At 39.7% G+C, this 56,026-nt stretch overlaps 1 protein-coding gene across 1 annotated transcript; it reads right to left on the bottom strand.

Moving 5' to 3' along the window:
- Positions 1-1,395: 1,395 nt before the first annotated feature.
- LOC124174642 (extracellular serine/threonine protein CG31145) lies at positions 1,396-49,291 on the bottom strand. Its single transcript, XM_046553938.1, has 7 exons — positions 46,659-49,291; positions 18,507-18,631; positions 16,533-16,611; positions 9,771-9,863; positions 9,221-9,525; positions 8,217-8,490; positions 1,396-3,075 (listed from the first exon to the last, which is right to left on the bottom strand). The coding sequence occupies exons 1-7, from the start codon at positions 47,159-47,161 to the stop codon at positions 2,883-2,885; spliced, it is 1,572 nt and encodes a 523-aa protein (XP_046409894.1). The 5' UTR covers positions 47,162-49,291; the 3' UTR covers positions 1,396-2,882.
- Between the last annotated feature and the right edge of the window lie 6,735 nt (positions 49,292-56,026).

Here is a 56,026-nt window from a genome sequence, read left to right as displayed (position 1 = left end):
CAACTTGGATTACAGTTGGGAACTTGGAGGCGCTCCTTGGCCACCTTGGAAACCCATCTCGGTACCGAATATCAATGATCAATTACCATTCGCACCCCACATCTGCGTATATATAGGTCTAAACCCTGACTGGTCAGGCATCATAGTGCTACGTCACCCCATTCATTCGTTTTATATCCCTATAACATAGCGCGCGTTCCCCTAACGCGCTTTTTCACGCGCAACACGTGGCCTCGTGCGTTACGAGTTTAACCAATTCTTCGTCCGCGTTCTTTCGTTTGTCGTTGACGGAGGAAAATAAGGATATCGAGACATTTCACGTGCACGTAATTCGAGCTACCATGTGTACTCAATAATGATTTTCAATATAAACGGGAACACAGTTACGGGTGGATTTCCGAAGCCAAATTCGTAGTGTTTAGAATTATCTGAGAGGTGAAAAGCCAAGCAAGATATTCTTGCCGTTCTCTTATTCAGCGTGAAACAGCACTCGATAACTGACGAATCTCTTGCGCGATCATGTCACGGAAATAAAAACGCAAGCGAATCAATGGCGGCCATATTGGTTTCACAGTAACATTTACTTACTCACTTATAGAACGTTAGAAACGTTTAATTTGTGACTCGAGTAAGGTTTGAGAACTGATTGAGCTGTGCCGTGTGAAGGGAAAAATTTCAATACAAGGAATTTTTCTGTGGTACAATTCTGACGGATACCTTTTCAGCAAGATCGATTTAATTTTTAGCGTAATCTGAAGTGCAATTACGTCAAGGAAGCACTTTTTAGAGTCTGCACGGCAGCCCCAATGAAGTACGACCAGCTGTAATACGAATAGTAAAAATCGCAACGCGGGACAATCGGTTAGTAAGCAGACAAAAATCCGGTCAGAACCAGACGCGTAAGAGTTCTGCCGAGATTTTTACTGCTATTACAATGGTCGATTGTAAGTGGTTCGAATTTTGAGGTCAAAAAACACTCGAAGATTATCCAACTGGTCGTCAACCCGTTATAATTATTATGCTTTGGAGTTTAATAAAGCAACAGCCGCCAGAGAATCCACGGCATGAGGGTTGTAAGGGTCACAAATGCGGTTCTATCTTGGGTTGCGTAAATTTTCTGCTTATCGGAGGAACCAAGGAATTGTGGGTAACCCTCCGTGAACTTCGAAGTTGCGACTTAATTCTGGAGACCCTTCTCTCTAACCTTTACTTCCTCCCTCCCTCTGTCACAGCAGTTTCCCCTTTATCCGTACCAGTGAACCGTGAGGCAAACTTGTTGGTCTTCGAAACAAATTTTTACCTTTATTGCCACCTCGAAAATTCGAAAACCAAGCCTTGCCAATGCAATTCCAATTTTCTTAATGGAAAGAGGATAAATACATGTGAAGGAGGAAATGATATTTTCTATACTTTTATTTGCGTAAGAATATTATTATGATTATGTACAGCCTTACATGCACAGTCCAAAAATAACAACATATATTTTTTTTACACTTGCAGTTATTACCATTAGTTTTCTCCTTTGGGAATTCATTTATCGAGACGAAGACGTTGGAAGAAAAGTACCGAACAGACCTATTTGTTGAGAAATTTAATTATGTACCAGATCCTTATGTTCACTATACATATGTATATAGGATGATAGTATCGTCTTCTTTTTTTTTCAAACGAACATACGACAAGGTATATTACACGTATAAATACGACCAACATTATTCCATACATCTAATTTTGTCGAATGTTCGCTGACAAAATGAAAATTTTTGGTTTCTCAAGCCAGGATAATTTATTTACAAATTTCGAGATAGGTATATAATGCGTATAAATATAATAACTTACAAGTATATAATAGGTTGTATATTCATAATAGTAGCTATGGTAAAAATGATCCGGGTAGTGTACTTTAAAAAACTGCCCTCATATTTGCAATACGATGATATTCGGGTACATTACCCCTAAGACATTCTATTTTATTATACAACAAAATTTTCGGCGCCAAATATACATATCTATTATTATTATACGTTCAGTGCCGCATTATAACAGCTGGTTTAATCCCTAAGCTGGAACAATGATACTCGAAATATCTACTGTACGTTGCGTTTATTATATGTTGTACAACTTGAGGCTTAAAAATTTTAACTGTATACTACAACTTTGTATATAGCCCGCATTTTATACATATTTACAGAGATTTTCTGACTTACATTGCACATTACCCCTTGCGATATTCGATTTGCGATAAACTGTCAACTGTTAATGACTTGATTTTTATTTCCCCGTTTGAACTATTTAAAACTATAATCTGAAAATTCAGCGTATCTTCGATACGTTGAAATAACTGTTGAACAACATATTTAATAACTATTTCTGCACCATATCGCTATTCCACGATATTCAATCACTAGTTATCATTTATAAAACAAATCGTGCATCATCCGATGTGCGTTACTTATTGTAAGTTTAAAATAAATTTGTCGGTGGTTCAATCGCCTCGACAGATATTATCACGATTGTTAGGTATACATATTTACATAGCGACGCAGAATATTGAATTTACACAATTATTTGATTGAAAAAATGAATATTAAAAACAACTAAAACCTCTTCTATAATAATATTATATATACATCGCAGTGAAACGATTATTACCAAATTTAACAATTACGGTATCGTGTATCTTTTTCGTCATTATAAAACATAACTAATACGTTATATCATACAAAAGTCATCTTTGGAAAATATTGATATATTGATAAGATATCCTAATTATTCGTTCGCTGATGCTCTCGCACTCGATCGATCGATCCGATTATATCAACGGCGTAAGCAGGATATCGTCGATATTAATATTGTTTAAAAATGGTAATATCCGGAGTCCTTCAGTGTCTGTCCCGTCGCACAACCTGCTCGGACATCGCACTTTTGTCAACGCAGTCTCTGACACCCTGGAGAATAATGCCGACGCGTCTGTCCAACGCTGCAAAATGAGGCTCCCACAAAATCGGAGCGACAGGATCGACTGACATGCTCTTGCGCATGGCTGTGCTCAAACGAATCGGCCCATTGTGGTACCTGAAAGTAGAGAGATGCGGTAAATGAAAAATCAAACCGCCTTAAACATCGCCAGCCTTCGATAATAATCCATGATCTAAAATCCAGCGCAATTTTTTAACCCGCACTGTGAATTATTCAGCAACGGCTAAGAGAATAATACATAAAATCTCTCCAGGATATTTGCCCTCGGTATTCGGAATTAAATGCGTTAAAAGCCATTTGTCACGGCATGCTGACAAACGTTTGACTCTTTTTATTCACGCGGATCGTTAGCCGTGAAACAAAGTGAAAAATGAATCGCTCAAGAAGTTTCCTCGTTCAACAACATCGTTATAATTTAGAATTATTATTCTTTCTTTATAGAGGATTTAATCAGCGGCGAAATCTGATGAATTCAGTATCAATATAATTGTAGAGTAGAGTTAAAAATTAGGCTCCAAGTACCTGGAAGCAAAAATATTCAAAAAACGGCTTAAGGCTGTTTTTTCTTCACTGCATAGTTATTCATCGCTTAAATTCGACTGTAAGATGAATTTTTTTTTTTTTTTTAATTTTTAATTTCTGTCGTTCAATCATCTTATTTCTCCGGCTGGCGGATATGCAGTTTGCGCTTGGAGGAGCGTCTGGTTGGAGGTTGATCTACGTTCGATACGTTGAAACTTGGTACATATTTGGCATGACAGCGAAGGTAGACTCGGAGAGAGTAATAACGGCGGAAACTCGAGTAGTAGAAACGTTTGTTAGCAGAAACCGACGCTAAGACAGAAGAAACTTGGCCGCCTCGGAAATGTTTAAGCGGTGAAAACTTTGTTTAAACAATTTGGCAATTAGCCTGGGCAAATACCCGCCGTTTCTCCCTTTCGCTCTCTGCGTCTTGATGCTGGAATGAAAGCCGCATGTAGGTACATCTATGCTGAGCACACATTTCCCATCGATCCCAAGTTCGCTCTCTTATATGACATATATGTATATGATTATACATATACGTACTGAACAATAGAGATTAGAACACATCGCATTGAATTTTTAATCCAATTTTTCAGGTGATGAATATACTCAGACTTGATTTTTAGTAATCATTTCCTCGACGCAACAAAGACGAAAAAGAATCGCTGATTGTGAGAATGGGGGTAAAAAAAGCTGAATAAATTATCCTCCGGACATGCGATCTGAATATCATATTGAAAACCGCCTCGTACATGAAATCTTTCACTTCTACAAGATCCTCCACTTTTCTTCGCGGAATATTAACATCCGTATTTAGTATCTGAAGACACGAAAATTCTGCAATCGAACTTTTTTAAATGTACAGTGAGTGAAAAGACGGTAAAAAAAAACTCGTGTCAAATTTTAGTTGTAATTTTGTTTTCCTCTGTTACGAGGAAGTGAAATTACAATAAACAAGTTCAATCATAAACTGCAGACTTTATAGAAAGCCACAAGCAGAATTCAGTGGCAAAAATATCAAATTCAACATTTTGTTATTACTTTATAATACCGAATAAACTTTGCAATATTGAGCACGATCTGGAATTCACCGTAACAAACCGTCATACCATGCAAAAACTAAGAAACGTGCGTTCTGCAGACTGTGAATAAGCGATGAACACTGATGTTGAAGAACTGGAACGTACAAGGTTTTCGACAAGAAGTCAATCTGCCGTGGTAAATTACCGCGCGAGTTGTATTTCCGGACGGATGATTCACAAAATTGGTCTATCTACGTTTTTATTTTCATTTTATTTCAATCTATTCCATTCATTTTTAAATCCAAAATAATTGGCATATCGTATTGTGATATTTCCTCGTCTTTGCTTTCTATCCAAAAATAATACCCTGAAAATATGGTTGGTTAAAATTACTAATAAACTCTAATAAAACGTGTTATAATAACGGTTTGATTGGTTGGTATCAAATATTAGTGCGATTAAAGCTGTACAATACTTATACATTTTCTGATTACGCTTAGTTGAGCTCATTTTTTATTTAAATAACACCTCAACATCAATTTATTGCTACACGAATATCAAATTATCGCGATATCGATAAGGAAATACATATACGATTATTGACAGTGATCAAAAAGTATACCGAGAAAGGTAAAAGATTTTTTACCCAGAACAATGTTTCTTGTGTAACAAAAGAAAAACAGTTATAAAATGTATAATAACCGGAATTAGAAATTTCTTCCTATGGGAGAAGCTGGCCAACGGGATTCCTCGCAAAGAGAGGATCGGAATTTGTTTGGCCCTTGGCCCTTCAGCTGGGGCGATTAGAAAATAGAGAGAGTTTTGCCGTCGCGGGTTGCAGGAGTTAAGAGAGGGGAAAGAGAATTTAAATCGCCCTCAACCCCTGTAACAGTGAATTCCGTCCACCGTGCATTATTCATTCGGATTCGAAACCCTTTCGAAAACCCATTCCCGCGGAGTTTGAGATAAAATAAATTTAAGTGGGTAGATGGCTTTGCTGGACGGTTTTCTTCTCACCTATTGGGACCCGTAAGTGTAATTTTTGCTTTTCTCATCCTCGAGTAAACCGATCTAAACCTGCGTCGAGCTTCGCTGAACGTCCGCCAACGTTGAAAATAACAAATTCAGACATTTAACTTTGCTTCTGATTACATTTTTACAAAAAAATTAATAAATCATAACAATTTCTGTGAATGTTTTACTTTCCAAGATCGGAACTCGAATGGGTCTTTAATTGTAGAATTTCAGACAGGATTTGAATCAATTTTTTCACACATTATTCACTGATTAAATAGAGAATTATTATAAATGCATTTAAAATTTCGCTGAGAATTTTGAATTGAAAATTTTGTAAAATCGTTCCAAATTCGATGGTCATAATTAGCGATTATGCGCAAAAGAAGTTCCTCTGCTTTAGGATAACGATAACTGTTACTTTTTGAAGAGAATCCTTTAATTTTAGTAAAATAAAAAGGCGTCTAGACGTGATTGAACCCTGTTCTCGGTTCAATCTCTGCGCGTTATCCATTCGTCTGATTAATTTCCGCGGGAATCTGGGGGTGAACTGGAATGACTTTAGGCTAGCTGAAAACATCGCGCGAGGCCTCGAATAATAAGAATTATTATCCGTTACCCCACGTCACGTCGGGTTTAACGTTTAAGCGCCTGGTCCCATAGGTTGGCATTATAGGCACAGGTTAATTTCAACGACGCAAAAATCTATTTCACTGAATTTCAAAATTTATCTGAAGTCGAGATAAAGAAAGGTCAAAATGTAGAAAGGTCAAATTATGGAAAGCCGATGTGTAACATCGTCCGAATGACCAAAAATATAATAGTCCAATAAAATAAAATCACCACAACTCTGACCATTTTATATTTTGATTTTCTGTACTTTGCGTAAAATTTTCACGTTTTGACAATTCAATATTAAAATCCTTTTATTTTCTAATCTTTCTGTCCCCACTCAAAAATTGAGAGTATAAGATATTGCAGGGAGGAATTATCGACTAACCGACCAAACAAAATGCCCAAATATCTCGTTTATTATGCCGCAAATATAAACGCCGCTAATTTCTGACCAAGTTTCAGCGATCTTGAGACGCGATGCCAATATGGCGTAGATCGACGCTCTCAAGGAACGATAATCGGCCTCCTCTGCCCTCTATATATGTATATTTCCTTCGACGGTACAATATGCGCCGCGTTATTACACCGGCGGAGATGCGGAAAGCTGGACGAGAACTCGTAGCGTCGCTCAAACTAAACTGGAAATTCCGTGGATATGTGCGATATAGGAGAAAGCTCAGAAATTATTAGGTACGTACGTCGACGTTATTATCGGAAGATGCTAGATGATTGCCGTGACCTTTCTGTCCTGCAAATCATATAATTATCCCGTCGCATCGTATGGCAGTCGATAATAAAGATTAAATTTTATTATTTTTTTCACGGAAGAGATTATTTCTCATCGAACTTGTGCAATCTAGTTTTCCTTTGCGACAGCTGGGTGATGACATATTTTCTCAAGCATGGAATGTTCGACGTTATTCGAGCTGCTCATTTCTCGATTCGTCAATCATTCCTGGCCAAATGAGTGACAGTGAATAACTGATTCACGATTCTTTGTCACTTGGAAAATTCGCTTATATAATTTTATACAACGTGAGCGTGTTTTACGCGTTTTTCCGTGCATATTTTCCGTACAAAAAATATCCGTTTCTTCGACGGTCGAATAAGTCTGCGAATGCGCGTGCGCGGAATACTTAATAGCGGTCATTTCTGTACCGCGCGCATGCGCTGTCGCGAACAGATCTGATATTACGCAGCCCTAACCTCAATTTCAAACTTACACTCGTCCCAAAGAGACCGAGTTTGCCTCCTTGTTACACAATACATTATTTTCAAACAGGATTATACTCCTACTTGTCTTGGCTGAAAAAATTCTGACCATAAGACGTGATAAAATCGTCTCGCATTAAGCTTTTAAAATTCTCTTATAAGAATTTTAATCCACAGTGATCTCCGATAAGCAAAGTCAGAGTTTCGGGTGATCGAAACAGTCGGTAATCCGTTCAGGTCTAAAAGTGAGGATCAGCTGGCTCTCAGAGCCAGAAACCAGACACGTTATAGGCAGAGATTCACGCTGGGTTCAATTTCGGTCGTATGAAAACCGCAGCCAGCATCCGCCTATCCACCTGCCTGCCTGTCTCGCTACTTCCACAGGCAAAGCAATCTGCCCGGTTATTCCGTATAATAAGCTACTCTCCCTGCGCCGAGACTGTCGCGATATGATATACACAGGACTATGCGGCTATGCAATGGTTTAGACACGTGAACACAGTGTCAAAACACTACGTCACACCATGGAAAATTTTTCTCAGATTTCACGAGGACGACCAGTTACGCCGTGCAGACTAATAGCACTTATATAGCTTATCTACTCCGAAACAATCAGAGCTTGTCACCGAATTCCGTACTGATTTACTAAGAATAAAAGTTATAAGATAAAAAAAACCACTGTGTAAATCAAACCAGTTCGAAATGTTGAGGAGTCTAAAATTGTACTAATGTTTATAATTTCGCATAGCTTTCGCAGTTATAATTGAGTGACGAATAGAAGAAAAAAAAAAAACACAATAATGGGCGGCATTGTTTTACACCGACTATTACGTAGTATAAGCGACTTACTGAAGCAGGGTTGAAAGGGTGCTCTGTCTTATAACGCAGCATTGCAAAAGCGGGGCGAGAATGGAAGTCTCGTCGTGATATGGCCGGCCAAAACCCCGTCCATGGTCGAGGTGAAGAGTGAAGGTGTTGTTGCCGAATATCTTGAAGGTCTCGTAGTGATGCCGGTCCATGTTTCCGGTGAGGAAATCAAAGACGCACATGTCGACCAAGTCGAGGAGTCGACGGCCCTCGTCGTATGGCGGAATCTCACGAACCAAGGAGCAGTAATCGGAATCTAAAGTAATTGGAAACACTTGAAATCACGTGATTAAAATAACGTTGAAGATTCCGAGCAGCGAGCGTCGGAAATCACGGAAATCGTTGTAAGTCTTACGGTAAATAACTAGATGATTTCAATTCATTATCATTCCTTATATTGATTTCCTATATCTTATCATGTACATTCGTTGATTTCCAGTTCACGCGGTGATTCCCATTAGTTTCCAATGATTTTCCAGGGTTATGGGTGATTTCCTGCGATTCAATCCAATCCAGAAACCACTGATTTCCAGTTCACGCAGTGATTCCCATTAGTTACCAACGATTTCTTATCGCTCTGAGTGACTACTGCTTCACTGATTTCCAGTTCACCAAGTGATTCTCATTCATTTCCAATGATTTCCCACTGTTCTGGGTGATTGCCTGTGATTCCATGCTATCCAGAAATCACTGATTTCCAGTTTACACAGTGATTTCTATTAACTTTCAATGATTTCCCAGGATTCTGGCTGATTTCCTGTGATTCTATCCAACCCGGAAATCACCGAAGAACGTCCAAAACGGTCGGAAATCAGAGCAAACGTTGCAAATGAATGAAAATGAACAAAAATCACATGAAAATTGCAACGATTAGTTTTATTTTCAAGATAATATCCCCAGCGGTGAACTCGCCGTAACTTTCCGCCCCCGGGGCTCTCCGGGAACTAAGCGGGCAGGAAGTTACACAGAACAGATGAAAATCACACCTTGTTCCCACTGCGCCTTCCTTCGCTTGTGGTAACTCCGCCGCCAAGGGTGCCTCCAAACTTTTCTAGCGCCGATGGCGTTGGCCGGTAAAAAACCGGCGAAGCTCCCCTCGAGTGTGTCGGGATTTCCGCAAACCGCGTGAGCGGTGTCGCAGTAATAGCTGCACCTTCCATGAAAACAGAGATTCCCAACCGGGCTGACGAAAAATGTTTTCAAAAGGTCCCCGTCTGCCACTTCGTAGATCTCAGTCGTTACGTTCAGCATCCTGCCGATCACGGGCATTGCTCGCCGGAAATTAAGAAGCCTGTGTAAACGTCGGATAAATTTTTTTTTTTTTTAAATCAAGAGTAATATTATACGGGGATATTATTTTTGCTTTTTCTACATCACCGCGATTACGGCGGATGATTTATTTGAACTAATGGGAAAAATTTATGAGACTAACGAAACCGGGATTCAACATTTTTATCGGTAATAAATCATCGCCACGTCATTTGTTACAGTACAATGATTCGCCGAGTTCTGTTTTATTTTTATTGTCATATTTACCTGTCCAAATGGAAGGCGGCGATTTCCGCATTGTGTCGTTCGAAGTCGGTGAAGTAAAAATGATTCGGTAGCGTTTGCTGCTCTCTTGGAAACCTGCGAACAGATAATTATGACCGTCAGTATCTAGATTACGCAGAGAGAAATTTATTTCTTTCATACTCGCGGTGCAGAGATGAGACTGAAAATTATACAAATTTGTACGTATAAAGTCTAGTTATTGCGCCTAATTTAATAGCTGACACAGAATTTAATTAAATAATTTCTCATTGCGATTCTGCGCTCCAAGGATTTACGATTCAAATTTTTTTCTTCACTGTTTTCTTTCAAGTTAGAAAACAGAAGGATATTATGAAATCGGGGAAAACATTTCCGACGATGGATTAGCGAGAACAAAAAAAAAAAAAAATACTCCAGACGCGTTAATTAAATCAGAGAACTTGAGCTAATTAATTACTCAACTCGTTAATCACGATCATATAATTGCAATCCGAACCAGCGAAGAGCGGTGTTATCTGTACATTTTGTATAAAAAAAAAGTGTATTACAAAAAAAAAAAATTGCCAACTAAATAAAAAATAATTCAAATATCAACGATGTTTACGAGTATAACTGAGAGATGATTCACAACTATTCATAAGTGAGGAAGAAACCGTTCTTCGGCAGAACCGACCCACAAAAAGAGGGTGAAATGATAGGGTGAAAAAGTACGAAGCTTTGGAAAAATATTGAAAGTCATTCAAGCACAGGCGTCTCATACCGGTAACCCTATTCATACGAGCAGAAAGCGGATTTCCCTATAGAATCTGGTCGGAAAAATCCTGGGTTACATGTGTCGCGTTACATTATTATTTTTATTCGTTCATTCGTTTTTTTTTTTTTTTTTTTTTTTATGGCAATTCCTACAACACCGACGCTGTAGGTAATCGATTCGCGGAAGATTCTGTAATCAAGAAAATTTAGGTGGTGCAGGGTATGGATTTAAGTAAGCAGAATACGAGAAAAGCCGAAACCGTGAAATATAAGGAGAGAGGAGAAGAAAACTTTCAATTTTATCCATTTCGTTAACTCCAATCAATGGGATTCGGTCCGCTTGGACAAGTTAAATATTTCATCGGCATCGACGAGACGCGGAGGAACCCATCCGTATGTATACATGATTTATTGCCAATTAATAATCACCGTCTACCTGTACCAGCAGTAATTACATTGACGGAGTGAGGGGGTGGAAATATAAAAGGAACACCGTATGCACTTCTTTGTCAAAGGAAATCTCCTAGCTGTACCCGACCACCTTCCGATATGTCCCTGAAGTATAGAATCTCCAACCTTTTATCGTCGCCGCTATGTCGAGCAAAATTTCCTTTGCTGTATTATACTTGCTAGAAAATTCTGGTAAATAGGTAATAAAAAAAAAAAAAAGATAACTTACACTGAGAAAGATTCTTTGGCTTGAATTTATTTGATTCAAAGCAATGCCATATTTTTATAAGAATAACTCTAATTGTACTACAATATCTGGTCGTACTAGAATAAAAGATATCCCGTTTCAATTTCGGCACTAGTGCGGTAATGTAATATTTTTCTTACTCATTTCACGTGTGAAAAATCGAATTTTGCGCACTTGGTTAGGAAAAATACTATGCACAACGCGTTTGCACAGGTATCACCCGCACCGGTTGCGCAGTCTACTATTTTCCCAGTATAATACCAGAGAATACATAGAAATTTCTCTGAAAGCATCGTGACAAGAGTTGTAACAAGACTTTTCTTTTTTCTCGTTAAAACGACGACCTTTCGCCCCGTCATCCGTCGACGAATCGGAACAACTTCCACTCGTTCCTGTAGTCGAGGGATGGTTATAACAACGCAATTCATCTTTTTACTACCGCCATACGTGACGGGGTCGTACCTGGGCCCCCGTCCCTGGAATAAGGGGGTGGAGGGCATCCCGTGGCATCGGAGAATGATGAATGCGACATCACGTTGGACAGTTATTGTGTAGCCGCAAGCTGTGTAAGGCCGTGAGGATACGTACGTATAAGCGAAGAAGGGGGTCCTGCTTGGAAGGACGTCGCGACGCTCGCCTCGTCAGGTAATAGACCTTATTACATAAATATTTCACAGTTACAGTATACAAGGTGAGCTGGCACCGGCTTACGGACGCTTCCGTCCCCCGGGTTGGATAAAAAGGGGAAATAGAAGCATCAGTTTTCCGGGCAAAGCTTTCTTTCGTCGCAATCTGCTGTGGGGGGGAAAAAAAAACGGAAATAGTAACCGAAAATCGAATTCCGCGGATAGAACTTGAAACCCTTCGAGGATAATTTGAAAAATTTCATTTCTTACATGGTTAAATTACAAGAAAAACATGCGCTACAAGTACAATTATTTAGTGTCTATTATAATCGTCAATACTGTTATTTTCCCATTACTGCAACATGAAATCTGCAGTTTCTTCAGTTTACGACAGTTTTATTAATTTAAAACATCCTAGCATCGATTTGTCGTTGCACCAGGATTGTATAGAATTATACGATTTTCACCGAAGCTCGTCTCTGGTAAATTATCATTCGACTCAACGGCAATATTTTTCGCAGCTAATAAAGCCATCTAATAATTTTCTGCGTGTTATTCGTCGTAAATTTTACAGAGCCCTTCTTGATATGTTGTAAGTCGCCGGATCATTTATTCGTGATACTTGAATTTGAATCTTGTTATTCCATCGTCGAAGGCTACAAACCACATTCATCGTACTCGTAGTATCGAGTTTCTTCAGATTTCTTGTGTTATTCGCACGTTTAATATTTATATCAACTTCACCTGTTCAATTTTATTTCTTACACTGTCCGTGACTCCCTCCGAATTAGGATCGTTATTTCATGTTTGCGCTGTTCAATAAATCCGATATCAGTATATGGTTTATTCTTAACAACTCTCTATCCCGAGAAAAAATCCACACAAGTTATAATTAAATTACAGTAGGAGTGACTGTAAACAAAAAAAATTACCCAACATACATTCTGACAAATAGCCCAAATAGTGAAAAAGAGTTAGTAGCCACAGTTAGAAATTCTTCTCCGTATATCGTGAAATAAGGCAACAAGTTTGAAAATCTTAATATGTTTACAATACTTGAAATAAACAATTTAAAATTTTCCAAATCTTCTAACATGCTTTACATGTCACGTATGGTGAAGAAATTTTGATCAAAAAGTTCGAACAGCAAATTAGGACGTAAAATTTGTTATGTTTTGGTTCGCAATTCGATGATTTGGAACTCCTACGATGAAAAACGGGATGGGGAAATTTGTGAAGACCGCGCAATCAAGGCATTATAATAATTCATTATCCTGGTCACTGCGCCCTGAGATCGCGAAGGACTCTCAAAGTTTTAGTATATATATATATAAAATCTGCAATTCTGCCCCTCCTCGGCTAAGAAAAGTATAAATCCGATTTTCGGATAATCCCTGAACGAAAAACACAGTTCGTCTTAACTCGTTGGAGAGAAAGAAGAAGTAAAAAGAAAAGGTGGAAAAAACTTTTCCCACAGTTCTCTGACTGACCGAACCTCTATTCTTTTAATAAATTACTCGACCTCTCGCCTTTCTTTCTCTCTCACTCTCTGTCTTTATCGCGTCCCCTTTCCCTTGACATAATTTAGGTATCGAAGTTCCCCCCCACCTTCCATCAACCAACTGTTCATGTCACGCTTACAAATAATTTATCTTTCTTGATTTCGAACTCTGCAGTTCCCTGAGTCGGTTCGAAAGAATAAGCAATGACAAGAACAACGAGAAAAGAAATAAAAAAAGACGTGAATCAGTGAGATGAATACACGAGAAAAATGCATGGCCTGAAAAATATCTACAATTAAAATACATTGTATATGCGTGTCTAATTTAATCTATTGTTGATCTATGAATTATACCGTAGGTATAGGCTGTACATACATATTTTGCAACTTCGATTCAATGGTAATTCTTCATATAAATTGTAAATTTTGAAAACTGCGATTGCAAAAATTTTAAAAGTCGCATTATACATACGCGACGATTAATTTTTGCAACGAGAATACGCGTCAAGATTTATTGATTAAAGTTGACGCTTCGATTGTTTTTTTGACTTTTTTTCTTCAAACGCGGTAAAGAAAACAAGATAAAAGAATGATGCAGCATTGATGAAAGACAGAGGGATGGATAAAATGATATATTTACGAACTGGCGATCCGAAAGTAGCCAGTCAAAGTTGAACGATCCGCGTTTTATGCCGTATTGTAATGGTTATAAACTGAACATCGAATGGAAGTTACTTTTATAGCTATGCACTATAATGACAATGGAATTGAATGAACTTGTGTGCTAAAAATCGAAACGACACGAAACGCGTCAAAACAGAACGATAAATCGAGGAAAATATCCGAGGTGTAAGAAAAAGTTTTGCTTGCAAACAAGCGATAATTTAGCCAAGGCGGGTAAACACCGAGTTTGGATATCCCGACAGGAGGAGAAAAAGAGAGACGGGGATGGAATCGTCGAAGCAAGAATCACGCAAGAAGTAGCAAGATCTCCAAGAAAAATCAAACTTTGGTTTAGGTATGTATGTCGATATTGTACTTTTGCCAAAGTTGGTCAACCTGCACACTCCGCGTCCGAGAAATCGGAGACGAAAAGTTCTGCCGGTTAGTTGATTAATTTCCCGGTCGTTGTTTCAAGCTCGACGTTAAAGTCGAACTGAAAACAGAGAACGAACGAAAGAAGAAGAAGAAGAAGAAGAAGAAGAAAAAAAAACCTCAGGGTAGAGGAAAAGGAACAGAAGGGAAACGAATCGCGGATATAAATAGAGGGTAATTGATTTATGGGACATTTCACGCCGTTTCGATTCTCAACTCAACCCCCTTGCAATACCGATTTGGAAATTTACGTTATTCGCGATACCTCGAAAGTCCAAGGAAATAGAAACTCTTTTCCTTCTATACCGCTTGACCAAAAAATATAAACAAAATTATGCTATTCCAAATTTGTTACTACGCTAAAAACTCTTGTTTATACCATCTTTGAATATCGTTCTGCTAAATAATCAAATAAAGATATCATCGGCTGAATTTCAGAGAAAAATCAACGGCATGTTTTGTTATCTATTTTTGTACCGTCGTCTAGGAGGCGGGTGGAATTCGCCCTTAAAATTCTCCCCCTACTAATTGTAAGTTGTTGAGCGTGGGCGCATAGAATAAGGTACGTAATAATAATTTACTTCGAGTAACATGTTGCGGTAATGTATGTAGCAATATAATAATCGAGAAAAGGCAAGAAAGGAAAGCGTAAAATAAAATTAAAATCTGAAAAGAAATCTTCTCAAACTTCCTAGGCAAGTGCAGCAATTTCAGTCGAACTATAAACGATATATGTATGTATATACCTTACATACACACACACACACACACACACACACACACACACACACACACACACACACACACATATATATACTTATAGCAAACGCCAGAGTATAGAGAAAACTTTTGCGCCGAGTAGAAGTATAAGCGTAGAGAAAGAAGAAGTTATTGCCGAAACTTATTACAAGTTTAAATTCTGTCGCTTTTCCACTACTTAACGAATATAATGTTGAAAAAAAAAAAATTTTTTTTTACCCGTGTTACTTATACCTATATACATGTATATATATATATATATATATATATATATATATATATATATATATATATATTATACCTATATGGTAAAAGCGCTTATAATACCAAAGTTTAAAAAGATACAATATCCTCGTTTTGTACGATAGTTTCGCTAAGCCGTAACAATGAATGGTTCGCCTACTATTCGAAAGTACAGGAATGAGGAAAAGAACAAAAAGAAAATTGAAAAGAAGAAAATTGAAAAAGACGATTCTCTCCCATTTTCCTTCAGCCTTTTATGCAGCATAATATTGCTTGGATCCGATTATACTCATTACTGCAAACCACCGCAGTTAGTTCCGATATCAACGATCAAACGATTTTTCTACTTCTTCTTTTACGTGACGAAGAAAGAGAAAAGAGAAAAAGAAGAAGAAACTCGTTTCAGACTGTTCTCCGTTTTTTACCCCGCGTATATTGCCGCAACAACGTACTGTTCAAATTTCTTCCTATAATTCTTTATAACGGTTGAAGAATTAGAGTCGAATTGCAACCCATGGAAAAAAAGATAATCTTTTAAGATCAAACCGTATAAAAATGTGAAAAGAATTTTCGAGTCACTTCGTGATTGTGGACAGATGTTTTCTGCTGCGGAGTGAGGAGAAAATAGAATTAAAAAAAAAAAAAAAAAATTAACAAGTGTATTAAAAAATGCAATCCGCGAATGTAGAATGTAACTGTAGAGATGCGGCAAATAATGAAAAGATGATAGAAACGAGAAGACTTTGAATGGCGGTAAGTCGTCTGCTAGGGGTGAGAATTCCAAGGAGAGGCACTTTGGAATTGATCTCGCAGACGTGCCGCTAGCCACGCCTGGTACATACTCAATTATAACAGGACGATGCATCAAGTAGATGATACGTCACATCCTCCATTGTCTGAATTATAAGTAGGCATGGTTGGTTATAACGCGAAGTCGAGGTGCCGCCATTATCACCTTAGCCCCAAAGTGCTCCGTGCAACTTGTTACAACAATAAAGTCTCTCCTTTTCTCTCTCTCTCTCTTTCTCTCCGAATGGTTGCAGAGCGGACAATCAGCAATATGCGGACAGACTAGCATGGAGACTGCTTACCTCATGGGTTTGAAGAGCGCTTGCGTATCGTCCGGATACTCGATCACCAGTTTCAGCTGCGTTCCACCCTCCTTTTGAACTGTAACGAGAGGAAAAAAACGGAAGTGCGCGAATGTCAGTTCGAGCTTTTGTTACTTCCTCGATTTTCATATTGATATTCGGACGAGGAGGAGAGGATCGAGGATGGAAATGGACGATGAGCTTGACCGCGAGGAAAAACGGACGGTGTTACCATAGAAATGATTCGATCCTTCTACCCCTCCTGGCCGATATTCTGCCATACCGTAACGGATATATTTCTACCTTTACCGCCAGCATCGCCTAGCTTCCTTTTCGACCAATGAAAGGAATTCGTTTCGTCCCTATCGTCTGAATCAAAAGTTGGCAGATGAGAACGGAACGTTTGAAACGTCTTCAGCAATGTTATTAATGACAATGACGGTGATATTGAATAAAAATTGCATCGTCCTTACTACGTACAAGTGGAAATGGATTGAAGCAAATTGAAACAACATTGTAGAATAATCGTATCTAAAGAATGGAAGTTTGATCATTTCGAACGTTCCTTTTCTCAAACGTTTCTTCCTCTTTATCAAACTTTTTATTACGACATTGAACTTTTCAACATATTTCTTTGCGGTTTTTTGGTATATCTGACAGTATGCTGATAGGTTTTCAATACTTAATTATTATCGTTAGAAACAAATTGATTGAAAAAAATTCAAGACGGCGAATCCAATACGGTGTACGAAATTTTTTAAATCGATCAAATCCGGAGAAAAAACTCTGCCCAGAAGTTGTTTGGGGTCGTTGATTACGTATATGAAATAAGATTTTGATAATTCGATACGGCGAATCCAATCAGCGACCCCAAAAACCCTTTCATAGACTTTTTTGACAGTTCTCAATCAAGGTTGAAATTTTCGTCGACAAGGTTGGATCCACCGTCTTAAATTTTCAAAATCTGATATCAGGTTCGTGATCAGCGATCCCAAAAAACATAGAATATTACTTTGTCATAAAAGTTGACTTATGTCCGACTCGAAGGGTTAACCAAAATGTGTTTACCTTGTACGATACATATATAGGTACACAGGTAACGTGCAGTGAGGGGTTGTGTGTTGGAAATATTACCCTGAAAAGGCGGCCCAGAGGCTTGACGAAAAGGCTGTCCAATATGGATCAGCACGGCGGGTATGAATTTTATTCATCCGGCTGAGAGACATTATGCCACCAACACCATTGCGAACGACCGAGCGAGCAAGCAAGCAATAAGGGTGTATACATATTGCAGAGTTCTAGCCGTGTATCAGCGCGCCATAGAAACAGGAGGGAAAAGTCTATTTACCGTGCTTGGACAATATTGACAACATTAGCTTGCCACCGTGGGTAATACAAAGATAAACAAAAAAAAAATAAAAATATAGTTAAATAAAAAAAAATAAAAAATACCAGTGCCGGTAGCTGACGTGTTTATATCGATTTAATATTAAACCGCGATTGATTGCACCGTCCCCCTTACGGCTCCGTTCTACTCGATCCGAGGGAATTAATTTGGTCAACGACTCGCTCCCACACCGTTATCGTAATCAATTTTTCTCCTTAGCGTCGATTCATTTTTCGCAATTTTATTTTTGTTTTTTTTTTTTTTCTTTCTCTCCTTATTTTTTACTCGTTCGACGATAAATCCTGAGTCAACTCCCGATCTATAAACACTGCAGACTTTGCACAACGTGTAGAAATAATTACAACACCTCCCACCAATTATCGAGCTTTCGCTGCAGTGTCAACAAAGTTCAGAACGCTTTGAATAAACATTCGAACGAATCACTAGCTCGTGAATTTTCAAGGTGGATGGATGAATTTTTTGTTTCATTTCGGGGAGTAGGAGTAAGAAGGGGGAGTGAGAGTTAAAATTCTAGAACATAAATGACTTTCGCATTAACGTTAGAAAAAAAAAAGTCATTCGCTCACCGACATGGCGAATCGGCATTGTCGCCATGTGATCGAGAAGCTGGTCAATCAGGATCGAATTCTTTGGGTACAACTCTAGCCTCGAAATCTCGAGCTGAAATCTCTCGAGAATGGTGCCGTTTTTCCTGAAACAAAAATATGATCGACCGGTTAGAGAATTTTCAGAGAAAATTATCATAGGAATGGTATTAGCGAAAAGAATGTATTATAGTATATATATATATATGTCTAAGATTTTTGAGAATATGATGCGACCCTCGTCTTGTGAGCGAAATTTATCAAATATCGAAAATATTCGAACCTAATACAATCTCAAATGTTATCCAACCTTTGATTTTTTATTAGACTCCTATTATAATCATGGTAATGGGTGAAAACAGTTTATTTTCCAAATTCAGGACATGACAACCGCAAACATGCGGAAACGTTGAAAAATTGCCAATATAAGAAGTAAATTAATTAAATATTGAAAATCAAAGTTGAGAGAAATTTATTACCGTTTCTCCAAAATGTGGATTTAATTCTTTCACTGAAGAAATTACACTACACAGCATCATGATTCTCAATCTTAAATAACAACTTTCTGACCATCAAAAGTAGTGGAAAAAATTCCCTGCCTTTCCTCACCTAATTACGATTTTTCCCTGACCATGAAATTCGTACTCTAATCGTACCAAATCGAATATCCGACAAATGAAGCTCCAAATCATTCGGTACCATTAAAAAACCCGTTTACGATCCATTCAACAGAATTTAAGGTGCAGTGAGAGAAGAGAAAAATGATTCATAATATAACTTCGCTTCTTCTTCACGGGGAGGAAAGTTTCATTCTTTCTCGTTCTTTAGGAGAAAAAGAAAAGAAAGAAAAAAAAAACTTGTAACTTTTCCCCGAGTCCTCCAACTTCTTTTCACATATTCCCTGGAAATCAATGACCCGTAACGCGTCATCAAACCAAAGGTAAAGATTCTGACGATCAGCCGACGCATCGTGCAAATTTAGGACTGATCACTGCAGTTTCGTAAGGCCCAAAACGAGCCTCAATGACCTTCGTATATAGGGACCGAATGCCGGTACAAGTAGCGCCGCTAGTGGCTAAATTTGTCCCTATCTACGAGACTCGCACTCACGTCGATGAGTCGTCTGGCGATTATTTGTCATCATTTTTCGTCAAAAACAAATATTTATACAAAAAAAAATCCCCCCACCCGGTGAAAGAAAAGTGAAGGTTAATTGATGCGCTATCAGTTGTTACAATAGTTTCAGAAATACCGAGTAAACAGTTATTTACTGTACCACGCTAGTGGAGTATCTTTGGCACGCAGCCTTTCCGCCATCTTGTGTTATTTTTTTTAAGTTCCGTACAAACAAAACTCGTAAACGTGTGAGATAAACGTGTAAAAAGCTGACTTTATTTTCAATTATAAGTAAATACTTACACGCAATGTCAGTGAAAAAATTAACGAGCGGTTTTCAGAAAGTGCAATTACGTATTTTTAGAAGAAAAAGTATTTCTAAAAGTACAAAATTATGCACAAGTTTTCCTGTCTTGAATATACATGTATGAAAAGATTGAGGTTATAATAATTCTCAGCGTATTTTTCGTATGGAATTAAATGAGAAAAACACTGGTCCAAAATAGCTCAAGAAAAAAAAAAAAAAAGTATCCGTCGGTACGTGCAAATAAAATCGATTTTTCGGTGTCGTCGATATCAGCCCGAGGTCCTCTATAATTCCAACGTCAGGAAAGGAAGTGCTTCTCAAGATGCATGCGGCACGCGGGGTGTCGAAACGAGGCTAAAATGGAAGAGGGAAGAAAAAAAAAGAAAAATAGAAAAAAAAAACTGAAAAAAAGTAAGAAATAAAGGGGAAGGGACGGAGGAAGGGAAGAGGATGAAAGGGCCTTCCTTCCCCGTCGCGACACTCTACTATTCCCCGAGTTTCGGTTCCCAGGTGGGTGTCCCGCGGGTATCTACGTCATCTCCGGACGTCCTTATAGTCGCGGAGGGGGTGGAGGTAGGGCGGGTGTGTTACCTCGCCCCGATAGCGCCGGATGATACGACGGAGATGGCATATGGGCCTGCATACTAACCACAGCGGCACGACGCGACGGTAAATCTTAGCGAATTATCCGATCTCGGATGAGGGGGAGGCAAAGCGGCAAGGGATGGAGGGACGGAGGGATGGAGGGATGAAGGGGCGGAGGAGAGAAGTTGGAGGGCTTTCTTCTCCGGAGCTGGAAACCTCGCCGTACTAGCCAGAGCTCTGTTGGGCCCTAATGAAATCATACCTACAAGGGCCGGGGGACGAAGGTCGCACCCTTCTGGATACTAAATCCTATCTATCCCGGTCGACTTGGGAACGGGGAAGAGCCGTGATTCGCCCTGTGCGTAGGCATGCATATACGCTCCGTGATCGCAGATCATCGCCTTTGCCGCGAAAGGGTTTTCGAGTTTCCTTTTTTCAGAACGATATGTCTCTTGCGGTTAAATCGTTGGGGCTTGAAAATTTCACCTTATCTTCCGCGTGTTGCGTCTATATTATATACATATATGTATGTACACTTGGGGATTACATTCGCATAGTCGTTGAAATTTGCATTATTTTTGTTGTTGTTCTTCTTGTTGTTATACAGGTGTACTGTAAGAAATTGCACGGAATCTACGAAACCTTCGTAATAAATTCGCAGAATTATTCATTTCTGAGTCAAGTGAAAATGTATTTGAGTGTTTTTGTTCAGAATTCGCGGGCTGTTAAGCTATTTTTTTGTGTTTGAGATACGTGGACTTCGATATTTGGAGATATATATATATATCAACATCGAAATCGACCAGGGCATCTCCTTAAGACTAAATACTGAAACTTACGAAATTCTGGTTTCACACGCACCGTATCAAAAACAAAACAAAACATTCGAAATAATCGATCGATCGATTAATTTTTACCAATTTAATGGAGTCGTGTTCGATTATTTTATTTTTTTTCTGTACTCGATCAATCGATGCATCGATTATTTTTATTTTTACTTAATAGGCATAGTTAGAATCTGTTAAATTGTTATCGTACTAACGTATCGAGTCGTACGAAAAAAAAGTTTTAACCGTGTCACTGCGGCAGTCATTAAATTAATTATCATATTTTCCGACATAGGTATATTAATGTAAAATGTAAATCGTAATTCGACAATGAGATATTATTGTACATTGTATAGAAAGAGACAGGCCGTGCGATCGTCTAACAGTCGAGAGAAAATCGGCTTACCGCGACGAATACAGGCGTGTGTGCATGTGTGTATTATATATACATACATAAAGCGAGACTCAAGGTACATATACATATAAAACGATTTAGCTGCCGACTAAAGTGAATTTCCACGTTATACGTAGCCGGTGTAATACATACATTGCTCCAGGATCCTCCTGAATCCTCGTTTGAATGACGAAATCTTAAGCTCCGACAGACACAACGTATACTATCCGTATGTGCAGACACAACGATATCGGCTTACGTTGTCATTTTCAATGCGTTTCTCTACACTTGCAATTGACGATTAAAAAGTTTCAACAATTAACCGTCCGCCTCGTCTTGTTCGTGAGAATTTTCCATCTAGTCGAGTGCCGGCCGAATCAGACGCGGATCAACTAATCCGTCGGTGAGAGCGTCTAAGTGATCTCAAAGATAATTGGAAACCGTTGTATACGTACAATGTACACAGTATAAACATATGTATACATGTATATACAGGGAGTAAGGTGGTGTAAGTAAATCTTCAAATTTATGTGTACGTTACGTATATATATATATGGGGAATTCCATGCGAACCCAACCGGCGTCTGATTCTCGCAATTTCTGATTTTGTTTAAAAATTTTTAGCAATTATCCCAACTCTGAAACGGTAACCTAAAATTTAACAGATTTTTTTATTCAACTGGTTCAATTATTTACAAATATTGACAGTGATTTCGAAAAGGACATTTTTTCAAATTCTCCAATAACTGTACTTTCCGTTCCAAAAGTTTGAAGATTTTTTTCCATTTTTTTTTTTGGTCAGTTTCAACTGCGAAAATTCCCGAAAAATTCTCAAAACTTTTATTTTTCACTCGGAACATTTTCACATCGGTTTCATCACGCGACAATTTTTCTTCATTTTCTTGGCACATTCAACCTTTCTTACAAACTTCATAATGCGACCGGTCTGGAAATATCCCATGTGAGAAATCAAAGTTTTGAAAATTTTTAAAAAGTTTCTTTTCAAAATCAACTCTCAATATTTATAAATAATTAACCAATCGAATAAAAAATCTGAAAGAAAAAAAAATTCAGGGTACTGTTTCAGTGTTGGAAAAGTTGCGAAACCAATTTTCAAAAATGATCAAGTTCGGACGTCGGTTCGGGTTCCCATGGAATTCCCCGTATGCACAAATATATATATAGCCTATAGACGTGGCACGGAAGGCAAAACGTGATAGAGACGCGTAGAAGCTGTGCTCTTATACGATGTGTGTCTTACACACACACACACACACATATATATATATATACACACAACCATACAAGACCTGCAGGCGCTAATAATTCGCACGACTGTTTAGCAAATGCAAGCGGACCCCGAGTCACGTCGTGCACATCTGCACCATCCTCTGCATAATTTTGGGATTAGAATCGGGCTTATGAATTTAATTCCCAGCTGAGTTTACGGCATGCAGTAGGATGCAAAGGGGGGGGGGGGGGGGGGGAGTCTTCCTTCCCCCGTAATCTGCAGTAGCTGGTACTCCACCCCCGAAATCTTGATATTACACTTTGCGCGGCTTTCGTGAGTTCGCGAGGCACGAAAATCGCGAATTACAACGTACAGCGGTTGCGTTTCTAATGCGGCACTAACGCGTTTTAAATTGTATTCCGAATTGACGTTTAATAGGGTACTTTTTTTTTTTTTTTTTTTTTTTTTTTACGTTGGAATAAATACGTGTAGCTAATCGTTGTAGTAAAGGTATTAAAAATTGAACATTCTTCAAAGTTTGTATTTGTGGTTTTTAATTTATTTCTTTTGTTTCACATGGATCGATGAAAGATTTTTGCGAGTAAAAATTACTCCGGTTTGAATTTTCAATATACTTGTTGCCTATCAAACTTTGGTTTTGACGAATTTTATTCTTATTAATTTTGACACGTTCTTAATATGAGGTTCGTTGGCCGAAAATCTTTAATTTTTGTTTACCTTATGTTTCGAGTTTTAATCGTATGTTGGGTATTTATTAAAATGTTATATTCGTAAGCTACGAAGATCTCTCTTTAAAAATACAAAAATAAGGAATGTTGAAACGATGAAGAAGAAACTTGGGATGCTTTCTTTCAATTCGTTTAAAATTGATTAAAAATCTAGTAAATTCGTTCGATTTAACTCTACGATCATCGCGTTTTTTTTTTTTTATTCCATATGTTGGCATCGTTAAATGTTGTTTTACAACATTTTTGTCGGTATTGATTACGATAAATGGCAGTGTCGAAATAATACCTACAAAAAATAAAATGTATATGTTGCAGTGAATTTGTAGAAAATATAGTCTTCCGAATACAACGAATCAGCGATTTTTAACAATTTTGAAACAATTTGAAACGAAAATCTATTTTTGTGTTTTAGAAGGTTTCTTCGATCAAGCTTAAAAATATAATAATTTTACAAGTATTCAGATAACGTGCGACGTCCTTGTAATAAAATTGATAGACTATTGATTTCCGGCGACAAACTTTCTCAATTGTATTTCGAAAAAAATCGTTGAAATTTTTTCACTCTTCAAAAAATTCTGAATTATTTAGTGGCGTAACTTGAAGCAAGGAAATCAAACTTTGACGGAACTTCAAGTTACGATAGAGCAAAGTTACGAAAAGTAAAGTTCCGAAACATCAAGTTTCGACGGAGTAAACTTCCGAAGATTAAAATACACACACACAGCGTAGATTAATCAGCGAGTGGGTGTAAAAGACGAAAAAAACCAAAAATCAGAATGACAAGTGAACGTAAAAATATCGAAAATCCAAAACAAAGAAAGATCAAATTTGTGAAATTTTACTTTCAGATTACTTCAAGTTTCGCATGGAAAGAAATTTGAAACTTGGCGCTTTCGAAACTCTTTGAATTGAGAATTTCAACCCCTCCCCTCATCATCCCCTTTCCTTCGCCGGAAATTCTCTCGGAGCTGCGTTCCATCATCCTTCCTTCTCTCCCGGACCCTCAATCCCACCGACTCTGTAAGGGTCAACGTTGAATGTGTTATACGCATAGCCAAGCATAAAATTGAAGTGAAAAGTAGAAAGGCGGAAGTTGGTGAAACACAAGCGGATACGTCGCTGACGTGAAAGATCACCAAGAGCCTAGACGCGTCTGTTCCACCTTGGAGGAGAGAGAGAGAGAGAGAGGGAGCAGGTGGGCAAATGAAGTTAGTCTGATTAGGGAATTGTCTGATTAGCCTAGCGACCCCCGTCTTCGTCGCATCTGGAGATCCGCCCCCCTTTTCTACCCTCACCCGCCGCAAGTTGCGGATTGACTTCACAAGCTCAGCGAGCAAATCTGATCCTCTCCACTCTCCTACGAAAGCCGGATTGAGTTCTCGAACATACATATACCTGCCTCGTATGTACGTTGAGCTAAAATTAGTTTCACGTCAGTCTATCTGCCCGGCCGTAATATACCTGTAACGTCACGTATGAGAAGTCAGGCAAGAAGATCATGCGACCGAACATACGTGGCACACCCGGATCATCAGTCTTGAAGGATCCCTGACTGCACCGAGAGAAATTTTTAGTTCCGGTTACCGCTCGGTCCTTGACTATTTTCATCTTTTACCACGATCGAAAAATATAGTTGTCGGTAGAAAATGAAAATTAGTTTTCTACCTGTTACCGGAATGTTTATAATATACGTAAACTAGAGCGGTCCTTAAAAAGGTCGTTTTTTAACTTCGACCGTCTCGCCCCCCAAATCACCTCCAAATGATTCGTAAAATAATTCCCTAATTTTTCAAATTTTTACTTAAACTCCATCCCGTGCCATCAAAGGGTTGATTTCTCCACTTCCACGTATTTCGATGAAATTTGATACAGGCAAGTTTCTTAGGTCGCTAATTACGAATCTGAACTCGAAATTTCAATATTCAAAATGGTGGATTTAATACGGCAATATCAAGTGACTTTTGCGATGTTAGTCCACCACGTTGGATCCTCCGTTTAGAATTTCGAAATTTCGAGCTCAGATTCGCAATCAGGGACCCAAAAAACCTGTTTGTATCAAACCCCGTCGTATTTCATTAAATGAGGAAATCAACCCTTTGTCGAGACGGGTAAAAGTTGGGATAAAGATCTGAAAAAATTATGGAACTATTTTTGAATAATTCGGAACCGTTTTGTTGAGCAAGACAGTCGAAATTCAAAAACGATCTTTTCAGGTATAATCCTAACATATATTTTTACCTTGAAGATACGAATATCCTGAAGGTGGTAAAATCATCTGCGGTATAAATCGTGTACCGTAACTTTATTTACAGTGTTAAGATAAAAGCTGAGCGAGACGAGAAAGAAAGAGAGAGAGAGAGAGAGGGAGTGAGAGAAAGAGAAAGAGGCGCAACTTTGGGAATAGGTTGAAAAGTTCGACGAGGCAGGTATACGGGAATATGATCCGCCTATGAATAACAAATGAGAAGAAACGCGATGAAGCTGCCGCCGCTTCTGCCGCTCGAGTATTTTCGCAAGTTCCATTTTTGGACAGCTTTTACTATAGGTATACACTATTGCGCAGGTATGTATACGTAGGTATACACGCGTAACCTGGAGGTTACTACTCGTGTAGGCAGCGGACGAGATGAGAACGGTTAAAAATTTAGGCAAAGAGGCGGCGGAGGCAGCCGGCTAGTTTATACGGAAGTTTACACGGCGGCCCGATTTCACATCCTAACCAGCTCCTCTTCTCACCCCCCTGAAGAACAACCCTTATAACCGCACGAATATGGAATTTCAAATTTCTACATTGTCCGAAGGTTTGTTTCGGCAGGAGGGATAAAAACGCCTCGGAATCTTCGTGCGTCGATTTTTATTTTTTACGCGAGTTTAATCGTTTATTGTGATTAGAGTTGATCAACGAATGTGATATCATACTTGGAGCCAATTTTTTAGGAGAGATTTAAAATGCATGAAAATAGACGAGATCGAGAACAAGTTAATGATTTTCGGATTGGATGTAAAATCGTAGGAAATCACAATCATGTTTTAACGCACAAATTACCGAGAACGCGTTAATTCGTCGGAAATCACTCGGGGAAGTAGAAATCAACGAAAGCGCATGCCAAGTTAAAATTGAGTAGAATATTAACGAATTCAAACAATTTGAGACTTGAAACGATTTCGGCGATTTTCACCACTTCTCGAACGATTACTTCAGATGTTCGTGATTGCAATTGCAAATGATTCTTAATAATTTCGGTAATCCCGATTGATTCGACGTTGTTTCAACGAGCATTTGAGTTACTCAACGTTTCATTCGTTTACAATTCGACTTCGTGCGAACTGCCAAATTCACGACTGTAAATTCTTTATTAGATAATGAATTCCTCGAGTAAACGGACCGTCGAAAGAATTTCCTCTCAAGTTCGCATATTTTTTGGTATCTATACATTATGTGGCAACTCGTAGACGTGCAAAACAACGCGATACAAGCCTTAACGTAGAAGCAGAGATAACGAGAATGAAAACGGCAACAGTTCTCATTGCGCGAAACGTTTTGAATCTTATCTACGCGTCCATTGTTTGTCGGTTGAGGAGGCACAACGCTTCTTCTCGCCTGCACCGCCCACACAACTCAACTCCCTGCTGCAGCTTATAAATGTGTAAGAAACGACAGAGAGAAACTTGACCGAAAACTTGGAGAAAACGCCCTCGGATCACAGCTCGAGATAAAACAGCTTGCGTAATTTCAACGGTGTATGTTACATTACATACTTACGTCTGCATACGTATACACTGGGAAAAATGTCATTTGCTACGGTAACTAGAAAAATTGAGTAAAACAGGTATCGTTAAAAAAAAACTGTTTCAATATTGTTGGAATTACGAAAAACAAGGTATGCGTAACCATTTTGCGCTATCGTCGATCCTTTTTTTGTTGTTGCAACGCTGAAACAGTTTCTGAGGTTTGCTCTACTTTTTTAGTTAAACAAGGCTTTGACGTCAATTTATTCCTGCACGAGCATTAAATTTTCGCAACAGTTGCAAGAAAATATAGCAACAGTGATCGTAATGAGAAAGAATAGTAACGGATACTAGACTTTCCGGTAACAGCTGGAAAATTAATTTTCATTTTGTACCTGGAACTATATTTTTCGATTGTGGTAAAAAATAAAAATAATTAAGGACTGAACGATAACCGGAAGTAAAAATTTCTCTCAGTTTATATATATATACATAAGGCGTGTAACTCAAGCGTGTAATTAGACCCTCCGGCGTAAACGCGAAATGCTTCCTCTTTGCATATCAGCATAATATTATCGTTCTTGTAAGTGTCAGCCAAAATTATCTCGAAATTTTCCCCTTCGAAAAATTAAACTATTCATTTTTATTTGTTTTCATTTTTTTTTTTTTTAATCTCCACTTTTTCTTCTTAATATCGCATCGTTTTACCCCATTCGAGCGATAACGATACGTTGACGAATGTTCTAAAAATTTTTTTCCTAAAACACTCGACGATATCGAATTTTATTTAAAGAATGTCCTCCACCACCAACACTTCGTTCAGAGACTTGCTTGATCGTCAGTTTCATGAAATACGATCGATAAAATTTCGCTCCGATTATTCGGGGCAATTTACCGGATCGATGGATCGACGAATCCGGGTGAAAGCTCGCGGTAAAGAAACATTCCTGAACACTGGTTTAAAAAAAAAACTCTGTTTAAACACATCGTTGAAACATACAACCTTTCTCCGTGGTTAAAAATCGCCAAGCAATTTTCTCTCTGTATTGCAGTACGTGCGGTTACAGGGAAACACGCATACGGATATTAAATTATAGAGGCCGGATAGATTCAAAGGATGGTTTTTATTCGCGAGGCGAAAGATCGAATCTTAAGCAATCCCTTGGATTGGGGTTGGATTGGGTTTCCGAGTAAACGTGAGTAAACCTTAAATACCTAAAAAGCGATTCTCAATGTTTTTGGAAACTCGCGCAAGGATTGGGTAAACATTTGCAACTCACTTCAGGAATTAGAGTTGGAGCGTCTTTCGTAACCGCGTTTATATACATATATAGTCGTGCCTGTATGTGCGTATATATGTATACATATACATACATCAACGTATCCGGCATGAGCAAACACACCGGAATTATATTTGTTCGTACGAAAGTGAATTTACTTACAGGTATGTGATATTTATGAAAAAGCTTTTTCACCCCGGCCCTAGAATTTTAATCATCCAAAAATTCATCCCCCGTGATTTGTTGTCGCTCGGTTTTTAACTTTTCTCTTGGCTCATATTCGATATCGATAGACGTTGACGCGAAAGCTGAAAGTTTCATCAATAATTCTTAATGCGACATTTTTTTTACGGTTACGTTTAAATTTAATGAGTTTTCAATGACGCGATCAAGAATTTCGGTACGATATTTCCTCACGAAATTCACGTCTGCGTCTCGTATACTGTATGCGATAGTAATGTATGAACTGCTGCAATTCTTTGCGAGATAAAAACACCAGCTGTGTAAACCGCTTCACCGTTACAAATAATGTAAATTTCACTTCGAAGAACAATATTCGTAAAACGCAAAAATAGCCTTTGCTTTTCTTCTTGGCATAACTCGAAATACGTTTGACGAGCGAGACGACAATTCGTGTCAGGAAAAAAAATATCTCGGCATTACACAGCGTAGAACAACAACAAAAACGACGACGATAATAATCATAATAATTACGACAGGATGAAAAATTTTTAGATACAAAAAAATTTCAGGAACAACCAAAAAAATTTATATTTATGGTCACTGAAGAATTAAACTGTCTTTACTAGGGTGGATTTTTTTTTTTTTTTTTTACTTTTGTTTTTTCTTACGCAACCTTCGAAAAAGTTAGTTTTCAGCCTAAAACGAAGCCTTGTGAAACTGGAACTCGGTACGAAAATTGTAAAATGTGTCTCATCCGGTTTGTATTTTTCAAACACTCTAACCAAAATATCTCGCAAGGTCATACAATTTGGAAAAATGTTTTTCGTTTCATTTTGTAGATAATCCAATTTTCTATAAAAAATTTTAAAAACGTCAAGGCTACTATAGGCCTATATGTTCATCTTGTATTAGAAACGAACGTTTAAAGTTGAGTGCACTGAATAAATGCATGAAGATGCTTGTTGCCTTGTAAATTTTTTTTTCTCAGTAGTGTTCCAAGCTGATACAAGTAATGTCACGTATTAGTCTGAATGTTTTTTAAACAACATTTCATTATCTAGAAAATTTAACCAAGAACAGCTTCCTGACTTGTATGGCTTTCGAGATATTTCGGTTAGAGTGTTTGAAAAATTCAAACCGGATGCGGCACCTTTTAGAATTTTGCTACCGAGTTCCGGTTTCACGAGGCTTCGTTTTAGGCTGAAAAATAACTTTTCCAAAGGCACGCAAGTCGGAAAAACAAAATTTAAAACAAAGAACCACCCCAGTCTTTACTTTGCAACTTAAAAAATGTTAATCAGTTTTGTAACTGAAACATATTCTCCGGTGTGTATTAGAATAATTAAAAACATCGATGCCACAATAAATTGATATTGAGGCCTTGTTTAGCTGATTAAAAAAGAGAAGAAAAATTTACCAAACCAAGGTGACAGATTTAACGTTTTAGCAAAAACGAGCAACCGTAGTGCCGAAAATTATAATCACACTAAATAGTTATTCGTGGAATATTTAAACCTATGCATTCATCTTGTAAAAAACTTTCCGGTGACTATAAAAAAAATTAAAAATTTTTCCAAAGTGTAACGACGCGTGTCACAACACCGATGAAACACCGTGCTTCTATAATTAATGAATGACAAATTCAAGGATCCGTGGTACTCGATTATGCCTATAATATGACACGAGTGGTTGGCTCCGAAATTATGTGTATAAAAGGTTTAACGGATCCTTTGTCGCAGGTTTGAAAGGGTCGGATGTAAAATCTAATTAAGAAAAGCTCAGTTTGTGTATATACGTTCACGATATTGTCGGTTGATCGTGTCTATTGTCGGAACGGAGCGAGAGACGACAGTCCTGATTAACTTTAACAAAATAACAATCGAGTCCTTCGCCCTCCAGGTTTCGGTGTGTGAAATTTGCAGCTCGGCCCAATTGTACCTACACAAGGCGGTTTTCCAGTCAACGCGGATCCGTTGTAATTTTCTCGACAAAAGATTTACCGATTCCCCGTCGCGCTTTTGTGTCTTTTATAAATTCATATTATTTATGAAAAATGCAACCGGCTCTCGACGAGATCGAAGTTCACTGAATTCTATTCTGGAAGGTGAGTCGGGGGCGGGGTTGAAGTTCCGAATTCGAAGAGTTCGATACTTGAAGCAAAGAAATCAGAATTTTACGAAACAACGAAGTTTCGAATGGTCGGAATCTCGGAAAATTCAAGTTACGATAGAGCAAAGTTTCGATGAAGCAAAGTACCAAAAATTAAAAGATCATTCGTCAAAGTTTCATTCATTCAAGTTTCGCCACCGAAAAATTCGGAATTTGCTACATTCGGAGATTTTTAAATTCCGAATTTCGAACCCACTCCATAAATTGAAATTGTTGTAAATTTGAATAATACGGCACATATTGTGTCACTTTATTCTTCCAACTTATTTATAGAGTCGTCAGTATCGATGAAATCCTGCAGCATTTTCAAGCCTTGCAGATAAAAACATTTATTTGCATTTCAAATATTTATTTCATTTCATACGTCGCTTCCTCCATTCTGAGATCGTAACTTGTCAGTTTCGACGTTTATAATATCGGGCAAAACAATTTCTTCCGTCTATCTGCAAACGTATCCACGTATAAAATGTCAATCGATGTCGGTCACATGTAATATGAAGACCAGACATTGGCTCGCCACACCTGTCACATCGACTCTCAATCTAGTAACAATAAAATTGTTTTCAACAAAACCGTTACGAAACCGACGAAAAAAACAACACAGCGAAACCGATGACGGACGGTGAAACAGAAATATCGCTACGTTTTTCCCCAACGAGTTCGAGCTGATTGACTGTTCGTGATTATTCGTTCCCTGAATTTGTTTGTTTCTTTTTTTTTCCCCCCTTTTAAACATTTCTCTGCTCAGTTTAAATCGTCAAATATGTCGGTAAAAAAAAAAAAAAAAAAAAAAAAAAAAAAAAAAAAAAAAAAAAAAAAAAAAACAACAAACAAACAAACAAACAAAATTCAAACAACTTTTCGCAATCCCTCGACACGTTTTACCGTGGGTATGTATGTACATTGCGAATGGTTGACAAAGATTGCCGGAAAGTTAAGAAATTCCTGCTCAGGGACTTAACGGAGTAAATTATACCTAATGGGACGTAATTGAATTAATTGCCAGTAGAGGTGGTACACACACTCGCATCCGAATACACATATATATATATGTGTGTGTGTGTGTGTGTGTGTTTATGTATAGAGACGGGGGATTTGTACACGCGTTGCCACCCCAGTACTCACCTAAATCTTCGCAGAAGCCTCCTCTGCACTCGCAGTTTTCACCAAAGTTTAACAAGTTTCTAAGATAAGGTGCTTAGTTCGTCTCGCAAAATTGGAGAAAATACAAATTTCCTCCTTGTATACATTATATACATACCTATGTATACGTGAAGTGTACACGCATAAATTTAATATTATATATAATTACGTTTAACACGGTGCATCAATTATTTATTTATTTATTTTGCGAGAAAGAGAGAGAGAGAGAGAGAGGGGGGGGAAGACACAAATTGTTTTAATTGCACTGAGAAAAATTTCATTTGTTACAGTAACTAGAAAAATTCAATAAAACAGGTATCGTTAAAAAAACTGTTTCAATATTGTTGGAATTACGAGAAACGAGGCACGCGTAACCATTTTGCGCTATTGTCGATCCTTTTTTGGCAATTGCAACGCAAAATCAGTTTATGAGGTTTACTCTACGTTTTTAGTTAAAGAAGGCTTCAACGTCAATTTATCGTTGCACAAGCATTAAATTTTCCCAACAGTTGCAAGAAAATATAGCAACAGTGATCGTAATGAGAAAGAATAGTAACGGATACTAGACTTTCCGGTACCAGGTAGAAAACTAATTTTCATTTTCTACCTGGAACTATATTTTTCGATTGTGGTAAAAAATGAAAATAGTTGAGGACCGAGCGGTAACCTGAAATAAAAATTTCTTTCGGTGTACCTGACGAAATTTGTAACTAATTGTACCTTCACAAAATTTATTCTCATTGTAATATAAAAACAAGATATTTAATTTTACACTGTAATTCTTTCTTCGTATTACAAGTATAAACAAATATTATTATTAAGTGTAAAAATGTCACTCTGCATCTCGAATTTCTATTTTACACGCGGTTAGACACGTGTTAATAACAAAACTATCGAACGTAAAATTCTGGTACGAATAAGTCTACGACGTTTTTCCTTATTTGTTGAATTTTCTTTTCTAATTTACTTCTCGTCGCATGTTTTCACGAGAAACGGGAAAACGTAGACGCTGTATAATGGATCGGTTATTATAGTGTTGTAAAGCTCACGGAGCGGGCGAACCGAAAGGCGTCGCATGCAGATTTGTTGTAATTACCGCTTGAATTCCAAGCTGTATTACGTCCGAATGAATTCGACAAATTACGCCCTCAATTTTTCGCCATAATTTTTCGTTTCCCCTCTCACGTCTTCAAAAAAGTTTGATAAAATAAAACCGTCTTGCGTTTCATAACTAAACTGTTCTGTCGTACAAAATACTTCTGCAAATTTTCTGTAACGCAATATACCGTCGATATAATTATACACAACTTATCGAATTATTCTAATACGTAGAAATAAGTGGTCCAGACATTACAAAAACATTAATTACATGACACCAGCACGCGTGTTAAGAAAGTCATGCGATATCGCGTGTGTGTGTGTGTGTGTGTGTAAATATTATGCGGAAGTATTCGCAAACAATTTAGAAATAAGATAAAAATTTCTTATACAATGTACGGCAATTAGAAGCGGATACGATATGCGGCGCGCATGTAACACGTTACAAAAACTATTTCGGTTCAATACAAAACGTATTAATTAATTCCAAGATGTACCTCGGGTTCAATTAAATACAGGAAGTTCGAAAAAATTACTGGTGAAAACAATTAATGCCAGTGTAAAAAAACAAAAACAAAAAAAAAAAAATTCCCAGTTACAAAACTTATAAACCGACTATGCCGTGTTTTTTTTTTTTTTTTACTTTCACATTCATTGAACAGCTTAAGCTTCCCGTCGACGCGAGAAGTTTTGCAAAATTATTTTGCGACGCAGCATGATTTTGCAGTGATAATAAAATTAGATTTCTTAGCGTTCGGATAAACGGCAAACTTCGTTCTGTTTCATATTTTTTGTTGTTTTTTTTTTTTTTGTTTTTCTATCTCTATCGCGCGTACCTAGTCAAGGCTCGATGGATCCGTAGTCGAAAGATACAAGTTTGAACGACGACAGCCGAGTTAGTCTCTTAACTTTAAAGGGGAGCGAAAAGAAAAAGGATACAGAGAAGAAAAAAGTTAGAAACGCAGCAGGAGGCTGATGGCCACTTGAGTCGCACCGAAGGCGAACCTCAGAATTGGTACTACTTTATTTTTCAGTTGCTACGGTGGCGGATGCTTGTGGTAATAGAAAAAAAAAAAAAAAAGTTTGAAAATTTGCCAAGAAAAAAAGCTCGAATACCGGGTATTTTATACGCACACATACGCACGATATTATCCCAAGGTTCACCAGCTCTGTCGAACGATTCGCGAGCTACGCGACAAAGAAAACAAAAAAACAAAAGTTGAAACAAAAAAAAAAAAAAAAAATCGGCAGGTGCGACGTAAATTATTTTTTGCAAACACTGCGAAAATTTGCCTTGCGCATAATTTGCGTCGAGTTGAATAAATTAATATGAATTACCGACTAAATATATCATTTATTATCACCGGTGACAACAGTGAGGTGAATTTTTTTTTCTTTTTTTTTCGTTCCAAATCGAGACCTGATTTCTAACAAGTATCTTATAAATCCCTGCGACCACCGTTAAAAGACGCATTTTCTTCGTTTTTTTTTTTTTATTCGCGAGGTGGGTGAATGGAAATTTTTTTCGTAAGAAAATAAACAATTCCGCGCATGTGCCTACATAAAATTTATGACTTCGATTTACGAGAGCATTCACTGATCGGTATAAACTACGAACGTCCTAGATGGAAAAATCGACTCAAGCAACAATTCCGATGGAATTGACAGACGTTATCCATCTATCACATATCAAACACATGCAAACCGCGTGATTCAACCCTATATAGTAGATACAACTCATACACGCGAGATGATGATGATGATGATGATGATGATGATGATGATGGTGCCGAAGTGCCAGGGACAATAATTATTATCCTGACGATATTTGCTCACATGAAAATATATCAAGTGCTACAGCATAGAAGTAAGTAAATCAGTGACTACTGAATTGTACTGAATTGATTCGAGGGTTTTTCTTTCCAGCCCTTTGACGATCGGTTGCACAGCAGCGGCTCGTTAGCAGTGTCAGGTTTTATTTTTTTCTTCCCTCCTCCTTTTTTTTTCACGATACAAATTGGCAGGCGCCGTTGATCAGCCACTTGATTCGTCGAATTAAAGGACGGTTCCACGTTTCGTTTCAACTCGCTGTTAATAAATAACGCATAGGTACAGAGGAAAAATTCCAAACGAGCGATTATTTTACGGAAATTTTTTACACGATATTTTGGAAAAGTTTTAAATGAAAAACACGTTTTTATTCTTTGCAACAAGCCAAACGTTTCAAAAGACACAAGTTTCGAATAATCTCACACGTTTGGAATTTTCCAACAGCGTTCTTTTTGACGAATTGTATGGAAAGGAAAAAAAAAAGAAAATGAAGCACGTTTTCTTTCGTCTTTCACGAGTGGATTACTATTGCCGATGTAATATTATTTGTCAAATCATTAACTGCGACGTGTGTCGAGAGATTTTTCAAAATTCTCGCCGCTCGTTTTTCATTCAAAACCGATACACCGTGGAGTGTGCAAAAAATGACAAAAAAAGAAACACTCCATGTAGGCGTGATAAATCACGGACAAGCCATGGATGCCCGTGGTCTTACTCGAGTTATAGATATCTCGTCGTTAGCGTGGAAATAAATCGTTTTTGCAATATGAATTCGTGGCAGACCTAATTTTTGTCCCTCTTATTTTTTTTTTTTCCCCCGCGTCACAACCGCGACGACTTTTTTCATCGTCGCGGTCTTTGTACGACTTTGAAATGAAAACCGATAAAAAGGAAAAATAAAAAAATTTAAAAAAAAAAACAAAATAAAAAATTACGCTCATACACGTAAATGTGGAAAAATTTACGACACCGAAATCGAGACTCGCCTATGCCGACTCACTTGCGCACTTCCTGCTGAAATCTGGGGAGGGGGAGAATTGAGGGCTGAAATTTATCGAAATGACGGAGCAACGACGCACCGTGGGTGAAAATTTTTCCTCCCTACCCGGACGAGCCGAGTGTAATTAACCAGCATCAGCTGAACGGGGAACGGTGGGCTTGTCAAAATATGATGTACGACCCCCGTCAATATTCAACGTTCTGACCCACCGTTTGTACTATCGACACCCGCAAACACAGTGCAGGCTTGATTCTTCCACGAGTCGATCTAGGCCATGATTAAATCAGTGCCGATTGACGATCAGCCCTAAAATGCTGCCACGCATGGATCGCTGGATTCAAACTGTACTCGCGGTACATGAAATATCCCTGTATTTTCATTACCAAGCTTTCGTTTTTACAGGGGTAAATAAAACGGGGGGGTTCGAAATTGTCTGTAACACGCAATTTGTCTATTGAATAAAATTTTCCAAAGTTCGATTATGGGGCAAACGTAAGGAGGCCTTTAAAAAAAACTCGTCGTTTTACGTCTCGGAAATGATTAGGAAGGATTCTAGTTAGCGAAATATTGACGAGATGATCTTTTCTCCGAGTATCATGCATTTGAAAAATGAGCGATTTATCCTAGCGAATTTCAATCTCGACGAATAAATATCCAAGCAATGATCGGTTCGTAAAAAAACAAAAATGAAACCGACAAGCGAGTTGTTTCCTGTGCTACTGTAATATATGCAATGCATTACGCAGAGGTTGAATAATAATTTTAATGAAAATACGTCCGTTTGAGATTAACTTTTAATCTCACCGCTCCACAAACTCCAAATGAAACCACGCAGTGCGGACGACTCGAGTTACACTCTCAACTCCGTCAGCGGTTCGAAGTTCAGCCATGCAGCGTTATTTATTTCCACATGCAGGATGGGAATATAATAATATGCAGTCAGATGTGCAAATTAAGCTTATATTTTATTCGCCGTATGTATACGTATACCCGTAAATACACGGGTCAGCCGAGAACGTCGCCGACCGCAAATTCCGCGACATTTATTTTTCATTTCATTTCTTTTTTTTCCCTTCATTTTGCGTATAATATGCCGAAATTTTATCATCCATGCCACGATTTCATCTCGCTCCAATTTTTCCTCCAATTGTAGCGGAATAGTTGAATAACGTAGGATGAAATTCGCACGAGTATGAGAATTCAGGAGGTTCAGGTGCTGTCTTGATTGTTATTTTTTCCACGTCTTTCGTTACAAACCGGTCGCGAATTCGTAAACGTATGTTTACCCCTCCCCCCCCCCCATCTATCCTCGAGAAAAGAACACCTGCCCTTTTTTTTACACACCTTATATACCTATTTACTTTCATTCTCCGGTTGCGAATATCATCTTCCCTTGTTCAAGAGGCGCGAATTTTAGATCGGTACGAGACGTGCAAGCTCGCTGCTGCACCGCGTCTTCCCCACGGATTTACGGCGTCTGAATCTTGTACGTATCGTCTGAGTCTTTCCCTCGAGTGTGTTCCGGAGTCCGTAAATTCGTCGCGCGGTGTGATCAGGTCTGCCACCCTAAACGATGGTATTCCGATAGTTCCCCGATTCTTGCGAATCGGATAGAAAGAGATCGAGAGAGAGAGAGAGAGAGAGAGAGATAAAGAGGGGTGGAGTTTGACGGGTCAGCCGTTGGAGCTGGTTGGTGGAACTTTAAAGATAGGCTATCTACGTCGAAAAGGTGGTCACAGCCTTTGGTCAAATATTTGACTCGTTTTTTGTCTTAATCGTGCAGGGCGATGTTGACACGGCCGGATTCTAAGGTCCAAAGAGCTTTCCACTATGGCTTAAAGCGCGAGGCGACTTGTTTCGGACGATGGTCGCCGACGGAGTAAAAAAAAAAAAAAAAAGGTATAAAAAGAGTGATAGAAAGAGGGGAGGAAAAAAATTTCCACCGTGAAAGCTCGCATTGGATAACAAAATACGATGCACGGAATATTTAGGCTCGGTATAAGTCACGGTGTGAATCGTGATTCTAAAGCGTGACTGGAGAGCGTCAAATTTACTCTCCTCTATCTTCTATCATCGAGAGCTGATACCAGCCCTACAGACTCCGATTGTGAATGCCTCGCCTATGCATAGGACCAGACCATGCGTGTTCGTCTGTCCAGATAACGAACAATCAACAAGCGACAATCCGTCGACTGTCCTGCGCAACGGGCGACCAGCAATTCCATCAGAAACAGTACCGACTGACCGAGTATAACGTCAGGCACATATATACGGAGTGAATTGGTAACAACCGAACGGTTTAATGCGCATGCGCTGCAATTTGACAGAGATAGCAATTGTTTTGTCGGGGTGACCAACGTTTTTCAGGTTATATAAATCGCGGCGAACCGTCATCTGTACTTCAGAATGTTGGTAGCCGTGACGAAACAATTTCTCGTGCTCTCGAGTTTTAGCGCATGCGCATTGAACCGTTCAGTCGTTAGCAATTCGCTCTGTACGTAAAGTAAAATGCATAAATGCCTTAACCTTCTTACGAATTATGCGACAATGCATCCCATTTTCTCACGTCATCTTCTGCATCGTCGGTCGTTGTCACATAATCCGTATGAAATTGTACTCGCATTTTGTTTCAGACCGAAAACAAGTTAGCCGGAAGATCAAGTCATTTATGCGTCTTACTATAGGTACCTAAATTTGAAAAATGAAAAAATTTCAGCACTCCCAATGTGGCAAAATGAGACGAAGTAACGCGTGGGTTTATTCTCACCGAAGGCCGAAAACAGCTGATGGGGGTTGCTAAACGGCGATAAGAGTGTCTCGGTTTCACGGTTAATCTGGACTGCTAATATTATCCGTCAATTCGCATCCACACGCTTCGTCAAATCGACGAGACTATGATTCAGCCTGCAGTTCCCCGGTGGATTTGCAAGCTGAATGGCGACCAGGTCTAGGACTTTGTGAAGTACATTGCACTTGTGCACTGTTCCGCTCGTATTATAGACGGCATCAGTCCGGTATGACACATAGACTGCCTTCGGGTTGGTGTATGGAAACGCAATTCCCCATGCGGCGCATTGTTGCCTTCATGTTTACGTGCTTGTGTTAGTTTGTAGGATGCGGTTATACAAGGATTGTCGGCTCGCATCGGTCAGTTTCAATTCCGGAATACAACCTTCAAACTGATAGTCACTGATCCCTAAATTAGAACCAGCTGAAACACGTTAACGGGTCTTTTTGAAACGTGTGAATTGTTTCGAGGCATGGACTGAACTGGTCCACGTGGTTCTCGATCGGATGAAAAACCAAGTTGGTGTCTAGTGAACAATATAAAAGGACAGGTGAATTACCATCTGATTTTCTGGATACATTGATGCATCTTTTTTTAAATTCCACTGGATACACTAACCTCGTTTTTCATTGGAAGAAGAACCGTAAGAATTGATGTCCAGGAAGAAGGTATCCATAAGCGATTTTGCAGTTTGCCCAACCGCTAACTCGACTTTGGTGTAAAAACCCCGCAACTTTTGAAACTCTTACTTCGAGCTGAATGGCTATTGAATTAAAATTGATAAACTTCCATCCTGTTCTCACTTTTTCATGAAATATTCAGGTGCAGTTGCATAATTATTCTATATCAAACGATAATTCCTACCAAAAACCAGTGAGGAAAGAAGGACGCACCGTGTACCGCGTATATAAATCTGCTTAGGTGTCTGGGAGAAAAGTCCTCTTGAGAGAAAGTACGGATGCCCTGATTAATGGTGTCTCCAAAGCCTCTTGTGGCGAGCTTTTGATCCAGCTTGCTTGAAACAGTCGGAGTACAAGAAGGTCGAAAAATTTTTGGATTCGGATCTTCCTCGGGATAAGAGTAAGACGAGTGAGGATGAGGCTGACATTTGCAGCGCGGAGCGGCGGTGTGACGTAAATCAGTATGTCAGCTTTAAGGTCCCCTTCTCTATCTCATCAACCCTCCTCTTCTCAGGAGCGAGCGGTTTTCCTCTTGAGAAGCACGAGATAATATTGAGATCTTACGAAAACGTTCGCCCCTCTATATCTCTCTTTCTCTCTCTCTCTCTCTCTCTCTCTCTCTCTCTCTCTCGCTGTCTCGCCTCTCCCCTTATCTTACGGAGCTTTCGCCAGGTGTGTAGACTAATTTGCTACGGATCAATTTTACGTGGGTATAATTGAACATGCGCATATATACGTGTATGTATACATATAATACGTAATTTCGAAGTCGTGAAAATATTTGCGTCAAAATTTAACCGGTGTTTCGAAATTTCAGCGCAATTAAATTCCTCGGATAAACATTACAAGTGAAAATCTCACGGATACTTTGTGACTTGTAAAGTAGCGATACTCAGAAACTGAATTCGAGGTAAGATCTTCGAGGAGAAACCGGCGGGTAGTTGAAGCGAGCGAAGATGAAGTAGGTACTACTCCGAATACAAGAGGCCAGAGGGAAATTCTCTTTAGAGACGTTTTCAGCCCCTCAGGGAATACCAAATTATTTTATTTAGGAGCTAACGAAGTGGAAAAACAATAGACAGCTCGGTTGTTAAGCGTGCCTAGCTCTCTGCCCTCTTCGTTTGGTATTTTGACTTTCCCTTAATTTCACTCAGGTATTCACGGTCGGGTTTGTTACGCAAGGAACTGGAGCTCGGCTTCGTCGCTACACGATTTTTACCAAAAATCTTCTTCATGTGCGTTTAGATTAGTTTAGTCACTAGCGTGCCTGACTTCCGGCAAAATCTACCGGCTCTCAATTTTTTGGAAGCTATTAACAATTTTTCGACTCTACGATCAGATTAATTCGAACGTTTTGAAAGATTCGCCATAGAAATGAGAAGAACACAAAATATAAGACCGACTTTTAGCTACGTTGTTGGTTGAGGTTCCGAGAGATGGATTTCGGGAGGCTCAAGTTAGTAACGTCAAGGTGATTGAAACGTCAGGAATAAAATCATTCCCGTTTATCATGGTCTACAAAATTTCAGACGCTCCTAGAGGCGTGAAGTAACGATGTCCTCTAAACATGCATTGTTGCAGTAACGTAACTAACTTCATCCTCACAAAATTTCACATGACTAAAATTGAGAACAATTCTCATTAGACTCACAAACGCGCAGGCGACTATGCATTATTCAGTTTGCAGATTTAGCAATAATAATTGTGACACGCGTCCTTGACTACTTCCTGCCCTCCTCGCTCCGCGGGCAAAGGCGAACAAGGAGAGAAACATTATGACGAAGCATCGTGAGGATATCGTACGCGTGGATGCAGGTCAGAGAACGGACGCAGTACGCTTCAGCCGTCCAGGTTTATAAAAGATAGAAAACGGTACAACAAATGCCTCCGCGATAAGCGAATTTGCTACGCGTGCGCGATTACTCGTTGACCCCACCACGGTGTCAAAGTTCACACCGACACGCGCCGTGGGGTTTTGTTAGCTCTAGCGTAATGCGATTGCAGTGAAACAACAGCGATTCCAGCAATTCCCTGACTCAACACACCGCACTGCACAGTGCGAAACGTCGTCGGCTGGCAAACCCGTGCATAATGCATAACGAAAATCCACCGAGTGCAGATAAATTCATTCACCTGTTTCCGATAAAGGTTCTACAGGTGTTACAATATGAAATAAACCTGCTTTTTAGACCACCGTTGAGAGTATCTACCGGCCTTCAAACACTGCCAACGAATCTTGTTACATCAAAGCTACCACACCACTGCAACGTACCTCCACGTTTCGCGTCAAATTGCATTAACACACCAATGTGAAGTTGGAAAAGACGGAGAGCGGCTCGAAAGCGACTATAACGCGATGTACGAGTCACGGATGAGCGAGATGACTCTAATGGGTCCGAGATACACCGCGTGTGACGTAGATACATACACTGTATCTCGAGCTTCCGGCAAGGTTTATAGTCAGATAAAAATTGACTGTAATGGGACTAATGCGCACGTGGGTTGCAATGGTGTTCAAGTGGTGTCGTTAAATGGCGAAAAAAAAAAATCACGAGCGGGTCGTGCAATCCTCCGGTCTGTTCATTCGGGCGGATATATGGTAGACAAGCCGTACGGTGGAAGCAAGTCTTCTATTCGATGACGAATAGACGATCATCGACGTCGTGAAGGCTCTTTGAACACCGCGACTGGTGAGGTGTGGGTTCACGCTTCGTCTTACGTCACAGCCGGTTGAAAACCCGAGCAACATTCTTCATTGTACGAACTCGTTTTCACCCATTCATGTATGTCTACAAATCCCAGCTTCCCTATTTGCGAGGCGTTATAAGGTATACCTGTACATGCGACGACTCTACGACGCAGAACGAAGCTGTTTCTGGTGGTGACTCGGGATATTTTTCGCATCGAGAAACGCGATCGTGTTTCAACGCTCCGTGCGGTTTCCCACCCGTTAATACATCCACGGGCAAGATTACAGCTTAACGAGTACTATCCGCACCGTTTCAGAAACGGGACAAGACTGCAGTTAATGTTATGCTCTGGAAAACAGAGATGCATTTCTTAAGAAGAAAGTCTATTCAATTTTATTACCCTAGACTCGTATCATCCAGTGGTAAGTTAAACCGTATCTATAATTCTTGACTCGAAACTGGTTTGTTTTACGAAACACATTTTGGCGATTGAATTAAAATTGAGGCGTCGATCTCCTTTACGCTTTTCAAAACACACGAGAAGATGCTAATCGTTGGTAGTAGGTATAATAAACTGTTTACAGTCCGCTCAAATGACACTATAACACACTGAGACGGCGCCGCAGGTCCTGTTTATGCACAACAAATTATAACCACTCGTTTATATCGAGTGAGACAGGTTTAACCGCATTGCAACTCCGCGACCACCTCCACGAATAACGCGTGCAAGAGAATCGAGTCAGGTGATCCGTGGAGGCAGCGATTTCCCAACAGTTATGGTTGTTTGTCGGGACAAATTGGAAGTCGTTAAATTCAATTTTCATTTACTTCCATTTTTTTATGTCGACTTAAGAGATTCTTAGAACCATAAATGTAACGAAGGATATCGGATTCTCGTTGCATCCTACGTAAGTCATTCGATCTTCAACGCTTCTTCGTCTAAGAGAGCACGCCTTTGACGGCTACGTAGACGGGACTAGCTGGAGGACGATAACGGAGCAGAAAGCTACTCGTAAATTATTTCCGAACAAACGAGGGAAGTCGATCCCCCAGTGCAACGCTCTGTGACCCGTCTATGGTTACGGCACTGTGTCATCTCTCATCCCATAGTCTTGTGGGATATTACGGCATTGTGGCAGGCTCGCATATTCAGAAACAATACAGTCTACTCCCCAAGCAGAGATCCAGCGTATCCTGCTTTCAGCCTGTCCGGTAATTGAGACACTTGCGATTCAACTTGACGGCATCTCTTTACCCGAAAATGTCGTTAGCTAACGTTATTTCAAACCTGATCCGACCGAGGGTATATACGAAGAGTTAGTTTTGCCCGACCACACCGGTTCTAAAATTTCGATCATCCCATAAGGGCGAATGAACGAGGTTGAAGTTAGTAACGTTATCGTAATGAAACATTAGAGAAAAAATCACTGTTTTCTTGTTTTTACAGTGTTTTTCAATGAATTGAGACTGCAAAATATGAGTATGTTTTGTTTTATTACGATTACACTAAATTTCGAACAATTCCAAAAACAGGGAATAACGGTTTTTCATCACCATGAATCTTTACGGTAACGTCACTAACTTCAACGTGATATTAACGAATGAAATGTTTAACACTAGAACTACCGGGGTAAAATGCAACATGAAGTACAAACTTTCAAATGAAATTGTAAGACCAGTCTAATAAGACAAAAATAAAATTCACTGCATTACTGCTTTAGGTATTGTTGTAAATGTCATTACATGATTGGGAAAAAAACGAAAGTTCAACATGAAGTAGAATTTTTAAAATAAAATTGTAAGATAAGTAATTTTTACTGGTATGATAGTTCCAGTGTTAAGTACCCAGTCACTGGTCCTCCTGTCCTTTTTACAATTAATATCTGGAAACTACGACGTTTAGTAGGTACGTGTCGCTAAACCACTACGCTTACATCATTCCTATATTTATCGGCATTGAGGAGCTTTTAAACACGATGAATCACAGTGAATCACGAGGGGAGTCAATTGACGCACGTGATGTTGAAGCTCTGATGATATGGATAAAAAAAAGTCACCTTTTATCCGAAACTGGTCCCTTTCGCTTACGATTTATTACCTTCGATACTCAGGCTATTAATGCGGAGCTAATTGAGAACCCCGTCCGCGCGTGACTGTCATCGCGATTAAGAACCAATTGGCAAGGTCTTCCGGTGTCGCTTACCCCACTGCGTATTATCGTAACTTGGGCACGGATAGAGACGCGCTGCGTAGCCGCAAACCGTTGCGAAATTATAACAGGATATATATTATACCGTCTACGTATACCTGTACACTTGGCCTGAGATCAACGCGATCAACACGAACCGCGAAGCGAGGATCGAGACACCCAGTCAGACGGGATCAGGATCTTTGTCCTTACGCCCTTGAAATTTCTACGAACCAGAGACGCCGAGGGGCTTCAACCCCGATGAAAACGAGTCCTTCTTCTTCTTCTTCTTCTTCTTCTCCTTCTTATTCTCTTTCATCGCCGAGCCGAGAAAATGAGTCGTGCAAAGAAAAGTAAAAGAGAATAAAAAAAAGTAATAGTTCTTCAATGGTTGCCATTAAGTGTTACCTCCTCGGAGCATTCAGTGAAACACTTTTTTCATTTCGGTACCAGCGACGTAATGAGCAAGAGTCCGAATAGTCGGCAAAACTGTTCAGATACTTGCCAAACTTTTTTTCCTCTTTTTCAACACCTCGCCGAGCTATTAAATATATAATATACATCGGTGTATTATGACGTGGTGTCCAGTAAAAAATCCGTAACAAATTCAAGGAGATTTCTAGGACATTTTCAGATTATTCAAGGACATTAAAAATATATTTCCAGGACACATGAAAATTCAAAGACAGTTTCCAGGACTTTTGAAGGACAAGCAAAATTCAAGGACATTTCCAGAACCACTGGCGAGCATATAATGAGTTGCACAGGGTATCATCGGTCCTCCGATTGCATAATTTCACACCCCAAAAACAATTCAGCCAATTATCGAAATACGCGGAACATAAGCCGGAAGTTTGCGTAGCTGTGACAGAGGGAATTGCCAATTATACTACAACAAACCAACCGACCGACCGACCGACCGATCGACCTTCATCACGCGTACTACTTATTTACGAATTTGGTATTCCGCAACTGTACCCGCGACTAACGCGTTGGTAGCCTGAATACTTTGTGCGGAATATCGAGTGCCATCGAAACGTTTGATGTGCCAATCACTGGTCAACGAGAACGAGTTGGGGATGATGGATTTTTTTTTAATACGCAATTGACAGCTACTGGAGCATTGATTTACTCATCACTGGGTTTAAACGGTTTTTTCACCGGGTAATTATATACAGAGGACGAGGTACGGCACGAATTAGACTACACGATTCTTGGGTTAGGATTGAATTAAATCCGGTGGATTTCCGACGCGAGAAAATGATAAATCTGGTGAGTTTTTGGGGGAGGAGGGTGGACAAGGAGCAGCCTGTTATCTAACGTCAAGCCCAGTTCTCCATGGCTCCGCAAATCTGCACTATATTACCGAACGATAAAACGCCGGTTGAAGTTTGGTTACACGTGGCGATGCTCCCGGGTCCCGTTCCACTCCCAGGAGAGCGTCCCTGAACCCTGGATCCTGAATCCTCAGTCCCGAATCCAGAAGGTTCACCCGGATATCTTAAAACGAGGGTTTAAAGTTATAACTTAGGATTAAATGGTCTTGGTGTTCCGCGTAACTCTCATCCGTATCTCTTGGGCTCGTGGCGGCACTCGGCTCGCCTTACCTCAGTGGCTTGCCTCCTCCGTTCCGTGCCATCCCACACCATTTCATTCCGGTATCACTGTTTCTGATTTCTGTCATTGGGACAGGCTCACCTGGACCAGAACCTCAAGGTCGAAAATGTGTAACGAGATTCGCTACATTCCGGAAAAAAATCACTACCGTCGCGAGGAGAAGAGGCGAGATACGTTTTTCCCTCTGTTCTGGCATTTGAAATTAGATAGTCCTGAAGGACTGGAGCGTCTCGAGGGAGTTTTATTCATAAGAAAATCTTATTGTCCCAGTTTATTAGCCCTTTCGAGTATAATCAGGTAAAATTCAGGTGAGACGGACTCGCGAGCCGTGTCGTATAACTAGCGGCAGTCAAAGTAAAGACGGTCGTAAGACGCAAACACCAATGCTCGGTCGCAAAACCTAGGAAATTCAGTTTGAAGGAATATTGTACAGCTCAAGATGTTTCTTCTCGAACGATGTGACGAGTGAAACAGTTCACACCCACCAACAAATGCCTACGAAAAAAGATCGTAATCATGGTTCTACTCACTTTGGTTGAATGTGATTGAGACTGCCGATGGTGGGATTGTGGCTGTAGTCCTCGCCGCTGATCCTGACTACGCCATCGTCGACGTTCACGTTGTAGCCGTTTTCGGCGATGTCGACGAGGTCAGCGAAGTCGTCGTGAACCTCCGGCTTATCGGACTTCACCGATTTCAGTGCATTTTCGGAGGGCGTCTTGTCACCCTTGGAGGACTGGGCGGTTCCAGCGGCGTCGAAGCTCGATATTTCCTTGCTGGCGTTTGGCCGCTGCAAGAACTTCCTCCGGAAGCTATTGTAGACAGTTTCTTGATCCGGATCATCGCCTATTCTAACCCTACCGTGACTCGGAACCAAATGGTGTCCGCTGTACCCGAGGTCCATCTGAAGGTCGACGACGAGGAGGAGCGTGAAGAGAATTGCAAAAGCGCTAAGACCGAGGATGAACCTCTCCCGAAGCCTGATCATCCTGATGGTTATCTTCATGATTGAATCTTTGGTCAGCCTAGACATAGGAACTTTGTCTTTACCGTTGTAAATCGGCGCTATATCGCCGGACTCGAAACCGTCTTCGGAAGACGAAGTAGAAGAGGAATTACGTTCGGAAGGTGACGCCGATCGACCCGATTCCACCACCTCGACGGACACTAATTTTTCACTAAACTTATTTTCACCACTCTTAAACACACGAGCCAAGTCCAAATCAGGTTCGCAGAGGCACTCGACGCCCTTTTCGCCGGATGATAAAACGGAACTTGAACTATTACCGATACTCCGCGAATCTATCGAAGCTCGACGTGTCTGCAGGGGCGAGTTAACCTCGCTAAATTCACTCCTATCCAGTAAAACCTCCCAGTCTATGGTCTCGTTCGACGCACTTCTGTTGCTACGACCCGTCGTCGAGTTGACAGGGCCGAAACTAAAGTCCAAGCTAAACTTTGAGTCGTCGTTCGAAGATACCGACGGTTTCCTTTCCACGTTAAAGTCTCCGCTCAACGATATCTCAACCCCCTCTTCTCTTTCTTCTACTTCCCTCTCAACTCTTAAGGGGTTGCCTTCCTTCGAAGGAATCCGGTCACCGGGTGCTGGCTTCGGATTATCGGCGCAAAGTGAGGAAAGGTGATCAGCGGGTCGAGTGTCTTCCTCGCTGACGGAAGTTTCCGTGTAAAGTAAGACTGGAAACCGATCCGAAGAAGCCGACTCCCCACCGCAGTCGCGTTCCTTGGTGTTCGTGCAACTGTTGAATTCTGCAACTCTGCATTTTATTCGCTTAACTAAAAATTCGTTTTCTGCCTTGGACGGCGACGAACGACTGCTAGCCCGTGTCGACTGGAGTCTAACGTCGTTATCAAAGACCTCGGGGTTATCGCGAATCAAACGTTCCCGTGGCCTCTGAAACGACAAGGCGTCTTCTGGCGGCGGGGAAGATTTCAACTTGCCCGCTGCAGCGGCTCCCCCGCGTCCCTTTGCTCGGACCAAATCCTCCTCGCCCGATCTCGATCCCTCAAATATTTGCGAACCCGAGTTCAACCCTTCGAAATTTCTCCGATTAACCTCCGGTGTCCGAAGAGTCGACCTCCTGGCCTCACCGCCAGGAATGCTGGACCGAATTTGGTCGGACAATCTCGACCATACGGGAGGAACGTTCTGGCGTTCCAAGGTCTCTTGACTCCCAGTTCTCCCAACGCAGAAATCAGGAACAAGCTCGTTTCTCCCGAACTTCTCCAACCTCCTGCGAAGCAATGCGCGCTCTTCGAGAAGTCTGAAGTTGTCTTCGGACCTTATAAGCTCGTCAACGTCCTCTACGGACACGCTTTTCGAGCTGGTATGACTCTCGACTTCCCGAAACAACCTCGATCCACCGGTTATCGGCGTTTCCGGTCTCGGAAGCCTCGGACTGGCCCCGGCCGAGGACGGCTTCTCCGGTTCCGGTCCTCGGTCCGGATGATGATTTTCCTCTGTCTCCCTTCCCTGCTCCTTAGCCTCGCGATTTGCCTTCTGCACCTTGAGCCAATTCGAACGCCTCAACGAGTTTCTGGTCAGCCCCTGATCGCCGAGGGGTCTTTTCCGCGATCTTTTCCTCCTGAGAGGAGCCACTGGACGTTCCTCGCTCTGGACGCTTCCCAAGCTGTCGGAACTCTTGCTGGAAAGCAGCTTTCTCCTGAGGAGCAGCGGACTCTTCTGGATGTTCCTCACGAGCCTTTCGCAACCCTCGGCAATGTTCTCTCTCGACGACTTGACGAGACGCTTAAGGAACGAATCGTTCCTCGACAACTTCGCCGCCCTCTGGGCTTCGTGGTTCACGCTCAGTCTGTCAACCTTGTCCACCCCCTCGTCCCTTGGCACCGACGAAACTAACTCACAAACCACTGATCTCTCGGGACGATCGCCTTTGCTGACCACTATCCTCTTCGACGGTTTTATCCTGTCGCTCAAGCTCAGCTTTAGCCTTCTTCTACTCTTCCCGCATCCTGCGGACTTCGACTCCCCGTCTTTGACAACCACCGAATTGGCTATTTCCTCCAAGCTCGAAAGGCTATCTCGGTATGTCTGGTGGTCTGACTGTACTCTCGCTACGTTTGAACCACTTTCGTGACATTCTTCTTTATCCAGATTAATCACCAACGTAACACCGTAACAAGCCTATAAACTGTCGGGGGAATTATATTCACCAAAGTACCTTTTACGATATTGCACGTTCGGCTCGTATTTTTTTCTTCGTTTCGTTAACTTTTCGATTATATTGTATTGTGAAAATTCAACATATGACACTTTTCATCCGTATATATATATTATTTTCTTTTTGAAATTCTTTTAGTTTTAAATTAGAATCTTTGGAATGCGCGGAAATGCACTTGGTCAGCCTTTTTAGATCGGTTGATTATTACCGGAGAATTGTAATCCTGTATGAAAGTTTCGTTTATCTCGTCGCCTCCTCGCTGCAGCTCATTGTCATCTCAACTCGTTACCTGGATCCTCGTCGCGGAGATTATTCTCTGAAAAATAAATAAAAAATAAGGACAGTTAGTTGAATCGCATATAATAAACTGGCGAGGAGTAAATAGAAAAAACTTGGAGGAAGGCATTCGCGACGCTGGTGGAAGACGGAAACCTCTTCATCTCCATTTTCGCCGCCCTGTACTCAAATACCCCAGATAGCAACACATAAAATCTCTATTTACAAGGTATGTATGTACACAAATAGTGCCTAACTGCCGTTCGCTCGCATCTTTGTGGTTATCACCCAACAGTTATCGTTAAAAAGTGCACAAGAATTCCGGCAGCCCACGATTCAAGATATCGGACTTCGATTCAGAGGTCGATTCTTACTGAGATTTCACGATCTAAATTTACGAGATATGCAGATACGCGCGTGTCTCTGTGATGGGGGATTTTGATAAGAAATTCTTGCCCTCCGTTAAGAGAGGAAAAAACAAGGAATTTCTCGTACGGAAAATCCGTAGTTTGGCGTTTTGAATGTGCGTTTATAAATTTGTGGTGTTTACATCAAATTTATGCTTTGGAAATATTAATTTAGGGTAAAAAAATTTGAATGACTTTTTTTTTTTTTTTTCATTGAAATCAATATTTGTGGGTTTCAAAAAGTGGGAATAAAAAATTAGAATGACTGTTTGATAAAAGGACCAAATTATCGAATTTTTAAAGACGTGAAAATCTAATTCGTACAATTATCAAATTGTGGAAAGCCCGAGTAAAGTAAATTGAAAATTTAGGAAGTCCAAATACAGATATATATATATATAGGCGAAATATAGAAAGATCAAAACCATATAATCAAGACGAATTCTGACCATTCTATTTTTTTACGTCTCAGTACTTGAACTTTCTACATTTTTAAATTCTACAAAGTAAATTTTCGTCTAGTTAAAAATACGATATTGTGGCCCTTCAATTTTTTCATCATTCTATATTTTTAAATTCTCGTAAAGAGATTTGATATTCCGATTGAAATCGCATCAATTCGAGGCTTCGTTTCAAGTTATTTTTATTTACATACTTTTTTTCAGACATCGATAAATAACCGAAATCGCGTCAACTTGAAGATCGACATTTCGCAACATAAATTTAAGGTTATCAGCAGCAACAGCAGCAGCAGCAGCGGCGTATAGAATCAAGGATTTGATTCTGTAATACACCGCGACCAATCCACTGTCGTCTACGAGAAGATCCGCGCGGATCCACGCTCTTCGGAGCGTAAAATTGCCTTCCTGTTTCCGGATTCGAAATTCAAACAGACTTATACAAGGTAGAGATACACGGGGGGTTAAATTCTATACGCGCGATGCATTAGCCGCAGTCGAATCCGTTGACTTTACGTCATCTATACGCACGCTGTTACATATTATGTTACATATACATTCGATATGTCAAACTCTTGTAATTAACCGTCACGGTTGCGTAGTTGCACGATTGCGTACAAGATACAATTATAAATACGATAGCGTAACTTTGTTACTGTCTATCTGTAAACAGCACGCAATGTCAAAGCGTGTCGGCACGTACAAAAAATTAACGTGAGCGATTTGATTCTGATTGGAAAAGTAGGTACATGGTAAGAAAAAAAAATAAAAATACGAGAAAGCTGGGCGAAATTTGATTAAATTAAAACGAAGTATGAGCTAATATCGGGGGACGAGCAATAAGTTGCCTGAGAGATAGATGGAGAGATAAAAAGATAGAGGGAGAGAGAGAGAGAGAGAAAGGCTCGTTCGTTTCCGACGATAATTTATTACGGTAGCTCTGAAAGAATTGGAAGAAGAAGGTGGCGCAAGTTGATATTGTGATAAAAAGCGATTCCCTTCCCCGCGTCGAAAGTTGTTTGGTTGGAAATAATTTGAAAATTTCATTATACTATGTGAGGTAGGTGTGATAACGTACATTGCGCTATGTGATTGGATAGTGAACGGTGATTGCACATTTTTAGGAAAAAATTATATCATGCGCGAGTACACGAGTTTGACTAACATACACTGTAGACTCGACAATATTGAATAAAGAAATGGACAAGAAGTATTGATTCCTCAACTCAGCAAGATCCTCGAGACGTATACCTAAGGGGTGGGTTGATGTTCCGAATTTCAAAAGTTCCGAAAGCGCCTAATTCTGAATTATTTGGTGGATAAATTTGAAGTAATGAAATTAAACGTTTACGAAACAACGAAGTTTCGAATGATCGGAAATCCGACAGCTCAAAGTTCCGAAATTTCAAGTTACGACAGAGCAAAGTTCCGAAAAGCAAAGTTCCGATGGAGCAAAATTTCGAAAATTGAAATACCATCACACAGCGCAGTTTAATCAACGAGTGGGTGCGAAAGATCAGAAAAACCGAAAATCAGAATGACCAGAATTCCGAACGTAAAAATATCGAAAATCGAAAACAAAGAAAGGTCAAATTTGTGAAACTTCACCAAGTCATAAATTCGGAATTTCGATGTTGAGAATTTTTAAATTTTCTCATTTTGCATTTTCGGAACTTTGATGTATCGTCAAAGTTTGATATCTTCACTTCAAGTTCCGCCACCAATAAATTCGCAATTTGTCGCGTTCGGATCATTCAAATTCCAGAATTTCGACCCAGCTCCATACCAAAATGAAGTGGATAAACTTTACCGGGAATGAACTGAGCCACCAGAACGCTGGTACTTCTGGATACTGCTAATTATACGTAGGTGAAATCGGAGGTAAATTCACTAGGAATATAATTATATATAGGGATCGGCAAGGAGAGATTCACGGGAAGTGATGTTGATGGCGGTGGTTTCCATTTCACGTTAGGATGGACGGCGACCCAGCCACCCGTTCTGGATACCCCAAAGGCCTCCCATGTTCCTCGTACAAATCTAATCAGTCCTTTGCGAATAAACCGCCTCGCCCTGATGCTCTGTCGCACCAATTTCAAATTAACTTTCAAAATCCACACGAGATACGATGACGCGCGACTTGACAAGCGCCAGTTCATACCTGCGGCGCTATCAAAGAGTGGGAAAAAAATTTTGGAATGATTTTAACGAGCCAATTAAAGTCGCAAAGACGAATCTAAAAGCCGGGATTCACGGCGATCGATTAAAATTCGATGCAGCTTGTCTTTTCGTTCTATCAGCAAGAAATGTATTGGAATAGAAAATTTAGGCAAAGAGATACATTATCATTCCAATCTTTCGTTACGATAACGTTACACTAACTTCAACATCGTGCAAATAGCGAGACATCGATTTTCAATAAGATCAATAAAATTATACGCCAAGTGTCGCAGGCGAAAAAAAAAAAAAAGAGAGTGAAAGAAAGATAGTCGCTACGTTGATAAATGATAAGTTCGATGAAAAGAGATTGATTCGTTACGTGTTACACGTCGGAATTACCGGCAGTAGCTCGTAGTTTTGATCGACAGTGAAAAATAGCCGAATATTTTATTTATACACTCAATTCCCAATACATTGTACATCGGTTATTACTCGCGCGATGAATTATAACAAAGCGAATCGAATTCAGCCAAACACTTATTCCATCGTAAAATTTTTACACAAGAATACAAAGCATCCGCCGTATTTCGAACCAACTCGAATCAATGAATACATCGACGATTGTGATCAGTTTCCGGTGTCCATCTTGTTTCCTCTTCGTCTGATTTTCGATGCATTTAGCACAATGCGCGTACTCGCCTCTGTGAACATGTCTCAGTAAATAGGTGAAATCATGCCGCTTTGATTCTCTTTGATCAACTTGATTCACGAATTCATGGTTCCAGAGTAGCCCGACTGATGATCACCAGCAACTGAACGTGTAATTAGCGTGAAAATCACCTGACCAAACTTTTTCAAAAAAACATTCTCGATACGTTTGTGAAACTTCAAAGGCTAACGATTACGGTCAAACTCACAGAGTAACGTTAAATGGACGTATGGAACATAGTCGCGCAATGCGAAACTCAACTTCAGATCAGAGTGTTAATTAAAACGCTGGCCAAAAAAGCTGCCAACGCTTCTTCCACACGTATCATCGCGGCGGTGTAAGCATTTGGCTGAATGAACGTTCGACTATTACTATTGTTTTTGAAAATTTGAATCAGTATAAACGATGCTTCGAAATTTGACGCGAGTTGAAAACGATTATTAGTTTCGGTTTCTTCATTTATCTCTGTCATCTGTAGTGATGTGCGATTAATCGATTATCGATAATCGTTTTTCCTATTAATCCATTAAATAACGGTTTCGATTCATCGAAGTTTCTTCATAATAATTGTGCAGTTCATGCCTGGTCTACACGCTTCGATTATGTTGGTGCGATAATCAAGATACCCATTATTACAGGGCATCAGAAAGCGAGCGATCAATTACACGATCTGAATGAACATCAATAAATAGCCGAAACTCGACTCAACCGCTCGGAAACATAACCTCTTCGCGTCTATTTCTTGTCGACACGAAGTAGTAGGAAGAAAACACTCTTCGAGTTGAACTGCCTGAGTGCGATTTGAGCGCCTCTTGCGGAAAAAAGTGAAATTTTCGCTATAATACGTAAAATAAGCAGGGCGGTGATCCTAACCTATAATCGGAAAACCGTGCTGTAAACATACTTCATAAATTCTTAAAACACGAATTTGAAGTGAGGGAAAACCGAGTAATTGCTTTTCCAACCTCAACTGACATTAATTCGTAATATGAAGGGGGGAGAGCGGGGCTTACACCGCAAGAGGTGTTTAAATCGCACCTTGACAATAGAATCCCTGTAAAACAGAGTCCGATCAATGGCCTCCATTTTGGCCGCCATTTTCTGACGAGCCGAAATTGTGGCAAGTTTTAAACACGTAGCTAAAAACGTCGATGTTATACGATGAAAATATTGCAATATTAGCTTAAAATATGTTTAGTCATTGATATCAACGTTTTTAGCTACGTGTTTAAAACTTGCCACAATTACGGTTCGTCAGAAAATGGCGGCCAAGATGGAGGCGATTGACTGGACTCTGTTTTATACGGACTCAACTTGACAATTCCTCTTACGTTGCCCCAAAAACTCGACGAACTTTTGAGCCGAGCGCTGCTTTATCGTTGTCTCCTTTCCACTAAATCGTGGTTGTCAATTACACGATGGAAGTCGATGATAATATTCACATATTCGCCCCAGTTTTAAAATTATACCAATCATGGTGTGAAAAAAGATAGCGATCTCGGAAATCTCTGCTCGAAGAAAAAATCGTACACCCGAATCTAGAACGATAACTAAAACCTCTAGCCGCTGTTCGCACGCTATGTTTATATATACGAAGCGCTATTTGGCGCACGCAAAACATTCCAAATCCGATATCAATCGATCCGCTCAATTACATACAGTTATAATCAGGGAAATTGAGGAACATTACTATATTTACATATTATGAGAAAGTGAGGTTAGTTACACGTCCCTGTTATCATTGGTCGACATAAATGTACCAATATAATCATAGCGTGTCGATTAATCGATTAATAAAAAAGTAGACTAGTCGAAATCGTCGATTAATCGATTAATTGGCAAAACGATTAATCGAATAAGCGATCGTTCGAAGCTGCCGATTAATCGATTAATCGGGTAGACGGTTATATAATACAGAAGCTTATTGTTAGCGAGTGACATGTGTGGAGATCAGAATCACTCGGCACTGCTGACGTACGGTTTTTCAAACTTTGGCATCGTTATGAATTGCGTGGTATTCAAAAAGCGGGCAGAAGTGCCTTCATTCGTCTATACATAGGTTACATCATCAAGTTTTGAGAGTACTTGACCCGACTCACTTAGCACGGATTTATCCGACGTTGAACTCTGACGCGGAGTAAGTTATTAGAGGCGGAATGGTTCGGTGATAATTCGCGATGACATATCGGACGGAAAATATCTGTTCCAATAGAAAACTAAGAAGCCTAACTTGCGTGTGTTGAAGTAAGAGGCGGATAAATGAGGAAAGAAAACTGAAATGAAATGTAAAAATATTATAAGATCCGAAGGATATTTGTGGAGCATGAATCAGCTGAAAATATGATTCCACGAGTGTGTTCTATAAATATTACCCACCAGTTGAGCCACTTTTTGTACAACTTGTGCCGCTACATAGGAAAGTTGGAAAGACGATGTCGGTATTTTTCTGACAAAACAAATACTGGCATTTACACGTCAAGACGGTGAAATAAACGTTTTGTTGACAAAGTGGAGGAGGAAAACATAATAAACAAACAAACAGCGTGAGTAAAAATATTTTTTCACTAAACCTTTCCGACTTTGCCTGTATAAATCCCCGCATCTTTTATCCGATCCACTAATCGATCTATGTATTATAATTCCAGGGAGAGCTTATTCGTTTCGCACAATCACGGATTGGACAGATTG

Source organism: Neodiprion fabricii, chromosome 2 (assembly GCF_021155785.1).
Source record: "Neodiprion fabricii isolate iyNeoFabr1 chromosome 2, iyNeoFabr1.1, whole genome shotgun sequence".
NCBI lineage: Eukaryota > Metazoa > Arthropoda > Insecta > Hymenoptera > Diprionidae > Neodiprion > Neodiprion fabricii.
This window is presented reverse-complemented; position numbering and strand designations above follow the sequence as displayed.

Excerpts from the sequence above, each read along its gene's own strand:
- LOC124174642 (XM_046553938.1), bottom strand. The coding sequence starts at position 47,161 with ATGTCTAGGCTGACCAAAGATTCAATCATGAAGATAACCATCAGGATG. Across the intron at positions 9,864-16,532 it reads GCGCTCTTCAAACCCATGAG|GTTTCCAAGAGAGCAGCAAA; the intron begins GTAAGCAGTCTC and ends ATCTGTTCGCAG. Across the intron at positions 3,076-8,216 it reads ACCCTTTCAACCCTGCTTCA|GTACCACAATGGGCCGATTC; the intron begins GTAAGTCGCTTA and ends CTCTACTTTCAG.